At 38.6% G+C, this 72,089-nt stretch overlaps 4 protein-coding genes and 2 non-coding genes across 6 annotated transcripts; 5 read left to right on the plus strand and 1 right to left on the minus strand.

Annotated features, from left to right (window-relative positions):
- Positions 1–4,278: 4,278 nt before the first annotated feature.
- LOC134747803 (poly(A) RNA polymerase, mitochondrial) lies at positions 4,279–11,618 on the minus strand. The gene is made up of 8 exons (XM_063682442.1): positions 11,457–11,618; positions 11,211–11,386; positions 10,777–11,097; positions 10,060–10,188; positions 8,175–8,377; positions 7,174–7,394; positions 6,657–6,895; positions 4,279–6,162 (listed from the first exon to the last, which is right to left on the minus strand). Exons 1-8 carry the CDS (start codon positions 11,563–11,565, stop codon positions 5,782–5,784), a joined length of 1,779 nt encoding a protein of 592 aa, XP_063538512.1. The 5' UTR covers positions 11,566–11,618; the 3' UTR covers positions 4,279–5,781.
- Positions 11,619–12,109: 491 nt separating this feature from the next.
- On the plus strand, positions 12,110–13,010 carry LOC134747679 (ribosome-recycling factor, mitochondrial). Its single transcript, XM_063682286.1, has one exon. It carries the CDS (start codon positions 12,206–12,208, stop codon positions 12,956–12,958), a length of 753 nt encoding a protein of 250 aa, XP_063538356.1. The 5' UTR covers positions 12,110–12,205; the 3' UTR covers positions 12,959–13,010.
- A 2,651-nt stretch (positions 13,011–15,661) lies between these two features.
- On the plus strand, positions 15,662–18,780 carry LOC134747680 (uncharacterized). The gene is made up of 2 exons (XM_063682287.1): positions 15,662–15,937; positions 16,396–18,780. The coding sequence occupies exons 1-2, from the start codon at positions 15,802–15,804 to the stop codon at positions 17,316–17,318; spliced, it is 1,059 nt and encodes a 352-aa protein (XP_063538357.1). The 5' UTR covers positions 15,662–15,801; the 3' UTR covers positions 17,319–18,780.
- A 232-nt stretch (positions 18,781–19,012) lies between these two features.
- On the plus strand, positions 19,013–22,560 carry LOC134747924 (uncharacterized). The gene is made up of 4 exons (XM_063682602.1): positions 19,013–19,513; positions 20,441–20,576; positions 22,238–22,259; positions 22,500–22,560. The coding sequence occupies exons 1-4, from the start codon at positions 19,058–19,060 to the stop codon at positions 22,558–22,560; spliced, it is 675 nt and encodes a 224-aa protein (XP_063538672.1). The 5' UTR covers positions 19,013–19,057.
- Trnaf-gaa (transfer RNA phenylalanine (anticodon GAA)) lies at positions 22,083–22,155 on the plus strand. Its single transcript has one exon. It is a non-coding gene; the product is annotated as a tRNA-Phe (tRNA).
- Positions 22,561–23,097: 537 nt separating the features above from the next.
- Trnat-cgu (transfer RNA threonine (anticodon CGU)) lies at positions 23,098–23,169 on the plus strand. Its single transcript has one exon. It is a non-coding gene; the product is annotated as a tRNA-Thr (tRNA).
- The last annotated feature ends 48,920 nt before the right edge of the window (positions 23,170–72,089 follow it).

A 72,089-nucleotide genomic window follows, 5' to 3' on the forward strand; every position in this document is an offset into this window, starting at 1 on the left:
GGACTTCAACATGTTAGCTTTGGTAATTTGATTTTTCAATCAATATTTTCAAACGGGCGCAATTCACATGGTGCTAATGAGCATTCTAAAACCTGAGTTAGACCTGCGGCGTTAGCGTGGTCGCGTTTTTGTCGCTTTTCGTGCTGATCGTTACTTTCACACTAACAGACTTGTTAGAACGTGACAGACGATAGAGAAGCGACTATCCGACCATTTTAGCCCACCTGAACTATGTACAGTCAAAGGCATAAATATATAATACACCTTAGACAATAAAGTCGTGTTCACATATTTTTGAGCCATTTGTCTGGATCGATATTTTTGCCTTCGACTGTAAAATTCAGCAGTAACCTCGTTTTTTTACCGTTAGAATAAAGGTAAACAATCTTGACGTGTCTGTTAATTAAAAAACGCTTTTGAAAAATCAGTAACTATTACTTATGAAAGCAAAAGAATGTAAATGATCATATTTGATTTATAATTGTTACATATTTGCCGTGACTTATTTTTCAAAAGTGATTTTCAATAAAAAGACATCAAGATTGTTTAACTTTTTTTTTCTAATTATAAAAAAACGAGGTATACAAATGAAATCGATAAGCAAATTTTTTGTCAAAATATATATTTTATGCTGTATTTGGCATCTGTAGGCTTAGCACATGCTGATTGGCGCGACAGTATCTCGCCGCGAGATAGACTACCCGTCTTTTATTAACTGTATGAATAAAGGGGAACGGGTAGTCTATCTCGCGGCAAGATACTCTCGCGCCAATTATGTGCTAGCCCGGCTGGGAGCTGTCCTCACTGACTCTAAAACTCCTGTCTGTATATGTTTAATCGACAGAAGGGTCCCAGCAGTCGATATCCACGTTCGCGTCGCAACAGTGGCGGCGCGCCGCGGCCGCGGCGGCCGACGGGGCCGGGGCCGGTGCCGGGACCGAGGCTGGGGCCGGTGCCGGGGCCGGGACCGAGGCTGGGGCCGGGGCCGGTGCCGGGGCCGGGACCGAGGCTGGGGCCGGGGCCGGTGCCGGGGCCGGGACCGAGGCTGGGGCCGGTGCCGGGGCCGGGACCGAGGCTGGGGCCGGTGCCGGGGCCGGGACCGAGGCTGGGGCCGGGGCCGGTGCCGGGGCCGGGACCGAGGCTGGGGCCGGTGCCGGGGCCGGGACCGAGGCTGGGGCCGGTGCCGGGGCCGGGACCGAGGCTGGGGCCGGTGCCGGGGCCGGGACCGAGGCTGGGGCCGGTGCCGGGGCCGGGACCGAGGCTGGGGCCGGTGCCGGGGCCGGGACCGAGGCTGGGGCCGGGGCCGGTGCCGGGGCCGGGACCGAGGCTGGGGCCGGGGCCGGTGCCGGGGCCGGGGCCGGGGCCGGGCCGGCGCTGCTGCTGCTGCTGGCCACCGTCGACTTCTGCGCCGACCTCCACACCGGCGACGAACTAGGGGAGGAGGTACTGTCAAGAGAGACTGCACCGATAATTAACCCTTTGGACGCCAATGACAATTGGATGATATATACGCACATTAGGTTCAACGCCAAACACCGATTAATCGGTCATAGTTTATGACTCGTAGACCACAGAGCGACATGGACCTACATGCATATGCATAAAGTTCAATTTCAGTTTCGACACTTCGGTGACGTGGCGTCTGGATGACAGCTTTTGTGTTTGACACGGCGTCGAAAAGGTTAAACACGATACTTTTACCATATGATCTGTGCTTTTACATATATATTTTTACTATTTGTCAGCTACAATACGACAACCACTACTGATAGCTGCTCCTGCCAGTTCTAAATATGAATAAGTCTAGTACCAGTGTCAGAAAATTTTTATGGTATTTCTACTCAGAATCACGAGATCTTTCTTACCTAATAGTAACCTAAGCCTGCAATACAAAGGTGACAACCAATGTAGCTTCGATAAATGTGTCACTTTTCAGGGCGCAGTGCATCATCTAATTGCAACTAATAGTAAATTTTAAGACTAACAATAGCAATCACTTTGTCTTGAAACAAATACCTATTTTATGATTTCTACAATTTCAGTGTCGAGTCTTCGATCAAAACGAAACCCACAACGTGTACCTCGAAGAATTTATATGGACCAGAGATTGCGCTCTCGAGCTAAAGCGGATATACAGACAAACACACACCAACGCCACAATAGAAGAATACCTGCAGGGTCTTCTAACTAATTCAGACCACAAGGAAACTATAAACAAACTCTGTATAGATCATGTTGCCGAATATTTGACGGGTCAAATGAAAACGAATAATCCTAAGATTAATTTATTTCTAAAGATTTTATATGAATAAAACATAAGAAACGGTAACATACAGTTTTATTTACAAGTCAAAACAATTCTTAGTTAACCAAAATCCATCTTAAGAGTCCCCAGCAAGCTCGGTTCTCCATACAAACGTAATTACGCTCTTATTTTAAAACGACTAGCTGGAGCTAGATTGCTCTGAAACTTAGTACTTACAATAAGATAAAGTATATCTAGGTCTGAAATTAGTTTATGTAGCTTCAGATACCATAGTAAAAAAAATACAGCGAATCTTAAGTTTTTCATACAAACTTGTTTTTGCTCTATTTCAATTGTTTTATATACTAGAGCTATATAAACAAATTTCAGACCTAGATATACCTCATAATCCTCATATCATTGTATTTGTAAAGTTTTATTACAATCCAACACGTAGTTTTAAAATGAGAACGGAACTCCGCTTGTATGGGAAGGTGAAATTCGGCCGAGCTTGCGGAGACTCTTAAAGTATAATAGCATTCAGTAGAAATGAGAAAAAGGTAACTAAATATGACAAGCCTAGCATAACCGGAATAATTTAATATTGTCACGAATTTTTTGTTTATGCAGTCTGTGCAGTCGGCATCAAATGTGTATCCGGCCGGGCCGGATACCGGATAGTAACTTGATTTCGGAGTAAACAAATTGGATCCGCTTGGCAACAAATCCCAAGAATTGCGGTAGCACTAGTTTATACGAAAGCGACTGCCATCTGACCTTCCAACCCAGAGGGTAAACTAGGCCTCATTGGGATTAGTCCAGTTTCCTCACGATGTTTTCCTTCACCGAAAAGCGACTGGTAAATATCACATGATATTTCGTAGGTACATAAGTTCCGAAAAACTCAATGATACGAGCCGGGGTTTGAACCCGCGACCTCCGGTTTGCAAGTCGGACGCTCTTACAGCTGTGCTAGGCCACCAGCGCTTGTTGTTTCATAGAAAAAATTGACATAATTAGTAATTCGCAAATTATATAAGAATTAGAATATATGACAGCAGTTTTTTGTTGCGTGACCATCTATTTGATGCCGACTACTATGACCGTTCAATTAACCTTTTGAACGCAAATGACCGATATATCAGCACCGCAGGTCCAACGCCAGACGGATTAATCGGTCACAGACCATAGAGCAACATATACCTACGTGCATGTGCATAGAGTTCAATTTCAGTTTTGACACTTCGGTGACGTGGCGTCCGAGTGACAGCTTTTGTGTTGTGGCGTCGAAAAGGTAAAAGTCCGTGATTACGGAGTAAAGGGGCCCACTGACTATCAGTCCGCAGGACGATATCGGCCTGTCAGTTACATAGACCTAGCATTACATAGACCAGCTATACGCGTGCGCCCGTAAGGGATAGACATAGATGACGTCATAAACGTGGGGATACCATATTGGTAAAAATTACCCCAATATTTGATATCACGTTGGGGCGATTACCCTGGAGGCAAAGTTAGCTTGTTTGACGGTATTAAAAAATTGTTAAATAAAATGTCAATGGGCCGTTCTTTTTAGGCGTATAAACAATGAAATACCTCCTATAATTCGCGCAGGTGGTACAAAACTAAACATGTTTAGTAAATAAAACGTAAAATAAAATGTATTATGGGTTTTAATTTAAAGAAATCACAAATCGCAATCACACCAATTAATGTACACCACATTTAATCTTCACAACATTTGTTTATTTATTTTTTGGAATTAGAAGTACGAAAAAACTTCGAGGTCAAAATTACCCATAAAATTATGATATTTTCATCTGGTATCCCTAACATGATTGTTATGCAGCTAAATTAAGAAGAAGTTTAAAAATGGCTGACCTCAGACTCTTACCTACCTACGTAATTTGGGCGGATAATTTTACAAATAATGTTTTGTTAATTTGCGTAAATAATTGTGATATTTTTATTGAAATCGTTTGATTCTACATTGCTTTGAGTGTAACGTAATTTTACGATGTTATTCTCACATATTGCGTTAAGAGGAAGGTGTAAAATACCGTACTTACGTGTGAAAGGTTATGATCTCATATTTTTGCTCAGAGCGGCTATTACAGCCGATTACAGAACAATTCACCAGTATTTTATCAAAGTTCAATCACTATATCTCATAAGAGAAAGCACAATTTCATACAAAACAACGATAATTAAACAAGCAACGAACAAACATGACATGTCACGTACGTATTTGTTTGCCACAACCTCGGTTGTGGCAGCGGTGGAAAAGTGAAACTATGACAAGGACAAACAATAACAGCGCTTTCTCTGCTACTCCTACTGAAAGATACATAAGACTATCCCGTTCGGTCATTTTCCCCCACTCCTCATGACCGATCCAGTTATACTAGATTCATGGTCAGTTAGAACAAAAATTTGACAGTTCCGAACAACTGACAGGCCGATATCGTCCGGCGGACTGATAGTCAGTGGGCCCCTTAAAGTTAAATTGTTGTTTACACTTTTTGCATTTTCTAATGAATCAAAACATGAAGTTGAATCATTGTTAACCTTTTTGGAAAATTACTTTTCATGGTATTTCTTTTTTATATAATTTTATTTAGTAATCATTGCCACTCATTAAGGAACAACTACCAAACATAGCTAATTTGTGTCAATCCAATACATCATTTCAACGATCACACACACATCGCAAGTTCAATGATAAACGCATTGACTTCTAGTTTTGAGCTTTTGAATCCCAATGTTAATGACACGCCAAAGTGAACTAGTGAAAATCCCGCAAGGCTTATTTTTTGTGACGATAAAGCCAGAAGCCTACGTTACTGTGAAGGGTAGTCTACTCAACCTGGATGGGGTGGTTGTAGGGTAGATTGATATGCCTGCAATTTATAATGTAGGTAATCTGTATTATGAAATAAATAAATCTAAATCTATTTCAATAGTCACCCTCGAAGAAATCAAGTGATAGAAATATACAACAACAGCTCTGACTGACATTTGCATTTTATTTCAACTAAAAACCTAGACGGTTTCATGATAAAAACAGTGGCGTGACTAGGAGGGGGGCAGAGGGGGCACGTGCCCCGGGTGCCCTCAGGCAGCAGCAGGGAAACTTTTGTCAGTCGTCAGGGGCAAACTGCGGCGCGCAAAGAAGATTCACGGTTCGTGCGCGGTTATAAGTTTCAATTTTGCTTGCAGGCGGCGAGTATAGGTGTAATTTTATACCTAAATCTGACTTTTGTGAAGGAGTGAATTTTATGTACGGTAGTACTATTAGTTATTCTGTGTCAGGGGGCGCAAATTTGGTGACTGCCCCGGGCGCCATATCCTCTAGCTACGCCCCTGGATAAAAAACAATAGATATATCAATAAATCAATGTTTTATATTCAATTTTGATTCTTCTCATTCTATAATTTATTTATTAAACTGTCTGCGCGTCAACTCAACTTGATTTGATGAACTCAAAAGCCAATACCTAAACCAACACTTACTACTACAATTACTCATCAAACTTTCATAACAACTTATCCCGCCGTATCCTATACACTTCGCTAGCGACCTGACTATTCTTAAACTTCACTTTACTCTTATCCACTTTCTCATTCCCTCCCTTCCTAGCCAGTCTGTCCAACTTATCTTTAATATCATTACCAACGGGCTGGTTGTCTTCTTCGTTAGTGAATAAATCTTTAACTGACACTAGTCGTTGTGAGTTGCCCACTCGGAGCAATTTCTTTAGGCCTCTAGTGGACTTCTTCTCGATGAGGCCGAGTAGGCCCCAGTCGTCCGTTTTGTCCCCTTCGAGGCCGGCTTCGAGCTGCCAGGCTGCATTGCGGACTTCCAATTTCAGGCGTTCGCATTCCTCGTAACTGACGTTTCTGCTGACGTTCAACGCCTGGAACGAAAAATTTAATTTTTCAAACGTAAAAATTAAGTTGTCATTAACACACATCTCCGCTTTTATACGACCGTTAAAAATCTACCTACATAAATCTAACACATAAAGACAATCGAAAATGGCGTTGGCTAGAGAGCAATTTGTATTTTACTAGCGCGCCTCGGCTTCGCACGGACGGGTAGTAAAGCGTAATTTATTCCGACATCATCAGCAAACACTCATATTACACCTAAAGCTTCCTCAAGGATCACTATTGATTTAAGGTGAGAACCGCATGTCATTTTGAACACCCTGTTAGCTTAGTTTAGACAACAGAAACCAACCAAAGGATTGACGGTGTACACCGGCAGTGCGTTAGATTTCCTGACGGCAGCACGCTCGTTTAACGAAATAGCCTTGTCAGCAAAGTCAAACGCTTAATTGTTAAACGAACAGGAGCATAGATTATTTTAAACTCGCCCGCTTAGTCACCTGACTGTAAGACAACTAACCTGTTCCATAGGATTGACGATGTACAGCGGCAGCCCATTTGGTTTTCTCACGGCAGCGCCCTCGTTTAACGAGATGGCTTTGTCAGCAAAGTCGAACTGCGCGTAGAACTCGAAGAACTGCAGCAGTAGCGTCTCGAGAGAGGAGTCGTTTTGGGAGTAACTGGTGGGAGGGAGCTTGTTCGCGTCGCGGAGGAACGTGCAGTTGAGGTTGTCTTCTGCTATTCGGATGTCTTCTTTTTCTGAAAGTGCAAAATATACAGTATGAAACATGGCATGCATATTGCTTATATAGGTTTAAACAAAAAAAATAAGGGATATAGAAAGTTGCCAATTACTACCATATCGATTTTTTTATCGAACGCGTTATCGGGTCAGGAAAGGGAATCAAAATCCAGTTCTATAAAAACCTCAAGGACGGTTGTTGTTAGCCAATTTAAACCACACATAGTAGCATCATAGAAGGTGGGGTTCGGATATGTATACCCCCGACCCTGTTTAGAAAGGAGCTCTAACTCACCAGCCTTGCTGACGAGGAGCTTGACGCTCGGCAGCACCCTGGCCTGCTGCAGGAAGTGCAGCACAAGCAGCGTCAGCGGGAAGTTGGTGATCCAGCGCCCAGGTGCTGTTGCTGTCAGCTGGGCTGCTGCGGCCCAGCGACGGACTGCTAGAGTTAGCGGCCTGACGCGGGGGTCCAGGGAGCCTAGTAGATGCAGGAGTTCTGACATGTATACCCCGGACCTGGTGATAAAAGAAATAGATAAATTACATTGTTTTGCAAACATGAAATAGTACATTTCGATGCTAGTGCGGAAAGTATGTCATTACTTCACGAGTACCGAGATATACCGGGACGAGTGAAGAATGACATTTCCGCACGTGTATCGAACGACGTTTTTTAATACATATGCGAAAAAATAAGAAAAACAACAAGTAGAGAATTCGAAACTTTTATATTATTAACCCTGTAACATTGTAATACAGTCGAAAAATAATGTTGCCCAAAAATCAATTCCTGGGTCAAAGGGGGCGTGGCCAAAAAGCGTGTGACTTGGGGCCAAAAGGGGCGTGTCCGAAATGGGCGTGGTTTGGGCCAAAAGGGGCGTGGCAAATATGGGCGTGGCTTCGCGGCTCCCCCCCCCCCTATGCGCTGGATTTAAAAGCTGGAAAAGTAAAAAGCACTAGTTCGCGAAAACCAACTTTCCGCACGCTAAACAGCTACGTAAAGTAGCACTTTTTGAGCAACTGTATTTAAAAAATCTGTATTATAATAACCATTCAAAATTCAAGAGGACTCATGCACAAGTCAATAAAATATTTCGAAATAAAGTGAGCTATGCTCGGAATTTCTCTGCAATTAGACATGAGATCAGCAAGGTTGTTGACACCTCAGATAGCTAGCAAAAGTACCCAATCCAAACCCCAACCCAAGTACAATCTCGCGCACTATGAGTTCTGGCAGTTTGCCAGTATCACCAGGAGCCACTACAATAGCAACTGGTAGACTCACTGCACACTCACATGTTGCTATAACACAGGTCGCAGTCCACGTCGGTGATGTGGTGCGCGAACTTCACGATGGGCACGCGCGCGTGCAGGATGCGTTGCACGCGCGCCACGCCGACTGCGCGCATGTCCAGTAACTCTGCTAGCAACTCCAGCTGCCGCGCTGGTCGGGACTCGATACGCTTCTCTTGGTATACTAGACGCTTTGATGGATCCATCTGAAAAATGTGAAATTTTTATAGCAGAAAACTCCTTGAGGGCTACCGTTGTTGTGCTCACCAGTTGGCGCCACTGTAGATGTAGGTCCAGAAAAACAGATCTCAAAAATCTTCTAGGCTTATTTTTATAAAATCAATACTTTCTAATATACACAAAGGTATTATAACGTCTAAATGTGCCATTTTTTCAACCTGTTTAATTTTGCATACATTTTAGTTGGCACTTTTTTAAACCACTAAAATTTATTTAGCTATATCTATTGTTTACCATGGTTTATCAAAGATGGACAAAGATTTACCACAATTATGAATAAGGAGTGAAAATTCCCGATAAAAGAGCTTGAAACCCCCAAAACTTCTATGCATTTGACATTTTGAAAGACCTCCATCTACACTAGCGCCCCTAGCGGCGAAATTAAATAGAGTACCCCTCATTAAAATCCTACAATAAATGAAGTTATCATATTTTATAATTTATAATCATTTATAAGGGGTTTTTTTATCATGAAAGTATACAACTTGTACAACATATAAAACTAACTAAGAATAACAACTTATAAATAATAAAAATTAAAAAAACAAAACTACTCCTTATTAAAAAACATCTAAATAAGGCCCCCGCGGCATTGTGCCAAAGATGCTGGCAGCATTCCCTCGCTGAATGGCAATACTTATGCGCTGCGAGAGAAAGCCGCCAGCTCTCTGGTCACCGGTTGCGTCGACTAGCTTTTTGCTAAGTTCTTTAAAAATAACTTTTGCGCTTGGACCCCACGGCCCCAGTGTCTCGACACCAAATGCCACAAAGTGGTATTGTGGGCCGAGACCTCGGTACTTTGCGAACTTTTTTCCTTCAGCCGCCTCGCATACCGCCTTTAACAATAAATTAGGTTTCCCAATCTTTCATGAAGTATTTTATTCTTTGCTATAATAATGCTTTGCTTTGCAGAGCAATCAACTTTTTAACAAGATTTTTTTATTTTATAAAACAGGATCTAGGCTTTATACATTTAATTTCATGAACAATAAAATCCTACTGAATTTTCATATTATAGAAAATGCTTTCTCTGAAATAATAATAAACTCCTGCCTATTTTTGAAATATGCTTTAACCAAAGAGGATATAATAAGATAGAACGGTACTGTCATAGTAAATTTTGTAACCACTGTAAATTCACTGCCATCTATCGACATACTTTAAAACTAAAAATTAAGATTTATAAAAATTTGATTCTCGTTCAGAGGGCGCTACTAGCTTTGGCCTACTGTCGTATAGATGGCGTTGACGGTTTCGTTTGTTATTTAACAATTTTAACGCATATCAGTGAAAGAACATGGGTCAAAATCATAAAAATAATTAATGCAAATAAAAAAAACATTTATCCATATTTAAATACATTTTATCGTATTTTTATAAATATTTATTTTTGTTTTAAAGTGTGTCGACAGATGGGAGTGAATTTACTGTGGTTACAAAATTTACTATGACAGTACCGCTCTAGTATAAGTTACTCTATGCTATTACTAAGATTCCGCTGTCCGTCTGTCTGTCTGTCACCAGGCTGTTTCTCATGAACCGTGATAGTGTGAGATGTAATTCTGTTGCCGCTATAACAACAAATACTAAAAAGTATGGAACCCTCGGTGCGCGAGTCCGACTCGCACTTGGCTGTTTTTTTGCTTACCATATCATTAGTAAGTGTATTAGTAAGTACTAGGTCCAGGTCACAACCCATTCGTCCAAATCCATTCACTGAAGACCCGAAGGGATGAACCTCAATATTTGCATACAAGCTTTCTAACATCACTTCTAGCTGAAAATGAAATTCATATTAATTTTTAACAAGCAGAAACGTCTGCGATCGATGCTATTAAGCTTAGAATAAATTTAAAAGTGGAAAAATGACTGCCTTGGGTGAGACTTGAACTCACGGCCTCTGGATCGATACTCCAGCGCTCTGTCAACTGAGCCACCAAGACCTCATCCAAGGTCTTAATTCCAAAGGTCCAAGGCAGTAATTTTTCCACTTTTAAATTTATTTTTTCTAAGCTTAATGAAATTCATATGTTAGAAATAATTCAAATTAAAAAGGTAATTCAGAAATTCTTAAGTATTTATTAATGATTGTATAGTTTTGGAATTTATATGTCTGTATATATATGCAGAAATAAAAATTTGAATGGTGAACAATATTCTGTTAATAACGTAAGCACGAAATATATAGACAATGTTTATCAGCTGAAATGCATCCACCACTGGACCAGTAATTGCAAACTGTATGAAACCCCAAAATAAAATATAGGCATTGATTTGTGGGGTTAACTGTAACTGAACTAATACAATGAAATTGAAGAATTAATAAAAACTATAAAACTTTTAAGGTGAACAAGTAAATAAATACCTCTCGAGCCACTATAAATCGTAACCGAACACCAAGGTCATTCAATATAGTCCTATCATACAAAAGCTGTATCTGATCAGACACTGTTTGGGCACTCATCAACTCTTGAAACAAAATGTCTTCACTGAGATCCAAGCTCCCATCCTTTGTATTAAGAGAACTAAGACATGGAACAGTCTTTTCCTTTTTCCCAGGAGCAGCGCGGAACCAGAGGAATGGGGACCGAAGGGACATGACATCAATGTCTTTTTGGTGTGAGCTACAACTCCGTAATACATCTTTCAGATTATCTTCTGTGTTAAATTCAATAAGCATAAAGTGCTGAAACAAAAACAATTTAAAAACAAGTGTACATTCCTTTATAATTGTAGGCAAAGCTATAGCTGAAATAAAATATATTTTAGAACCAAAACGATGTTAATTAGGTTAAATACCTCTTCACTTGAATTCCGATAGTGATGAATTCCCTTGACATCTGCATATTTTGAACAGTAGGTGTGTAGTTCACTAAAGGATGCCTCAGAGTTGACTTGCACTACAACACTACGCCGTGCCTCTGCTCGCCGGGCCGCCACGACCTCCTCAAAGTTAATAAACTTTCGCGGAACATCTAAAAAGTACACATAACCTTAACGCGACATTCATAACAAAATATTTACACTTCGCGTCGCAGGAGATACCTGAGAGTTTTCTTATAGCTAAACATCTGCACGAGGTAACAGATTTTTTAAAATTTCTGTATGAACACAGTCTTCCTGTATTGATAACTGTTTGAAATAACACAGACATTTTTGGAAAAAAAATCTAATTGGCCATTTGAACTAAGATCGTTCAGAACGTTAATTGGCGAAATGTCAAAACATGGTCAAAACAGATAAACCGCAGACACCTTGCACCTCAGACTCAGACTAAACTTTAAATAGTGTTATAACGTTCTCGTGATAAATAAACTAATAATTACGGTTAATTTAACAGTCATTGTTTTAAAAAGTTAACTTCCTCTGATATGAATACAATAATTCCATTTAAAATATCTGAAACAGACAAAATAATTAAATGAACTTGATTTCCGAGCGCTACTGTCAAACGCGTTTTGTTATTTAGTGTGATCAGTCCTCTGCATGTCCTCTGGTTTTATGAAAAACATTTACTGACTAATGAATATGTTTAAAATGCTGGGCTTGACAATTATAATAATAACTTAAAACTCCTTAATTTATTGCTATTGTAAATCACTAGTATCACATCAGAAAAAGTAAGTTTATTTTTTCCAAAATATTATTTCTACAAAACGTCACGGCGTTTTGTTTGCTTTTTATTCCAAACACGATTTTGAGAGGTTCTCTTGGTTACATAGTCAATTGTAATATAAATAAAAACAAAACTCTCATTAAATAAGTAACGGGAGTTGCTGAAGATTGCACATATAATGAACACACGGATTTTACAACGATTGGTCGTACCCGTTTATGTGAATTCATTCAAATATTTCCCTAACCTAAATGAAAGAGTTATCACGGCGAACACTTACAATTTTACGGCAATTCGGAATTATGCCAAAGGAAAAGATAAAGGAAAGGAAAAGAAAGGTAAAGGAGGCAAAGTGGACATCAACCCGCTTATTATGTCAGAATTGGTTGCAGTGGACAAGCTTAAAGACAGATGTAAAGCAGCTATTGAAAATATGAAAGAGGATTTTACGAAAAACCTATCACTACGCTCTACGACCGGCTCCATAGAATCTCTGCCCGTGAAATTTGATGGTAAAGAATATGAGCTTCAGGAATTGGCGCAGTTAGTGAGGAAAAATCCTAAAACTATAGTAATAAACTTTCCTTCGTTTCCCCAAGCGATCCCAGATGCTTTAAAAGCCATACAATCATCCGGTTTGAATTTGAATCCTCAGCAAGATGGTACAACATTGTTTGTGCCAGTGCCGAAGGTGACTAAAGAGCATCGGGAACAGCTAGCCAAGAATGCCAAAGCTCTGTTCATAGAATGTAGAGATGTCATCAAAGATGTTCAAAACGACTTTATTAAAAAGGCCAAGAAGCAAACCGGAGTCTCCGAAGATTTAGTTTTCAGTGTGACTAAACAGATAACAGCATTGTGTGAGACTTTTCATGTCGAAGCTAAGGGTATCTACGATGTCAAGGTAAGAGAGCTACTTGGTGAAAAGTGAAGTAGGTGGTGCAAAAAATATGTATAAAATGTATTTCGTAGTTAAAACAGAAACATTTATCCTTGTAAATAAATAAATTAATGTTAATTTTGTTTTATTAGTTTGCAATACACATTAACTGTTACAAAACCTGAGCCTCACAAACAGTAAGCTGTTTTTAGGGTTCCATACCCAAAGGGTTATGTTACTAAGACTTCGCAGTCTGGATGTATTTCTGGATGTATTTCTGTTGCCGCTATAACAACAAATACTAAAAACAGAATAAAATAAATATTTAAGGGGGGCTCCCATACAACAAACGTGATTTTTTTTGCCTTTTTTATAGATAATGGTATGGAACCCTTCGTGCGCGAGTCCGACTCGCACTTGGCCGGTTTTATATTAATTCATCATTTTAATCAGGGGCCCATGTCTCGAACTGAGAGGGACAGAGAAAGGTATTATGTTATTTCCCTGTCACTGTTAACCGCAACATAGCAAAATATGTGTGACAGGATCAATCTAAAGGCTGGAGTCCACTAGACTCGCCGAGGCGAATCAAATCGAATCGCAATAATTCGCCTTCTATACATTTACTATGAATGGTAAATTCGATTCGACGCGCCACGGCTCTTCGTCAATAGACGCAGTTTCATAGTAAATGTATAGAAGGCGAATTATTGCGATTCGCCTCGGCGAGCCTAGTGGACGCCAACCTTAATAACGCCTTAGAATGGGCTACGTGTTTGCTTACCCTCTCAGCTCCTCAGCTGCCATATTTCATGTTGTTGTTAAAATAACAGCTTTTTTTTTTTTTTTTTTTTTTTTTTTTTTTTTTTTTTTTTTTTTTATGTGATGTTCAGCAAACGAGCAGACGAGCCGCCTGATGGGAAGCAGTCATCGTCGCCCATGGACGTAAGCAACATCACAGGAGCCACTTAAGCATTGCCGACCCTTGAGAACCCTAAATACCCGCTTCTTGAAGAATCCCATGTCGTAGCACAAAGGAAATACCTCAGGAGGCAACTCATTCCACATTCTGCACGTTCTGGGAAGAAACGAGCGGGATGCCCGCTTATTCATGGTGTGCCATGTGTCTAAGAAGTGAGGATGAGCTTTGCTCCTTTGGCGGGAGGTGCGGTGATAGAAACGAGACGATGGCACCAGATCAAAAAGTTCTTCGGAACATTCCCCATTGTACAGACGGTAGAACATGCAAAGAGAGCCAACGTCTCTCCGAAGACTAAGAGCTTATTGTCAAGGCATTTAAGTTCGAAATTTTATGGGGAAATTTAAGCCTCCAACTAGTTGAAAGGCCAACATCACTGTAATATGAAATTAGTTACTTATAATAATTATATAAAAATTGCATATTACGAAGATATGGCATATATTCGTAATACGCAAATATTATGATAAATGAAAACAGTGATGTTCTTAATTTATCATAATATTTAATTCTTATATCTAAAAACTCTAAATCCCATATAAGTTTATTCATAAATAATCTATAGAATAACTAAGTTTCCCTTCATTACTTTTATGCTAGAATTGCTAAATTATAGCGCTAACAGACGGACGTACCGGACCGGACTGTGACCTTGATCCGGTCCGGTCAGTTCTCATTGCATCTCATTGTCATCTCATGGCAGATCTGCGAACTCGACTCCACACTCGCGTTCGCGTTCGCGGCTTCGCGCACGTGTGTGGAGGCACAGATTAATAAATAGTTACTACGTAAGTGGAGAGCCCTACCAACAAACTAAGTTCACAACATGTTCACAGCCAACATTTAAAAGTAGGACCGATTGGTAATCCTTTAAAACCGTTTACTAAGACAACGTCGTCAACGTCAGTAGTGTATATTGTACATGTATATGCTTAGTGTGATCATTTGATTTTATCAATTTTATTGAAATGAGGTTCAAACTAAAAGAATATCTTGTGGAAACCAGTGATATGGCCGTGTTACAAATATTACAATAAAAGAAAATGTCAGCAACAAATGCTGGGAATTTCCCGCTACGGTGTATTGTATACGGAGTTACCATGTGTTATACCAAAGATAGATATAACTCCGTAATAGATGGATACAGTCTAAGGATAAAACTTGACTTTTGACTTTTGAAAACGTGCCTCGAAAATCACGAAAATTTGATTCTCGATCAGATGGCGCCACTAGCTTTGGCCTACTCTCGTAAGAGGGCGTTGACGGTTTCGTTTGTTATTTATAATTTTAACGCATATCAGTGAAAGAACATGGGTCAAAATCATATAAAAATAATTAATGCAAATAAAAAAAACATTTATCCATATTTAAATACATTTTAACGTTTGTTTATAAATCTTCATTTTTAGTTTTAAAGTATGTCGATAGATGGCAGTGAATTTACAGTGGTTAAAAAATTTACTATGACAGTACCGCTCTATCTTATTATATCCTCTTTGGTTATACAAAAAGATATATTTAAGTAGTTTGAATGTTTCAACTATCAATTATGTACTAATAAATACTACTTTTATTCACTTTGTACTTTAATTGTATTGACAAAATAAATAAATTATCATAAAAAAATATGACTACATTACATTACCATTAAAACTGCAACTCGTTATTCCGATAATGAGGGGAATTCCCTGAATTTCTTATGCAAATCATTGACAATCTGATTTTAAGCTACAAATCGTGTAAGGTGTCAGTCTTATTCTTCCACCGCCCTCATAAAGACAAGCGAGTCGCCTATATTTTTTTTCAATTGAGGCCAGTTTGAATAACCCTTTGTACCAGAAGATTACATTACCTATCTACATATATTTACCCTTACAAAATGAACACCACACATGACATACTGGATCCATCTTAGATGCGCCTGGAGGGAACATTTGACGAGCAAATCGTGAAGTTGTTTTACCATGTAACACTGACCAAGGACGAAGTAAAGGAAGACCTGCTCCGGCTGTTCAGGGATGTGGAAAACACGTTGAGGACCTATTGGCCAGGTAATGTTTACTTAATTTTTAGCACAATATAGCAAGTTAATAGTTAAGCCAAAATTTGCTGCTCTAGATACTGATAGATGTACTCTGGCCCGATCGCTGACTGGCACAGAGACCTTGTGAGTTGTGAGTAGAAAAAGGCGGCAAATTTAAAAAATGTAAGCGCAAAGAGTTGACTTCCCATAGAAAAATTTGAATTTCGCGCCTTTTTCTACTGACATGCTGGATGTGTTTCAATATAGGTAGTTAAATAAAGTTTTTTAATTGTTGTTATGTTACAGTTGTTATGGGTGGCAGGTTAAATATTATACCTACCCAATAAACTCAATTACTTAATGCAGTTTGTATATCAAAACCTAGCAACATAACCATACACGCCAAAATCAGGTACATCAAACTTGCCAGTCATGACATACAATTCTTCTGACAAACGTACAGACATGTTATCATATTCATTCCAGGGTGTGAGGTGGTGCCCTATGGCTCTCTATACCAAGGCACGGCATTCAAGACCAGCGATGTGGACTGCTTTATCCAAATCCCGATATTCCCGATCTTGCACAAGACCGCCGGAGACACAGTCGTGCTCACAGCCAGGGATATTCTCAGCCGCCGTTCTGATTTATTTGCACAGCTATCTGCCGCAACAAATGTACCCGTGCCTATTGTGAAATTCTTCCATATGCCAACAAGCAGAGAATGTGATTTGACCTTTGATTGCCCGCCTGGAGTCAGTAATAGTAAATTATTGTGGTATTTATTCCATTTAGACAAAAGAGCGCTAGATCTAGCTAATCTTGTAAAATACTGGGCAAAAATTCACAACTTGATTGGGCCGTACCTGCTGAGAACTTATGCATTGCTGCTGATGGTAGTTTTTTACCTACAGCAATTAAGAATGTTACCCACTATACATGCCCTGCAAAGAAACGTTCCTTACGTTTCCTGGCGAGTCTGGAATATAGCGTTTCAAGAGCTCAAATACCCAAATAACAACCAGTCGTCCCTCAAACATTTATTGGGGGGCTTCTTTAAGTTCTTTAGCTATTACAAATTTGAAGAAAACGTAATTTCTCCTTTTGTTGGGTGTTCTATACCACGGAAACGTTTTAGAAAAGTTTCCAGTATTCCGAAACCTTTTGGTGTGTATAAAGGAAATCTGATACTTAAATTGAGTGAGCCGCTTAACATAGACACGTCTATATGTGTGCAGGATGTTTTTAATCACAGTTCAAATTGCTCTGTTCTTGTATTTACAGAACTAGGGAAAAATATAAAGAAACATTTCAGGATGGCGGGTAAGTTGTATGAATCAGAATCGGAGGAAAACTTTCTTAATGCTATTTTCATAAAGCATTCATACCGTAAAAAAATAGCTATCTAATTTTAAGCTCTGTTCTTCTAGGATAGCGGTACCGTCATATAGCGGCCATCTCCATCCATACTAATATTATAAATGGGAAAGTCTGTCTGTGTGTTCCCTCTTCACGCTAAAACCGCTGAATCGATTTAGATGAGATTTGGCATAGAGATAGGTTTGAGAAGGACATAGGATAGTTTTTGCGGGGTGGAATTGAGATAATTAATGAAGTGCCTGCTAATTTGTGTGCATAATATGCTCAAATTGAATGATTGCTATGAGAATTTTTCCAGGCGCTATACTTTAGCTGCTGTTACTAAGTCCACGCAGACGAAGTCGCGGGCAAAAGCTAGTACAAAATATATGGATGGATTAGTGTTTTGTATGGAGACGGCCGCTATATGACGCCACCGCTATCCTAGGAAACCAGAGCTTAATGCCGAATCCACATATTGGGCCAGTAAGGCCAATCTAAGGGACGCTTTTATGCTTTAGAGGGAGCAAGTATTATTGCTATCTCATTCCACCGCATAGCTGCGTCCCTTAGGCTGGCCTACGCTGAGCCATGGTGTACAGAAGCCATAAGCTGTATCCATAGATGGTAGGATGGCGGCGACCTTGGTGCGCTGCACCCATAAGTGAGAGCGAGAAACAAATATCTCTTTCTCGCTCTCACTTACGGGTGCGGCGCTCCGTGACCTTGGTGCGGTGCGACAGTGTGTTACGACTATAACTGCCCTACACTGTGCCATGGTGTACAGGAGAGACCACAGACTACTAGGAAAATTGGTGCGATTTGTACCATTATTATTATTACTTGTCAGTTGGTGCGACGTGTATGCCCACCGCACCATTAATAATAATAATAATAATGTGCGGTGGAAGCTTACACACCGTAGTATCTTCTTAGTAGTTTGTGCTTACTCATTATTTTGCACACTATCGATAGTTGATCGATACCGGTGCGGTGCGGTAGTGTGTTATGGCTTAAGGCTCGACGGCAGGACAAGTGTAATAAGACCTTAAATGTAAAGGAATGTCGGGTGAAATAACGAAATTGTCAATGGCGACTAAAACATGTAGCCCGCTCCACACTCGTGCGCGAATCGCGGCGCGATTCCACGAACGCAAGTGTGGAGCAGACGTCGCAGATCTGCTAAATCGAAGCCAAATTATGTTTCCGAAATGAAGCTGCTCGACTGACTTTTTCAAGCCATAATACTATCATAATACTATGTTTGATGTCGGGGGCTGCAATAGCGTTCTGGCTGCTCCTCTGTCAGACTCCGCCATGGCTCTACTGCAGCTTGTACGAAAGGCTATTGTTAATAGAATAAGTTAATTGTAAGAACATTGTATTGTTGTTTTCTATGGAGCGACATGTTCACCTCGGTGACAAGCTCTTAAATAAAGAGAAATAATAATAATATTATTATAGTCTGTCAAGCCATTGCCGTCAGTAGAAAATGTAGGCGCGAAGGGTTATCGTCCCATAGAAAATTTATTTTAATTTCGCGCCTTTTTCTACTGACAAAGTTGTCTGAACGGCTATATTTATTGAATTTTTAATGTTATTATCCTGTTGTATTATAATTTTTAAATAAACTTATTTAGTCCAATGAACGTTTAGTTTCTGCTTTTTGTAGGTACCTTTTTTTGTTCTCTGTATTGTATGTCACGCTTGACAGCACCAATTCCATAATCACGGCTGTCACAACAACTGTTTTGAAATCCATAGAACAGTGCCATTAGACGCTCTTTTTATGGATTTTCATAAGAAAACCAAAGTTAACTACGACAGAGTGATGTCTCGCGTGTTCAACCGGTCACATACTAGTCTAAGATCTAGTTCAAATGTGACACGACACGAAGTACCGTCGTCAGTGCGCGTTGGCGCGAAACCGTCTGTTTCGGCCCTGAGTTCCAGTGTTTTTAGTGAACTTCCAACGGTGTTAAATGACTATGTGCCCGAAGTGCACGTAGAAAAAGTAGGTAAAAGGCCGTTAGTAAGGCCTAGAAGGACTTTAAAGTCTCTGGACCCTGGTAAAGCTAAGTCTCCGTCGAGACCATCTCGAGCGCGCGGAAGAGCAAATGTTAGTAATATTAGGGCTCGTAGCTCTGTGCCTGCGGTGTTGAGTAACAACGGGGAGGAGTGGTCAGAGTCTCACGTTCGACAATGCTATAGCAGCAGGTCTCATACCAGACTGAAGGAATTGAAGGTGAGAATATGTTATTGGGTATATGCTGGTTTGTATAGATTAAAATGTGGTACCAAACTGCTTACTTTTGGTATCACAAGAGTAATGAGTACTTTGTAGCTGCATTTTAATAATTAAAAATACCTCTGGCCGCCCAGAGGCCTTTAAAAAGGTGTCCTATTCCATTCTAATCTGAATCTTTATTTTGACAAATCAAAATTGCATTTGTCTTGGCCAGGGCCGGATTTAGAGGTGTGGAGGCCCCAGGGCAACAAAGAAGTGGAGGCCTATCCTTTCCTAAGTCTCTATTGTGGGGGGCCCCTCTTTTGTGGAGGCCTGGGGCAGTTGCCCCGGTTGCCCTTCCCTAAATCCGGCCTTGGTCTTGGCAAGTTTTGATGTCTGGGCGGCTAGAGGTTAACCCTTAGTCTAGCAAACGCCTGCAGCAGAAAATGTGAAAAAATTCCAATAACTGCAAATGATGTATACCAGCAAAGCGTCAATAAACAAACAAGCTATTTAATATAATTTTACCCAACAACTTTATATCAACTTACAATTTCCTCCTAAGGCCCAGCCATACAAATAAAAAATCCAAAATTTGCCACTGAAATTTGAACTTAAAGTGTAGGAAATAGAGTTGATTTTGCGTTGTTTGAAATTTGAACGAAACAAAGCAAAAGCGACTGTTCCAATTGAATATCATTTAAATTTCATTGAACTTAAGAAGTACTATAGGTAGGACTAGGGTTTGCAATCCGGATCCGAAATGTATAAAATTAAAATCCAGATCCGGATCCACGGACCTTCCCATACATTTTAGATCGGTTGTGCCAACCCTAGGGTTGATGGTAGGGTACCTAGGTAGGATGTTGGGCCTAAGGAGGATAAAGATTAGCATCCCATTAGTTATCCTTCAGTTCTGTTTTATAGGCCAATTTTATATTGCAGGATGAAATAAAAGCTTTCCGTGAGACAGATAAGCTGTTGAAGATACGCAGTCACCTTTATAAGAGCTGCGGTGTGGTGCTGGATGATGTTGGGAACGTAGCTCAAGACAAAGCGGTCCAGGCTGACCCGGAACCAGGTAAATCTCTAGTTAGTTATGCTGGGCATTTTAATGGGTCGCGTAAGGGAAAGTCGAAACAGCATTCTGAAGGTGATTGCTAACAGATTTAGCTGCCCCATAATGTGGCACTGGATGGAGCAGGTTAGGTCTACTTTGACCTATATCAAGTGACCTAGGTGTATATAAAAAAAAATGTAATTAAAAATAATTAGTGTAGGTAACTAACATAGCTTTTAAGTTAATGTAACTAACCATATATGGACTTGTGGGTCTGAAATAAAGATATATTTAATTTAATTTAATTTAATTTTCCACAAATAGGCACCATTGTGCCAAAACGAGGTAGTGCTACTCCAACCACCCCAGCTCCTCCACAAAACCTAGCAATGTTTTCAGGTTGCCAACTCCCTTCTCTAGTGTGCACAAGTCCCTAGGTATCTGCTCTAGAGATGGGCCGAATACGGACTTTGCCGAATAATTCGGCCGAGCGGTTTAGCTCATACCGAACCGAATATTCGGCCGTATATTCGGTTGGGCTAAAACTGCCTAAATAGCTGAAAACAAGTTCATACAGGTCAGCGGTCTGCACTCATTACGTGTTTTTGATCCTTCCCCTTCTGATTTTATGAAAAGAAATGTTACCGTCTCATGCCTGAGGGCCTACCGTGAACACCGAAGTTCGCAAATTGCGGGCATCGTTCTCTGTCACCCTAATTACGCCATAATTGGAGTAAAAGAGAAAGATACTCGCGATTTGCGAAAATTCGGTAAACATTCGGCAGTGCGAACCGAACTATAAATATGCCGAATACCGAATAATTACCGCATATTCGGCCCATCTCTAATCTGCATCTGAAGATGATGATGGCATTCAATTTTTTAAAATTTTTTATTCATCAGGATCAATAATACTAATATTACTAATACAACAAACAAATACTCATGCGATTACAATAAAGAATATTGACCAGGTTCGATTCCCGGTTATGTATAAGAGTTTAAAAAAAGTTTGAATGTCATTATTATTAAATCTAAAATCGACGCCATGGTTCCTAAGAACAGATTTCGCTATCTCTCATAGTTTCTGACTTCTCCATACTGACCCATTTGGATTGATCATTCTGTATATACAAGAATTTCTCATTTAAAGGTATAATATATGTGTATGTATGAACTGTATATATCAAATTATATAAATTAAAATACATTTAGAAGTTTTTCATTCAAAAAACAACCCTTTTTTCGTCAGTCCAGTGTAAAAAATTAAATCTTTCGAAACCATTGTTACTAGCTCATTGCTTGTCCTGGCGGTTCCACTACTAACAGATAGATGGCGCCTCTAGTATCAGTGATTTGAACACTGATTTGGTTACGTACATTACAGTTAACTTTCAAGGAACGCTTTCTAGTTCCAGTTGGTGTTATAACTTGTAATACACTTAGTTTAATTAATAAAAGTAAAGAACTAATGGGTAAGTGTGGGGCTGTGGATTCTGACCGTAATTTCCGGCCACCTATCAACTGGCCGAAATAGCTCAGTTGGGAGAGCGTTAGACTGAAGATCTAAAGGTCCCTGGTTCGATCCCGGGTTTCGGCAATAACTTTTTTTTAGTTTTCTTGTTATTGTTACACAGTTTATTTTATTGCTCTTACTGAATATATATTTATTTTTGTTTCAGAAAAGGAAATTACGTCTTCAAGGTAAGTTTATTTCTCACGTCTGTATCACTCTTACATAAGAAATAAAATGCGCTCGACGTGAAAGTTTGAATTTCGCAGGACCAAACTTCTTATTATTCGACGTCTTAAATAATAAATAATTATGTTCTATACCTAGGTATTACCTATATTAAAAAAAATATATTTCAGATCAAAAGCTATCCATATTTTGTTAGTAACATTTTAGCCTTAATACTATGTTAGTAACCTATATCTACTTAGACCTACCAATGACTACTTCTGTCCAGTACCTAATGAGCGGGCAGTCGAGACGCTCGGCTAACGCCCTTAGCATATAGCAACAGGTCAACTGGCAAGGCGCAATATCGCGCGCTCTTTCACTCTTGCTCTTCATACCAATTTTTTAATAATCATCGTTTTCATAATTATTTTTTGTCGTATCTCTGAAAAATAAATAATTATTTATCGTAATTATCGTCTAAACGTTTTTAACGTTTCCTACCTTGTAAGGATAACGATTCTATCTGTAGTACTTATTAAGTTCGATGAAATTTAAATAATTTTCTATTTGGATTAGTTGCATTTGCCGTTTCGTAAAATTTTGAATCAAATGAAAATCAACTCTAGTTCATACACTATAGGTTTATATTTCACTGGCAAATTTTGGCTCTTTTTTTGTATGGCTGGTCCTTAGGAGGTAAAACAACTTAAAAAATATAAATATATTTTTTACAATTAATCCACTTGGCTTACTACTTTGTTTTTTGTAAATTAGTAACGGTACTTCGTAATATTTGTCGTTCTACGTTATCGGATGAGCTTATAGAATGGGACCGTGTATTTGGCGACGCTAATCATCGCCTCTTTAGCTCAGTGGTAGAGCACTGGTCTCGTAAACCAGGGGTCGTGAGTTCAATCCTCACAGGAGGCATCATGAATTTATTCTTTTTGCTTTTTTTTATTAACACTTATAGTTCGTTTTTAGGGTTCCGTACCTCAAAAGGAAAAAACGGAACCCTTATAGGATCACTCGTGCGTCTGTCTGTCTGTCCGTCTGTCACAGCCTATTTTCTTCGAAACTACTGGACCAATTAAGTTGAAATTTGGTACACATATGTAAGTTTGTGACCCAAAGACGGACATGTAACGTAATCAAATGAATTTTAAACACGGGGGCCACTTTTGGGGGATAAATGAGAAAATTAAAAAATAAAGTTTTTAAAACTATATCGTGTTATATATCAAATGAAAGAGCTCATTATGAGAATCTCAAAAATATATTTTTTATAATTTTAGAATAAACAGTTTAGAAGTTGTTCAAGAAAATAGGCAAAAAATGACCATTCCCCCCTTTACTTCCGAAACTACTGGGTCAAAAATTTCGAAAAAAATACACAAAATAGGTCTTTACCTATAGATCACAGGAAAACCTATTAGAAATGTGCAGTAAAGCGCGAGTCGGAGTTAATTACTTAGTTTTAGATCCGACCGCTACGGGTTTTTTAAAGACATTTCACTCACGTTTCACATAAAAAAAAAACATTGTTTAAATTGTGTAATGTACGGAACCCTTGGAACGCGAGTCCGGCTCGTACTTGGCCGGTTTTTTTAGCATTAGAAAGAAGGTAAGCGATCTTGACGTGTCTTTTTATTAAAAATCACTGGAAAAATAAGTTACAGCAAATATGTTACAATTATAAATCATATACGATCTTTTACATTCTATTGCTTCCATAAGTCCTATAAAGTTATTTTTTAAAAGCATTTTTCAATATTTTTCAATAAAAAAACACGTCATGATTGTTTACCTTTTTCCTAATGGTAAAAAAACGAACTATCAGGCTATATAGGTAATTATATTCAATATAGTTTATTTATGAATGTAAACATTTTTAGTACCGTATTTATATTTTTTTCCTAAGATGCGTTGCACTTGTAATTTATTAATATGGAGATATAAAATTGTATATAAAAAATCTTCGAAGTAAGGGTCGGACTAGCGCGCGAAGGGTTCTGTCTGTATTCTGTATCAAACTATAACACTTTTTGATAACATTCCAATTTTTTCTTATGTTCGATTGACACTGAAGCTGGTGTTGAATTGTATGACGGCACGGAATTCACAAAACGCGCGTTTACCTCGAGCTTGCTTTTTTAATCTCTTATCTCACTGTTTCCCCGTTTTGGAACCGGCCCCTACAGGGTAACTGTACAGTTACTCCCGTTACTTTACCTGAAGGCGACCGTTAGTTTCGGCAGGGACCACAATAAAATTATCGTTCATATTTATTCAACGATTACCCCAAACGGTTGGTTTTCTGTTGTGCAAGTATAAGCAGGCGCATTTTTTTTCCTTTTAGTATTTTTCTTCTTAGGTTAGTAATTTATAATATGGATATAAAAGTAAAATACAAAAGCAATGCAAAATAATTATAAAAATGTTAATGTTAAGTGTTAACATTAATTGCATGCAAATAATATTACGGAAGTATGTAGGTTTAAAGGGTTAGCACTGATTGACAAGCATATAATTATGTGGATTAGCAATGTAATAATTTTGTTTTAATTAACATGGATTTCCGCAAAGTCACACCTGATTCAATATTCATTATATAACATGCAGGCGTTCTCAAGCTTCTATATGACTTCGATTGAAAACAACTTACTTAAAAATTGAAGAATATAATCAATACTAATATTATAAATGCGAATGTAAGCTAATTAAAGAGACTAGATTACTAGATATTTTTGGTTTAGTGTGGAATTGTAGATACAAACGTTGAAAGCTAAACTGGAGCTAAATCAACCAAACACTAAGGCACTGCAGTAGTCAAACTCAACAGCAAATCGACGGTCAGAGTCGGGCCAAAAACGGCGCTCACACAATATATGTAAATACTAACAGCAGTATTTTAATACAGATGTTGTAAGCTAAACTGGAGCTAAATCAACCAAACACTAAGGCACTGCAGTAGTCAAACTCAACAGCAAATCGACGGTCAGAGTCGGGCCAAAAACGGCGCTCATACAATATGTGTAAATACTAACAGCAGTATTTTAATACAGATGTTTTAAGCTAAACCGGAGCTAAATTAACCAAACACTAAGGCACTGCAGTAGTCAAACTCAACAGCAAATCGACGGTCAGAGTCGGGCCAAAAACGGCGCTCACACAATATATGTAAATACTAACAGCAGTATTTTAATACAGATGTTGTAAGCTAAACTGGAGCTAAATCAACCAAACACTAAGGCACTGCAGTAGTCAAACTCAACAGCAAATCGACGGTCAAAGTCGGGCCAAAAACGGCGCACACACAATATATGTAAATACTAACAGCAGTATTTTAACACGGATACTGTAAGCTAAACCGGAGCTAAATCAACCAAACACTAAGGCACTGCAGTAGTCAAACTCAACAGCAAATCGACGGTCAAAGTCGGGCCAAAAACGGCGCTCACACAATATATGTAAATACTAACAGCAGTATTTTAATACAGATGTTGTAAGCTAAACTGGAGCTAAATCAACCAAACACTAAGGCACTGCAGTAGTCAAACTCAACAGCAAATCGACGGTCAGAGTCGGGCCAAAAACGGCGCTCATACAATATGTGTAAATACTAACAGCAGTATTTTAATACAGATGTTTTAAGCTAAACCGGAGCTAAATCAACCAAACACTAAGGCACTACAGTAGTCAAACTCAACAGCAAATCGACGGTCAGAGTCGGGCCAAAAACGGCGCTCACTCAATATATGTAAATACTACGTGCCGGGGTTTGAACCCGCGACCTCCGGATTGCAAGACGCACGCTCTTACTGCTAGGGCACCAGAGCAAAAGAAATATGTTAATTAATAACATTGGGACGTGTCACGTGTGACATCGTGTGGGGTTTTCATATGAAGAAATGGAACATCTCGATCCCGACAAAAGTCCGGACATCACCCTAAAAATCCACTTTTCCTGGATGTTAGGTAATTTCTCCAAAAATGAACCAGTGGGCTACTATCCCCTTAGCTCGTCATCATATGATGATGATGCTCTCTTGACCGATTTCGGCCACAGCGACTGTGTGCTCTGGAGTAGGCAATTTTTAATTCGCGTTATTAGCGTGTAGCTGATCTGCTCTCTGGTGCGCCCTCATCATCATCATCATCATATGCTGTAGATACAGCTTAACCTTCCCTTTCCTCTGCCTAACTCTAAAAGTTTAAACTTTTAGCTAGCTTCTTGTGGTTAATTCAGGTTTCTAAAAAACCCTGACACTCGCCAAGTCCCTCCGCAATCCTGACATGTCAGGGGAAATCTTGACGTGACATATGGCAACCCTACCCGCGGCGATCGGTCAGAGAACCCAAGGCCTACCCCTGCTACAACTTATTGTATTTCTGTTAGCTAAAATACTTACACTGTGACAGGGGGGCGAACGAAACTGATGCTTTCGGGCATTCTCGGCTCCGTTCGGCTCAGCATTGCTCCGAGCAGTTATTATAGGGTTGGCAAAACTTGACGTTTCCTTGCGTGTCTCTTTGACAACCCTAAAAAATCGAAAGGGATAGTACCATACATAAGAAAGGGACAGCGTCCTTAAATCGCTGCCAAACTTCGGTTTTGTTTTAGGAAGTTTCTTATCTGTACGGTAGTACTATTACTTATTCTGTGACTGTGATTGCACAAAACAACAGTAGCGAGATTAATGGCGTCTGGCGTCATTTCCGTTTCCCGCTGGCGCGCGTCCAGCCTAGCAAATTCGACTTGTTTAATTACAACTCGCCACATTGCATCTCGCGACTGTTGCCAATGACGGCGATTTGTCAATTTTTTTTTCGAAATACTAATTTTATTTAGTCGCATGGCATGTTTATACAAAATTGGTAATTATATAAATACAATTTTATCGCGAACTATAAAATGGATCCAAAAAATACCAAGTTATAGATCAACATTTTAACAATTGAGTCACGCTGCTGCATCGGGTGATTCGGGTGTGAGTTGCAGCAGATCTTCTCTCGCTTCATACAGTGTCCTAAGAGACAGGTAGAAGTGGACTATTTAGATGTTAGACGTCTCAATTTTGTCATGACAACATCCCAAGAGTATCAGGACTCAAATTATACTTATTCTAGAGTTTAGAATTACGTTGTTGTGGTCATATAGTACAGACTGCAGAATAGCATGACTTCTGTTTTTGTACAGAACAGAAAACTCCTCAGGGGCCTCCGGGCAAAGTGTTTCAGTTAATCTTAGATCTTGCGCCATCAAGGGTTAGCCACTAACTGGGGGTTAACCGGTTAAATCAGGAGGGCCCTAATAGACCTGGGGCCCGTTTATCAAAAGCTTGTAGCTTGTAATATAAGTGGAAGTCCCTGTTTGACAGCTTTTGTTAGAAAGGGACTTGTATTACAAGCTACAAGCTTTTGATAAACGGGCCCCTAGTCCAATCCAAAACGACAGGCATATATTCTAATCTGTGACAGAGGGCGCAACTCACAAGTTCGCGTTTTCGTTCCTGAATCCCATTTTATTAAAGTACAAGTTAAAAATTTATAGACGTACATAAACCGTGTTGACCGATGATGAGCCACGTTTAAGGGGCCCACTGACTATCAGTCCGCCGAACGAAATCAAGAGTCAAAGAGTCAAGTCAAAATATTCTTTATTCAAATAGGCCTAGCAACAAGCACTTTTAAATTGTCAAGTTTTACAAATATTACCTTAATCTAAATATCAGAGCAATTTATTGATGCAGTTATTATTATTCTTAAAAACATTGAATTATTATAGATATGTCAAGCTTAATAATAATTAATCAAAGTTAGAACAAAAATTTGACAGTTCCGAACAACTGACAGGTCATTGGCGCCCCTTTAGACTTGTAAAACTGTAACGTGATGAAGCTTTATAAAATCACGTCTATTCTTCTTTAAAAATACGCTGCTTGCGTAGACCCTTGGCGCCCTTCACAGCGTCCTATTGCCAACTCTTACAACCTACCATATTAGCACATTCATTGATTTGACGTTCAATGAGCTTGACGTCATTCCGGGCGTAAATATATGAACTATTTGTGTTCTATCTCTGTCCACGATTCGTGGTAGAGAGAGAGGGAATTTGGCGAGGAAATGCCGGTATAATATATTTGGATGATGACTCAGTCGGTCTATTTGCGAAAGTGCATCTCAAAACGATATCGGTATTGGTCACGTGATCTCGCTTGCTCTAAAGCACTTATCTTGTCTTGAATTGTGTTAATATTGAATTTTTGTTTACGATTGAATACGATCCCATGTTCGCGGCGTAGATTCTTGAGATTATAAAAAGAAACCTATTTCGTTGTTTGGTAGTTGGTAGTTATGTTTAGATACTAGTTACATCTGTTGTTGTTATTTATATTGTAAATCAATGTAATGACTTCGACTTTTTGAAACAGACGCAAAATAAATGTTATGTTCTGTCTTTGACCGTGTCTATGTATTTTTGCATCTTTGAAGTTAGACATCATATGGCTCTATATAAAAAAAAAATAGGGACATCTTAAACAGATCAACCTAGCCCCAAACTAAGCAAAACTTGTACTATGGGTGCTAGGCGACGATATACATACATTACATACTTAAATAATAATAATTCAGCCTATACATTCTTATATAGATAAATACATACTTATAATATGCATAGGAAACACCGACTCACGAACAAATATTTGTTTTCATCACACGAATAAATACCTTTACCGGGATTCTAACCCAGGACCATCGGCTTCACAGGCAGGGTTACTAGTGTCACTACCCAGTACCCACTAGGCCAGACCGGTCGTATGATGGTTTTGTTTGAAGTATTTCATACCGTACGAGGCCTACGACGTAGGGTAGGGACCACCTATATCTTAATTTTAGGTAAATCCATACTCTATATATATACTACTTATATATACTATATTATATATATGAGTGAAGGAAGCGAAAGAGGTATGTCAGGATCGTAGCAAGTGGAAATCTGTGGTCTCTGCCTACCCCTCCGGGAAATAGGCGTGATTATATGTATGTATGTATGTATATATATCCATACTAATATTATAAATGCGAAAATGTGTCTGTCTGTCTGTCTGTTACCTCTTCACGCTTAAACCACTGAACGGATTTAGTTTAAATTTGGAATAGAGATAGTTTGAGTCCCGGGGAAGGATATAGGATAGTTTTTATGTCGGAAGTCATCCCTAAAGAGGATGAAAAGGGGGGTAGAAATGAGAAAATAAGTGAATTGCCTGTTAATTGGTGTTGCCATTAGATTTTATTCTGGCGCTATACTTACTCTAACTGCTGGTACTAATTTCATAGAGACGACGTCACGGGCAAAAGCTAGTAATATTATCAGTGCGAAAGTGTGCCTGTTTATTACAACTTCACACTTAAACCTCTGTACCGATTCAGATTAAATTTGGTATGGAGATAGTTTGAGGCCCGAGGAAGGACATATGAGAGTTTTTATCCATCATCATCACAATCATCCCACGCAGACGAATATGCGGGCATCAGAAGCTGTTAGTAAATATGTAGAACTACCATATTTTATGTAACGACAGTTTTAGGCAGAGCACCTAAACTCACAGCAATATAAAATAAAATGTGCTTCATCTTCACGGCCTGATATTTAAAGATATCATGTATTCAATTTAATAAGCCTTAAGTCTTAGGATTCTTAGGATTTTACTCGTTAATGCTAATGACGAATTGACACATCCATGTAAGTACATATCAAGAACATTTACCCACTATATCACTCATACCTACACCATATAAACCAGTCTATTTATAAACACATAATAGACCACTTACAACGTCATAGAAAATGTACATAAATGGCCACATTATTATGTCTTTTGTTTTTAAAAGGACCTGAGAAATAGGTTGTTTCGCAGGACATAAGTTCTTTGTGAAATAAAATGAGAGGTAATGTTGGATGTGTTAGGTAAGGCTGAGGCAATCCAGCTGCCTATGAATTATGTATGACGATATTGTATATAATGTGGACAAGTATATTGTGCAGATTATTACCCCTTCCATATACTTACATATCGACACTGAATAAAGAAATATTGATGCGCATTTGTTTAGGTAGGTATATGAAAAGCTTGACAATTTTCTGTGGAATGACAACTAGTGCCTCCATATTGAAAGTAGATCAGTTCATTGATTGTGCACCCCCTTAAGGGCTAATTGCACCTACCACAATTAGCGGACCGATCAACGTATACATATAAGTAACTATACATAATTTCCCGTACAATCAAATTTTGCGAACGCTTCAACGGTCTGGTGCAACCGACCCTAAGATGCTTCCAGATTTGACGAATACACGTTGAATTCGTAATGTTCGTATCCATAGTAGGGGGTAAGATCCCTCAACTACTTTTAACACATGCAAGCTGGTAGGTACTGGTAGTAATAAAGTTCTGTGAACCCCTCACTGTTCAGGTTTCTCAACAAAACTGCATTGTTAATACGAGCAGCATAAAATGCAGTCTTAATACCAGCATCCGTTTTATAACCAGATATACAACACAGTGTTACCAGTTAATCAGGTTCGTCGCTAACCACCTGTCTAAGTCTGTGTAATCTTAATTACTCGAACAAACGCTCACGTACTCTTGAACGTCACTGAGTTAATGGTGTTTATCTTCTATGGAAGAATCATTGTGGAATAAATTTCTGTCACTTAGTTATTTGCGGTGTCATATGTTCATATAAGTATTCTTGCAGATGGCTGACACTGTGTCATATATATGAGACGACAAATGGCTAAGTAATACCTAACATGCATGTCTCGATTACGATTAGTTTTTTCAAGCTCTCTTCAACCGCAGGAGTCAGCTTTTCGACTGCATATTACACAGGATTATTCACTATGTGTTTCGAGAATATCGAGATGCATCGCCTGAGGCTAACCGGCATAGGTTTGCTGTAAAGATCCGCAAAAACCAGTAGAATCGGAGATCACTTTTATTTAGCCGTAGGCAGTACATAAGGAATGGGAATATATAGCATAGTGAGCAAGACCAGTCAGGGGCGATGTTCCAATAGCTAACAGGCTAATCACTATACGTCGCTCGCCAGAAAGAAACGAGATTGTGGCGTACTGTGGGCGCCCTCTGCCCTACCTACCTAGGAGACAGGACTTTTAAGTCAAGATCTTACGGTAAGGTATCTTTAAGTAAATTCCTCACTGCTGATGATCGTATGTCGACTGAAATTTTTAAAAGATTTCTTTACCATAGTTGCGGTCTTCGGGTTATTGAGGAGCCTGAGACATCAGATCTACAGATTCTTTTTGAACACCTGGCCCAACTGGGATATATGTTGGATCTGGGACAACAACCTCTTGGTTCTACTAGCTCTAGCTTAAACTCCTTCAGAATCGAGAGATTAGTGCGATATAATAGGGAATAGTTTTGTTACAGCCACCCTGACCATTACCAAGAAAAAAATAAACACACTAACCTTAAAGGCCAGCAGCGGACTTGCAACCACTCGGGTGTTGGGCAACGGTATTTGCTTACCTTCTGGCGATTCGTCTGCTCTTTGCCATCTATATCATAAAAAAATTACACCGGTTTGCAGCGCAGTCGCCTATGCGCAGTAACCTCGGGAATACAGGCAGGGTGCGCGTGAGCAACAATAGCGAAGGGCGCGGTCACTGACCGGGTCGCCGGCCTCTTGAGGCTGGGCTTTTTCTTGTTGTGTCTACCTTTTAGGGCCTTTCAGTTTAAAAATCTACTTCTTGGTACCTATAGTCTAGCCATAAATTCTGTTAGACAGTTAATTGGACAGCAACTATATTATTAAAAGTTATTGAAACAAATTTTATATATGAAATAGACAAACTAATTACGAAATTAAAATTCATAATGATTATTCGATTTAGTCATCTCTTGCTTACGTAATTAGAGTTTTGAATGATTCACGGTTAGTTTCACTAGACTTATATTGACCGGGATATAGACCGTGATTACCTTTTTTTTTTTAATTTGTAGGATTTAATAACAAATAATTTACATTATTAATGGGGACATTTGAACCAGGTGCGATTCGTGACGGTTATTTTATTTAAAAAAAAAAAAAGTGACGAAGCCTGTTGCGGATATCATCATTGGTATTTTTGGGACGAAGCATGTTGCTGATTTGCATTTGTAGCCACCTGACGAAGCCTGCGTTGCGGATTTTTTACATGTAACTAAATATTATTATTTTTTAAGATTTTCTTTATAAATTTCATTACAGGGATTTTAACCTAAAAAAAAAAAAAAAAACAAAAATTTACATTAACATTTAACATTACCTTTTGTATTATTTATGAGCTCCCGATATTGCGACGCAGTCACATGCATCATGTTCACGGGTGACTGAAGATAGCGGGTGGGTGGGTCTTGCTTACGTGCTTTTTATGAAGCAGCGACGAGCCTCAAAAATACGCACGAATTTTTCACCACCTCCGTCGGAAATTTCGACCCCATAGCTTTTAAAATTACCTGTAACAAACAATTTTTCATGTGTCAGGTGGTGTTCTCTAAGATACATAAAAAAAAAAATTACAGTAGATCAAACATTAACTTGCCGAGAGACAGTATAGTGTGGCATAAAATGGTAGAAAAAAATAAAATGGAACTAAAATATATCCATACTAAATTGTTGACGTAAAATGACGTAAAATGCTTAAACATGCATTTTACGTTAAAAATATGACAGTTACGTAGGAAGTGGCGCCATCAATAATTTTCTACAATTTCTTGTCGAACTATAAATTACCTCAATAACCTTGGAAAATTAATTCATATTCAGGTTTGGGGAGCATTAACAAAATGTCAATCTTTTATCCTGGAATACGGTGTTGCAAATAGGTTAAACTGAAGCGTCTTCTACGGTATTTTGTTACACTCGGGCACGTGTATTCACTAAAATGGATAAATTTTTCGCAAAAATTGGGCTCAGTGACTCTTTTATCTGGGTTTGCTCACAAAACCATAAAATAAACAGAGTTTTCGTCATAGATACCGATTTTCCTTTGATTAATATTCTTAATGACAAAAAGCAGCACGAAGCTGACCGATATAACTAACTTTCACTCCAGTAACTCCTTTAATTAGACTGTAATTTTGATTGGTGTTACAGTTTGATCAGCATTCCACGAATCCATCGCATTTGCAGTTTCGATATCAGGACGTGTTTCACGTGTTACAGACATTAGAGGCATTAGAGCGAGTAGAGCGTGTTTATCTACTTATTTACTATATGAATTCGACTACCTAGTTTTCCGCGCCAAAAGTTTTCAGTCAATTGTTTCGCTCCCGAAAAATCCAACCGCTTCTGAAAGATGGTAAACGAGGGCTATTTAAAGCCTGATCTGAACGGGATCCCGTCACTTTATTCTAATTCTATTTACGGTGCAACTTCGGGAGTTCGGTGCTGCTTTGAGCCAAAACGACCTTATAGTCCCTAGTTTATTGCGATATGAGACTTTTTCGGCTTGCACTGCAACACAATTCGGGCGAACGTTCCAGAAGTCCTGTCACGTAGGGCCACGTGCTCTGAAAACTGCCCTGGAAACCAGTGTTTAGTAGAGAAAGGTCGTATGTCTTTACAGTTTGTTGGTGGTTACGACTTTATTATGTAGATTTGTGAACGGCTGCGGCGCGGCGTGCGGTGACTGAAGATGGGCGAAGTTTGATTAGTCCCTTAATTTCTTTCGCTGGATGTGATCGGACTGAGTTTCAGTGACTGCATTTGTACGCAATATTTTGTGTTGATGGCGCGTGTACAGAGCTCCAATTGCGATAGTCTATTCTAATCTTTTATTTGATACACTTTTTATAACAAGTAATATAGCCTGATATAGCTAGGGAATGCTCCTGGGACTGAATTTGTATGGCGAGAACCGCAAATTCCCCGGGACTGAATTTGTATAGAAAACCACCCTAAACCTAGCAATTAAAAGAATCACTATGTGTTTTGCCATGATACAACTTATTGTTTTGATAAGGATATGCGGACATTGCATTTCCGAATTTTAAAGAATGAGCTATACATATATAGACAGATAAGGAAGTATATATAGATATTTTTGTAAGCAATGAGGCTTTAGCTTTAGGCATTCCACACGCCGTTAATTCAGTTTTGTAATGAGCCTATCAGTCATGCAGAAGCAAATCTAAAATACACCAAATTAGATGCCATAAAACTATAGTCCAAAATCTTCCAACTATGGTACAAAACTAACATATATCTTGCTTTAGGTTAGGTGTGACTATTATTTGAATTAGTTCTGAGGAAACATAGTTTCATAAATGGCGGGAAACACCATGTAACACCTCTGGAGTTGTAGTAAATGTAGTATTTAAAAAATCACTCAGGCAATACTAAAAATAACAATGGTAGTTAATTAAGCGTTGAACGTGTGAACCAATATTTGTGTATGGGTGATTTTACAGATTTACCTACCATGTAACACCTCTGGAGTTGTAGTAAATGTAGTATTTAAAAAATCACTCAGGCAATACTAAAAATAACAATGGTAGTTAATTAAGCGTTGAACGTGTGAACCAATATTTGTGTATGGGTGATTTTACAGATTTACCTGTGAAATATGCATTGTCGTGTCGGAATTGATCTGACTGAACTTTATCTTCCCATCAGAGTTCTTACCGGCTGCACGACGGTTCCTTGCCCATCTCTTCTATTCCTAATCCACAGTATCTTTTTTACTTCGCCGGTCTCGTCTCTACTATATTTTGAGCTCTAACTTCGAACTCTGAATAAACTAACCATTATAAAGTATTTTATTATTATTATTATTTGTATCTCCTTCTGGATTTCACGGGCCTATAAATCCCGGTCTTTTGATAGGCTTGCGTGGGGATATAGATCCAACACGTAGAGGCTCCTTGGAGAGCTTTAATGTCATGTAGAATGCCTGCTGGAACCCGTTCACAGGTGCAACAATAGACACCCATGAACCGGTCGCAGCAGGCATTGGGACTATTGTAGAAAAAGTGAACAGTATACCGGTTTATGGATTAAAGTTTGGCTGGTCAAAAGATTGGGCTATTTCTGAGAGGTCCGGACACCTGCCATAACAATGTCTGTACACGTTATCGAGGCAGGCGGTGACTCGCCGCTGACTAGATGGGCCCCTGAAACTGCCGTCATAAAGACGACCAGGAGCAACACCGGTGTGAGCGGCTCAGGGGTGTCGAGAAGAGGTGTGCGCCGCTTTCTACCCAGTGGCTGTTACCAGCCACTGTGCCAACTCGCGTCTTATGCATCTTTCACTTCCACCCCTGGAGCATATAGCTCTTACGACTCCCCTCTGGACGGCCAATGAAGGCAAGCCAGAGCTGAAAGTCCTGCGGGTCCCCTTGGAGTCCACTCCGACCGACGAAGACACGCCGGAGACGGAGACCCTGACCGACTCTCTGGAACACTCGGGTCCGTGGGGTCGTCACTCCCCAACAGCTCGCCACAAGCTGCCCTTATTATTATTATAGGTAATAAAGCAGAAAAAATACAGAAATTACGCAAAATGCGCCCACAATTTTTATATATAGTCTAAATCATGGTGGGTGGTAAATATTTGCCCCTTGCCCTATTAAGGGTCAACGTATACCAGCACCAGCATGACAATTAGGGTTGCCATACGTCTGGAGTTCCCCTGACATGTTAAGGATTTAATAGTATTGAATGATTCACGGTTAGTTTCACTAGACTTATATACCGGGATATAGACCCGCCCGCTACCTTCAGTCACCGGGAGCTTAAAAACAAATACAAAAGGTAATCACGGTCTCCCGGTCAATATAAGTCTATGTTAAGGATTTTTTGTCCTTTGTTAGGATTGCGAGGGGACTTGGCGAATGTCAGGGTTTTATAGAAACCTCAACTAACCTTTAGTAGTCAGCTCAAATTTTGGAGTTGGCCAGAGGAAAGGAGGAGTTATGCAGTATATACTTTACCTACAGAATTTATTAACAGTATATGGTGGCGAGTTATTGGGCTGGAATAAGAGATTTATTTTGGGTGAAATGACCGTCCAGGAAATTTATGGTGATGGATGGATTTTGAGGGTGTCCGGACTTTAAGTCAGGGTATTCCAATTTTTCTTATAAAAACTCTAATCACAATAGTCAGAAAAATTGTGTACACAATACACCTAAGATTTTTCGTTTTTCGCGGTAGGCTCCTGGTATTGGTATCCTGGAGCAGCGGGATCGAGTCTCGCCCGACACAGTGAATTTTTCCACTTCTTCATTATTTCGAAGCATTCTGGTATTGTTTACAGACTCAATACTCAATCATTTATTGCACATAATGGTTACACAGATTGAATATAAATATAATTATTGATCACATTATGTACCCTGTTGGACGCAGCAAATAAGGAGAAAAGCACTTTCATAATAATAAAATAAATCTAGGTTTTCACTTAATTCTAGGTATTACTTACAATTTCTTCTAAGTATTCATTTAGTATATAAAACTCCCGGGAGACTCAAACATATTAGATTATTTTAAAGCGGGTCACTCACGTATTATTAAGTCGAATAGCTCGACATGTTACAATACGTGAGTGTCCCGCTTTAAAATAATCTAATTTATTGTATATTTTTATCGAAACGTTTCTGTTTAATACAAAATTAAATCCCGAAGCCACACTTACATTGGTCTAGTCTAGAAGCTGAGCGGTGGGAATGTGCCCTACTCCGTGACAGTGTCATTACCGAATGCATCGTAAATCATAATCGTGGCGGGTTAGATAACTACAATGGGGAGGTCACGACCAGGAATGTTGCCTTTCACTTGGCTCAACTGCCTTGTTTTTCTAACAAAACAGGTATTGGTTTATAAATATTTAGTAAGTACTTTTTGTATTGGTTTTTGTAAGCAGTATTTGATTTTACGTTAGCCAAACAGGGGCAACGTTGTTTACTAAAGGTTATGTACTCTAAGCCATACAGATTCCCAACGAAAGACCTCTACCACCTAAGTGACTTACTAACAATGAGGAAGCTGTATGTACTGAGTCTAACAACGAGACTACATAAAACGTTACCATTTAACCCACAGCTGCTAAATCGTAGAAGAAAACATAATGTTGCCCCCATATCAACTACAAAATCTGTATTTGCTAAGAGACAATTTGGAGCGCAATCTGCATATGTGTACAATAAAATAAACAAAATACTAAATATATACAATTTACAACTATATAAATGTAAAAAAATATTAACCGAGTGGCTTAAAATACTTAACTACGAGGAGACAGAGGCTCTGATATATTAAATTAAGTTGATATTAACTCAAACTCTAAAGTACCTACTTATCAGTTTTAATATAATAAGTAAGAAAATATGACATTTTACATTTTACAGTACCTATTGTATAAGAAAATACCTATTGTGTAAGAAAAGTACGATACATAGTTCTATGCTTTACAGTACCTATAACCTATATATAAGAAGTGCCGATTAGTACATCACCTCACCACCTGCACTCACACGATCTCATACACCTACACACACACATACACACTCACTCACTCTCTCTCACACACACACACACACACACACACACACACACATATACACATTTAATGTAGATAAAATTGTATTAGCTTAAGTTTTCTTTCTGCTTTTGTTAAACTAAAAATTACTTGTTGCTACGGAGGAGCGGGGCTTCCTGATACAGGTATAATATACTTAAAAGGAAGTCCCAACCTACTACCTTGTAATGTAACATTTTATTAATGAAATAAAATATTTTCATTTTCATTTTCAAACACAAAGCACAAACATTGGAATATGTTCGTTTTATATTAAAACATTGTTTGTCTTATGTACAGTCAACCAATTTGATTCCTAAGCCGCTATATAACCTTATTGCTTTAACACTCAATAAGCACTGCCGCAGAAGATACAATACACAAATTGATTGATTATAACATGGTTGTATAGTGGCCTAGGAATCAAATGTAGCCAGCCCACAGAGCCTGCCTCATACTGTCACCTTTACCAAGCTATCTTCTTTTTTCACTCTTCTCTAAAATAAAATAAAACCTTCATTTTTAATTAATAAATATAGGGCAAACTTTTTTTTTTTACTTTTTATTGTATGTATCAAAATGTTTCCGTTCATACTATGGCAGATCGATTACGTACATTACGAGAGATTCTAAGTTACGCTTAAATTGGACGTAAAATAAATAAAAGCTTGTAACTACTTTTACTTTTAGACGAATAGTTACGTCAAACGAGTTTGAGGTTAGATTGGATACGGGAAAGTTTTGTTATTTTTGGGTTTTTTATGTCCCATGCAACGACCATTTGACGTAATGTTTAAAGCAAACTATATCGTCCTAGATCCTGTAATGTTTCATAGGTATACTTTCTCCATGTTTTTGAGAAGACATGTTTAATATATTTTTTTAAAAACTCGCTTTCCTTGCCAAAATATATACATGTTCTATGTTCTTACACTTCGTAATGGGGTTATTGTATGTACCTCTATGAATTTTTATAGGATATTTGTAGGATAAATTTACCGGGTATTTAGATTAGATTAGATATATTTATTTCACGACATATGATTACTACACTACATACTATATCGGTAGTCGTGGAAGACAAGGGGAGAGGCAGTGGGACACCATAATAGGCTAGAAAAAAAATGATTACAGTACAAATTACATACATACATAATTACATTATTATTTATATTTCTAAAGCAAAAAAACCGTGCGGGTTTTTTAAAGTTTCTAACGGAAGTTATGTTATCGCAAATTTAAACACGAGGCACCCACAGCTACAGGCATTGTTATCAAAGCAAAATGCATTAAAAGCAATAATGTACAAACGATTTATGTACAAACAGTTCCTTTTTTCCTCTGTCGTGTTAAGATGTGAGCCAAAGCCAAGGCTGCCGTTTCGCCGACTTCCGGCGTACTAATGCTAAGGGACGGGCCTACTGGAAGGAAATACTTGAAATCGAACTAATTAATGAACTAGTAAACAATGGAAATAAGTAACTGATAGCGCTTTTAGTACGTGACCAACTTCCGTCGAAATGAAGCCAATTATAATTCCTGGAGTGTTGTGGTATAATGCCAAAACATGTAGTTACCTACGTTTTCTAAAATTCGATGACTATATTGACTATATTTTCAGAAAAAGAAACCTTACCGTTGCCAATCTTCAGGCCAGTAGCTTATATTTGAAAGTAGCATACGCTGTAGCGCCTCTGTTTTTGCTGTTGTGACAAATTTTTAACAGAGACAGTTTGCATATTTAAAGATCAAATCTAGATGTAATTAAGTACCTAATAGTACTGAACTAATACTGTCAAGTTTTAGGAACATTTGTCAAAAATTATTGTCTGCTACTCTGCTTAGTAATAGTTATTTCACCGGCAACCCAGTATAATTGAAACTGTGGGACTGGCAAGATATAAACTGAAACTATTGCGCTCGAGCCCCGAAAATAGGCTAGATGACAAATTTTCATTAATGATATAAATCGATCAGGTTTATTTTTAGGATCAAATGTCTATATGGGACCCATGGCATTAAAGCAATACAAAAGTCAGAAATGATAATCAAAGCCCGACAGTCGTACTTCACACGCAAAACGCTTCTAACAAAACGATAAGTGAACTTGACGTTAAGTTCACTGAGAGAGAGCCCATTTTGAATGTATGGACAAAATAAGAAAATTGCGTTTCGTCGGTGAAATATTGCGTTTATGTATATAGTTGCTATACAGTATTTTTTTTTTTGATAAAATGTAAGTAATCGAATGGTACTACCCTTACTTTTTTCCTTTTTAAAAGTTGAAAAATGACTTTGAAACTTTCAAGTCCTGTATTTTTGTATTTTTTTTTATTAGCCTACTTTGGTGTCCCATTGCTGGGCAAAGGCCTCCCCTCGTTTTCTCCACTGTCATCGGCATTTTCCCACCATTTGGGGTAGAATGCGTCCGTCATCCCGCCGTCGCCTTTTTGTATTATTTCTATATATTATTTTAATATCTACATTATTGTGATAAATTACTCATTTGCTATCTATGTTACTAGATTTTGTTACAAAATTCAACATGTGTCATCGTCCCTATAGTCATTATTTTTAATTAGGCTACGACAAGTTTATGTTTGTTTTGGGAAAAAGCTCTGCGCTTTAAGTGGATAATTACAGCAGTAAATCAGGATTAGTTAGAATTGGTATTTCTCCCAAAAGTATCTTTAACATACGTCGAAACTTCAATTTTATTAGTTCTTATAAATATAAAATTTTGGAAAGTTGTTTTACAAACTAGCACAATAATAAGATGCTTTTCCTTACAGATGGAAATTTCAGCAATTTAAAACAAAATGATCTAGGTACCTACTGTGACTGTAACCCTAGATTATTATATTTATAATACCTCAACTAAAGTACCTACTAGATAAAAAGACTAAAGTTGTTTTAGAAACCCATCCTCCTTTATTAGAACGGATACTTATAAGATTTTTCCAATTGTAAGCCGACTTCATAAGCATTATCATTACATAACCGGATTCAGTAAACAATACTTACACGCGCGCATTGCGTATCGTTATGTACATATTATTGCCTGCCAGACCTTGACTTTGGCATTACTTGCATGCAAACCTGCGCTGTGGCTGTGACCAATCTTTCATTCCGGGCTTATCAGTAAAAACGTGATCAATGACTTCCCATGGAGGTCCAATGTCAACCATTGTTCCTCAATCGAAACTCAATAGCATAGAAATGAACAGTTCATCTTTGTTAATTGACCGGCATTCAATTTCTTCTTATAGTGTTTAACGGAAAGTAACATAAATGAATAACAATAAGACATCAATGAATTTATTTTCTCCTCTGAGTTGTAAGGAGGATTTGGATGGCAACATTACCTACATTACCAAAATTGTCTACGCCAAATGTTATTGAAGTAAGTTTGCAGAAGCGGTTCCATCATCATTTAATGATGGCAATAAAATAACACAATACTTTTGTTTTTGTCATTCGTACAAAAATCGAGGGTGTGTTATGTATACTGACAGGGATGTTGCGGATGCCGATTTTTTGACATCCGCGGAAGCGGATGCGGATTTTTAAAGGCTCACATCCGCTGATGCGGATGCGGATGTCGAGATTAGGCACATAAAAACGTCAAATATTACACTTTAGTAATTTTTATTAAAAAAAAAACGAAACCATTAGTATTTGAACAGGAATATAATTAAATTAAATTAAAAAATAAAGTCCAAATCAAACAAACTTTTCACTTCTTGTCGCTGTCCGTCATAGGCTATAGTGCTCGATGGACGAATCACAAAAACGAAACGAGACGAGATTCCTATTAGCTAATGACGAAATTACCTACCACTTACGGCGCCGCTAAGACGTTCCTGTACCTACCTGTTCCACATCCGCATCCGCATTAAACTTCGCATCGATTTTATGCGGATGCGGATGCGAATATTCGCAACATCCCTGTACTGTACTAGATGAAAATACCTAAATAGAAAATATTCAGCAACAATCATATGCACCCATCATTCTTTAACCTTTAGACAATTGCTATGCTGTCAGTCAGTTGTATGTAAGTATATACCTACTATTGACATTTCTGAAGTGAGAAATGTTACAAGCGAATTCTACAGTATCACAAGTCGTTACGCAATCCTTCCACTTTGTTTTCAAAACGTAGTGTCAATTAATTTTTCAGTATAAAAGCATTCTTTCATTATACCTTTAATGCGACGTAGAATTTCTGCGCAGTTTTTAATATATTCCTTGAGCTACGATATTGTCCTTTAAGCCGAAGTGAAGTCGCAATCATGAGTCTAAAAGCGTCACGCTTGCAGACAATCTGGTGTAGTTGGGGGAATACCAATGGACGGTTCTACAGCAGTACCTACAAGGTCTTATGTCTTATAAATTCAAGGAATACGTTCAACAAATGGCCACTGAAGTGGAGAGTTTGTACCGACGACACGTAGACTGGGTGTCTTTAGACTGCCGATGAGGGCTGAGGACGACCGCTGGGGTGTTTTACTAATTTACCTACTGAGAATAGCCGAGTCGTCCGCACGAGCAAACCATTTTAAGAAAGCTTCGATAAAATGTAGTTGTTATATATCTCGGGATCATTTGTTAACTGTTTCTCCAACGCTCGTTTATATAAGTAGGTAATACTTATGTACCGATAACACACAGGACACAGGGTAGAGAAGGTTGCTATTGCTCAATGCGGATGTGCATCCCCCATTTGAAAGTATTGTCACGTACCGTTGCAATTTCCTTAATGTGATAGCTTCCGAAGTTGACTACGTAATTGGTCTATCCGGAAAATAGCATTTTTCCAACGTAATATAAATTTCTTGCAATTTTTGCATGTTTTTTGCGCCTGTCTGCATCGGGCCCGGTTTTGGCACCGCTGCCAAAAGCCGGTCCTTGAAGGATAGTGTGGTTCGCCACTATTGTCCCGTCACTTGCATGCGTACCCACCGAGAATACTTAGTGTTTAAGTATACATTATAAATATGTACTGCTGCAGACATAAATATCCTATGGGTTTTTACGCTATTTCTGGTTCTATTTGCTATATGTTTATATACCTCTTTAACTGTCTATAGTTATGGTGCAACCAAATGTATTCTTTCAATGTTATGTTGCACAATCAAGTTTGTTCTGGAGTACTCTAGCCACTTTATAAAATAATGTTTCCACATCGTAAAGTCTGCGATGTTTAAATACATCCGTCAACAAGACGTATGTAAAGACTAGTTGCGAGTGTTTACAGTCTCGTGAAAGTCCCATAACTTTTCTTGCAGACGGAACAACTTTTTAACTCATAACAACCGGCTACCGAATGGACACCGCAGATTGTCCGAGGCAGAGGCAGACCAAAAAAGAGATGGCGGGATGACCTCGACGCTTTTTGCAGCAACTGGCGGCAGCATGCACCAAACCGTGATGAGTGGCGCAAGAAAGGGGAGGCCTTTGCCCAGCAGTGGGACACAAGATAGGCTAATATTAAAAAAAAACTCTAACAGCGAAACTGCAAGTCTCCAATTCAAACCGAAGAACAACATCTTGTGACATTGCCGTATAAAGACAGTGCCTTTGTGCTAGCTGTCGCCACATCGTGTCGCGTTGTTGCTTTTATCGTATTAGAGGCAAATACTTGCTGTATTTGCTGACAAGGGCCATGGGTTTAGCCGTAGCGAATTCGTAGCTTAATGTTGTCAAAAACATGTTTTATTGGAATCTATTCCCTTGCTGTTAATCCCTAAGCCAGTGTGCAGTGGTTCTACCAAGTCTATCACACACATATACGTACACGTACGTATATGCCTAGCTAGATCGAACTGGTATCTACGTGTCCGATGTTCACATTAGGATGCCACAGGCGCAGAAGGTTGCGCAAAGGATGCCCATTGCTATGCACGAGTGGGACACGCTTCCGAGGATCCGTAATTGCTTCTGGAAATGCCCACAGTGCGAGTGGACACTGGATTAGAATATAGAAATGTTGTCCTATTAAATATTGGTAGTCTTACCTATTGGTAGTGTGTTGTGTCAGATAATCTCGATTGTTATTGTCGAAGTTTCTAACACTAAGATACACAGTGACACTGAGTGAGATATCTGATAAACGATGCACTTCTGCTTCTGAGGACAAATAAGTACTGGAAAATTTTATTAGATTATAATATACTATAGTGTAAGTGACTTGTATGTATTTTATCTTTAAACCTAACCTATATTTATGTAATATGTAACCAAAAACTAATTCATATCTGTATTCTGGTTTTGGGTGTTTCTATTCTACAATACACTTACCTATTGTATATTCTATAATTGATTTTACGTTACTATAAAACTATTGACATTTACTTGCAGATACAGTGACAGTGTCGCAAAATACAAATTTTATAACAATGTGCCGTACTGCAAGAAAACATAATTGTTCATAGCAAAATGGTTTTGCCTTTTTGTATTTAAGTATTAGGTCAAAACCAGCCTTAATTTAATCGAGTACGAAATACGAGTCGTAAGTAAGTTAATCGAAATAGGTTACCTATTTATGTACCCAGGATCAATGATCACTTAAAATTTAATAGCTGTTTTTTTTTCTCATTTACAGGCAGGTTCTGAAAAGGTAATAAAATTTAGTTATGACTTCATTTTCACATCAAGTCGAAGAAAGGGGCGGCCAACCAAATCGGAATGCTGTCACATAATCCCAAGGTGACTTTCCTTCGGTTTCTAGGAAGGTATTGTTTATACTGTTTATAGGAAAGTATTTAATAAATTTAATGCGATTAATCTATTAAAACGAAACATCAAGCCTATATGATGCTTCTACATGATTATTATTATTCTCTTTATTTAATTTCCTTCTTAGGCTAGGTCATGATCATGTAATGTACGGAACCCTTTCCGTCCGTCTGTTCCCTTTCCGCCCGCGGGTTGCTCACCTTGTCGTGGTGGAGGGGCTTAGTAACCGTGGCTTGGTCACCCACGGTGAAGCGAAGAGGCAACCAGGGCCGGCCTGTTTGAGGCGCGGGCTGGCCCGAGGAGGACGCTCCAAGTGGGCTGGTGTAGCCCGCTTGTGATGCGCGGAAGGTGGACCGTCGAGGAAGAGGAGTGTCGGTATTGCGGTAAGCCGTTCTTCCTATCCTCGGCGGCCGGGGAGGGATCGCAGGGGAAGAGGAGTGATGGCATTTCGATGCGCCACTCTCCCTATCCCCTGCGAACTTGGCGGGGCCGTTCCGCTGTAGCGGCGTTGGTGGGGCTGCAGAGGAAGAGGAGTGTCGGTATTACGATGTGCCGTTCTCCCTGTCCTCTGCAGCCGAGTTGTGGTTTTGCGGCAGAACCATAGACCTGATCTGTCGCCGGGCGCCGGGGTTTCTGGCGCCCGTGGCGGGCTCGGGGGGTCCGCTACAATACAGAATGGAAGCCGAGGAGGAAGGCGCGTCCTACCATCTGGCGCGCCTAGCGTGAAGGGCCTTCGCGCATTCGCTAAGGAGCCGCGCTCGTGGGCGGCTGCCGCCGGTGGGGTCGCGGATGAGTACGCAAGAGTTCCTGTAACCCCACCAATAGGGCGGCGAGGCGGCATATGGAGGTTTTTTTAGTGGGTACACCGTGGGCCTCATTAGCCTAGACGGGAGTCCCACATAACCACACGGGTCACTCCCCGCACCCGGGTGGTATGCAGAATGCATTTTTCCCTCCTAAAAAATCTCATTCGTTCAAGCCAGGCCATAAACTGAGCATTCATCACAGCCAAGCAATCACGTGGCGATGGTGATGTAACCTTATCGCAGGAATGCGTTGCAATTTCTGCGCGACCGTCTTATCGCCGACCTTGACAATGACACAGGTGGAATAACAAACTCAAAGTCTAATGTGAAGTTCGATGGGTAGATATCAGGCAGACAAACATACGGTATAGGTATGGCCACGTCTGGTTCTATCAAATAATGTTTTCTACATTATTTGGTAGAATCAGACGCGGCCTGCAGGGATATCTAGAATAATATTTGTTCTAATCATTCTACCTTGCTACAATATTTGTTTAGATTAGGGGCTTCCATGTCCCAACTTTTACTTTGTCTTCTTTTCTCCAACGGCAAGGCATTTCGCATCCGATTGACATCAGGAGTAGGGTTGCCAGACATAAATACAATAAAATAACTCTATATATATATATATATAAACGTAAAAGTCCTGACTGACTGACTCACTTAAATCAACGCCCAGCCCAAACCGTTGGACCTAGAGAGCTGAATCTATATTAAAGTCCTGACTGACTGACTGACTGACTCACTTAAATCAACGCCCAGCCCAAACCGTTGGACCCAGAAAGCTGAATTTTTCACAATAGGTAGTTTTTATAACGTTAGTATCCACTAAGAAGGGGTTTTTCAAAACTCATCCCCTAAGGTGGTAAAAAGGGGTTGAAAGTTTGTATGGAGATCATAAATTTTTTTGAGTGCGGGACTTGAAACTTAAAGGCATATTATTAAAATACAAGAACAGTGATTTCAGCGTTTTAAAAAATTCATCCCCTAAATGGGTTAAAAAAGGGTTGAAAGTTTGAATCCATTACAAATATTTTGAAACTTCCTAGTAAAAGGGGGCATCGTCATTTATCGGTCCTCACATCACTACAACAACCGAATTGACACATCACTACGAGCGTCGTCCATCTTGTAGATCGGTTTTGGGCGTAGTACGCGCCACGTACTATCCAAAACTAAACTCTCATATTTTGCGATTCTCTAATAAATATTTGTTATAATGGTGCTCTGGTGTTTTTACTCTTACACTAGAAAGGCATAATAGCCGATAAAAAAAAGTAATATTGACGTTTTTGGAAATTCAACCCCTACCTAAAGGGGTTAAAAAGGGGATGAAAGTTTGTCTTGGGGTTCAAATTTTATAATATAAATGTTTATTAAATATAAAAAAAGAAGAAAACTCATTTTAGCATTATTGAAAATTCATCCCCCAAGGTGGTAAAAATGGAGTTGAAAGTTTGTATGGAGTTTGTAACTTTGTATAAAGGCTATTATTAGAATACAAGAAAAGTAATTTAAGCGTTTTTAAATATTCATCCCCTAAAAGGGTTAAAAAGGGGTTGAAAGCTAATCTATTACAAATGCTTTGAAACTTCTTAGAAAGGCATTGTATAAGATTCCAAAAAAGTTATTTCAACGTTCTTAAAAATTCAACCCCTAAAGGGGTTAAAAAGGGGATGTAAGTTTATATGTGGTACAAATTTTCTTTTAAGCTAGGAACTAGGAAGTTTCGGGAGCGAATATTTTCTTTAAATAGTGGACTTGTAAATCTAAGAGGGTCGAGAGGGATTATATCGGGAACAATTTTTTTCAGTTAGGGTCTTGAAACTTCGTAGTTTGTGAAATACAAATTTCATGCGTTGTATAATTATTAACAAATGATTAACCCTCCCTACTGATATCTTTTGCTGCATAATGTTCTATATTATGCTCATGTAGAATGTATAACCACCAACATACAAATCCACGCGTATGAAGTCGCGGGCAACAGCTAGTTATTTATAAGAATAAAAGAAAGAAGATAAAATTACACAACTATTAGCTCAGTGGTCCCACACTAGGCTAGGCCTGTACCTGTAGATTTGGAGTACACTATAATATATAGTATTTTACTATATTTGGCCTCCGTATCCTCCATGAAATACGAAACACATAAAGTATGCTAAAATACTTTATGCCCCTGGCGTCCGTTGGCGTGTTGGGTGGACGACATCCGGAAAATAACGGGTCACTATAAACTTAGCTCAGGACCGGGACAAGTGGCGCACTGGAAGAGAGGCCTATGCTCAGCAGTGGGCGACAAAGGGCTGATATGATGATGTTGATGATGGTGATGATGAAAAGACTTTATTTTTAACTGAAACTAGAACAAGCAAAAAATATGTAAGAAAACTAAAACTACTACTAAATTACTTACTAAACTAAAAACTTTATTTTTTCTGTGTGTACTTACTTAATTTTTTATCCTTTAAACAGTTTAAATGAAACCACCAAATACTTATATATATAAAAAAAAAACAATCTGGCAACCCTAAGAGCACGGACGTGCCCAACTTGTTAAATTTGATAGGTCTTGGCTTGATGGAGATGACTTTAGCTAGGGATTTCGTAAAAAAACCTGTGATGTCATCGACGAAAACTCAAGTTCAACTCAACTTCATACACTTCCATTCGAAATGCCAATCATCGCCCTGTTACAACATTTACGATTTAGACCAGCGGTGGAACAAATATGGGTTTTGATAATATTAAAGTTTTTTCTTTTTCGATATGTCATTGTTAGCATGTTAAATAAGACTTTCGTAAAAAGTTAGAAATTTTTAGGGTGAGCGTTCGGATATATTGAAATATTTTAATTTCTGCTAATAACTTTGTAAATATAGAATTAAAGTTACAAAAAACTTTAACATATTCAATACCACTTTAAATTATACACAATATTCGGTTTTTAGAAATCTGGAACATGTGCTTTCTGGTGAACTTAAAAACATGAATTATGTTGTAAATAAATAATTAGAGTAGCTGATATTTCAAAATTACGATATTATGGATCAGCTTATTATACTTGTAAAAAATTAGAAATGTAGACAATGTGCTTCTCTAGATATTGATTTCTGGTTAAGCAGTATAGCCAATATTGAATTAAAGTTTGTAGAGTTAATATCAAACGGTCATGACAATGATCTTAGTTCCCACACAAAAGATTAGAAATATAAAATTTGTGGGTCACTAAATACTGATACGTATGCATTCCGTGCTTATATTTACGTTACATTCCAAACGCGCGGCATGGTTGCGCGCGCCGCGCTGTGCGCCGCCGAGGCAGCGATCTAACGGTATTGATATATAGGTAGATCAACGGTATATAGATCAACGGGCTAGCGGGTAACCTAACCTTGCTAGGCGCGTGCAAAATAATATTTCACAAATTTCAAAAAAATGTTCTAAAAGCAATCTGTATTTTTAACAGGTTAAAATTAAGTATCTAAATAGTCATAAAAATAATAAACCAGAACATTTGGTCGTATCGTGTCTTTAACCTTGCCAGGCGATCTAAAAAGTATGGCACTTACTTGCACGCAAAATTAAGTTTGTGTACTATACAAATTGTATGCATTACAAAGTTATCTTTGCACACAAAATTAAGTTTCTCTACTATACAAAGCGTATGCATCGCAGTTATTTTTGCACGCAAAATAATGTTTGTCTACTAAATAAAGTGTATGCATTACAAAGTTATTTTTGTAGTAAATTAAAGACCCCTAGGTAGGATGTACAGTCAGCAATACTATTCGCTTAGCACCTTTGCATACAAACCTATACAGGGGTGGTATCTTTTCTCTGCAGCTAACTGTACAATGTGATTGTAACTATGAGGATGGTGTATATTTATGATGTATGAGGACATTTCTATTAAAAGTTATGTTCGATTTTGAAATTTTTATATTGAGTATATCTACTTGTATAAAAATTTGAATTTTGGTTATGGAATTTTATATTATATAACATACAAAAAGAAAAACAACAATAAACAAAAATATATATATAGGGCTGCGATATCTCCTAAACCGTCCGTCGCAACGCAAAAATAAAAAAAAATTCGTTCCCCTCTTTCAATATACAAAAAACACAATAAATAAATAAATAAATATTATAGGACATTCTTACACAGATTGACAGTCCCAAAGTAAGCTCAAGAAGGCTTGTGTTATGGGTACTCAGACAACGATATATATAATATACAAATACATAGAAAACACCCATGACTCAGGAACAAATATCTGTGTTCATCACACAAATAAATGCCCTTACCGGAATTCGAACCCAGGACCATCGGCTTCACAGGCAGGGTCACCCACTAGGCCAGACCGGTCGTACAATGAAACACAAAAAGAAAAAAAAATCTTTACACGGCTGTATCTCCTAAACCGCGCGTCGTAGCACAAAAACAATCATCAAATTTTCGATCCACTTTAAGAAACCCTCAATTAATATTTAAAAAAAAAAAACAAAAAAAAAACGAAAAAATCTTTATAAGGCTGTATCTTCTGAACCGTGCGTCGTAGCGCAAAATAATAAAATTTTCGTTCAACTGCAGTGGACCCTTAGTTAACATAAAAAAAAAAAAAACAAAAAAAAACAGAAAAATATCTTTACAGGGCTGTCTCTCCTAAACCGTGCGTTGTAGAGCAAAAATAATCTAGTTTTTGTTCCCCTTTGAGAAACCTCTAATTAACATACAAAAAACACAATGAAAAACAAAGAAAAAATCTTTATAGGGTTGAATCTCCTAAATCTTGCGACGGAGCGTAAAATAATAAAATTTTCGTTCCATTGCAGTGGACCCTTAGTTAACATAAAAAAAAAAAAACAAAAAAAAACAGAAAAATATCTTTACAGGGCTGTCTCTCCTAAACCGTGCGTTGAAGCGCAAAAATAATCTAATTTTCGTTCTCGTTTGAGAAACCCGTAAGTAACATTCAAAAAATACAATGAAAAACAAAAAATTAAAACCTCTTTATAGGGTTGTATCTTTTAAATATTAATAAGGGTTTCTTAAAGTGGAACGAAAATTTAATTATTTTTGCTCTTCGCTCCGACGCACCTCAAAAAAAAAATTTTCTGTTTTTTTTTTTTCTTTTTAAATGTTAATTAAGTTGAACGAAAATTTTATTATTTTACTCTACGACCCACGGTTCAGAGATACAGCCTTATAAAGATTTTTTTGGTATTTTTTTTTTTTTTTAATATTACGACGCTCGGCTTAAGAGATACAGCCGTGTAGTTTTTTTTTCTTATTGTGTTTCATTGTGTTTTTTGTATATTAAAAGTGTTTTTAAAGGGGAACGAAAATTTTATTATTTTTGCGCTACGACGGACGGGTTAGGAGATACAGCCCTATATTTCTTTTTTTGTATATTTATATAATATAAAATTCAATAACCAAACTTCAACTTTATATATAAGTAGATATATTTAATATAAAAATTTCAAAATCTAACATAATTTAATAATAGCATCGTAGCGTAAAATAATAAAATTTTCGTTCAACTTAATTAACATTTAAAAAGAAAAGAAAAAAATAAAAATTTTTTTTAGAGGGCTGTATCTCCTAAACCGTGCGACGGAGCGCAAAAATAATCAAATTTTCGTTCCACTAAGAAACCCTTAATTAATATATTTAAAAAAAAACCACAAAAAAACCTTTATAATTCTGTATCTCCTAAACCGTGTGCCGTAGCGCAAAATAATAAAAATTTTCGTTCGCCTGCAGTGGACCCTTAATAAACATTAAAAAAAAAAACAAATAGAAAAAAAAACAGAAAAAAATATTTACAGGGCTGTATCTCCTAAACCGTGCGTTGTAGCGCAAAAATAATCAAATTTTCGTTCCCTTAACAGAAGCCCTTAAGTAACATACAAAAAACACAATAAATAACATACATCATAAATATACACCATCGTCATAGTTACAATCACATTGTACAGTCAGCTGCAGAGAAAAGATACCACCCCTGTAAAGAAGTTTGTATGCAACGGTGCTAAGCGAATAGTATTGCTGACTGTACATCCTACCTAGTAGTCTTTAATTTACTGTACTACAAAAATAACTTTGTAATGCATACAATTACTATAGTAGACAAACTTAATTTTACGTACGAGTAAGTGCCATACGTTACTTTTTAGATCTTCTGGCAAGGTCAAAGACCCAACCAAATGTTCAGGCTTATTTTTTTGTGACTATTTAGATACTTAACTTAAACCTGTAAAAATTACAGATTGCCTCACGAACTTTTTTGGAGCCCTAAAAAATCTGAAAAAATATAAGGGTTGATTTAGCCCCGCTACCCTGCAGCCAGACCAGTGCTGAGTTAGGGTATGATAGGAGAAGTATCAGGCAAATTTTCAGCTTGCCTCAAGGACATAATCAGTCCACATAACAAACATTTTGTACTCATTTTGAAGTCATAATTACATTAATTTCACGTAATATCGGCATCTAATTTATGTGCACGGTAAACAAACTAATGAATGACAAGAAAAGTCAAGCAGCGCTTACGAAGCTGAGCGGGGGGTGGGGCGACCGGGCGAGGTACCTATAGGTATAGATAGATACGAATGCTACGATAGGCTCCCGCGTGCCGCGCCGGCACCTTGACGGACCAGCGCGGCGTATGTATGAATTTCGCGCCTTTTTAAATAGATTTGGCTATAACAATGGAAGCTACACACAGAAATTTCTTACTTTTCATAATATGGTTGCATATATTATTTTATAGTATGAAACTTATCTTTATAGACTTTAATTCAATATTGGACCTTACAGGACAAAAAACGCATATAAAAATTTAAGCAGCAATCCTATTTTTCTAATTTTTCGGCTTTGTCTATTAACTTAAGAATTTAGAGATATTATTGTGGATTTTTAAAACTTTAATTCAATATCGACAAAATAATAAGCTAATTTTAGTTTGACAAAGAAGCACGTTAATTTTTTTTCTAAAAATGTAACAGTTTAAAGAGTCATACATAATTTAAACGATGAAGCTTAAACTTTGCACTTTAATTCAATATTCAAAAAGCATCAATCAAAATATATAAATACCTAATTTATACCTAACGCTCGTTCTAACTTTTCGTCTTAAATTACAAATATGCTTAAAAACATGTCCCCTGCCATATAAGCATCACTTTTCCTTCTTTAGAATTATCATAACTTTAAGGTCAAAAATATGGTCCCACTATCGGTCTAATTTGTGTAAAAACAAAACCAAAATATTGTTCCAAATCTAATCTAAGTATGATGATCAAGCGGAACATTTCTAACTTCGTAAATTCTCGAACTGTCGACAAGACTTACTAATACGACGCCATTGCGTATTGCGTAGCAAAAAATAAATAAATTATGCATTATAGTTTAACAACTGTTGCAAACATTTTTATTTGTTTACGTAGCTAATGGTCTCGGTAATTTTGCTTTTTCTCCGTGCGACCTTGGCGAGAGAATGCCTCAAGCAGGGCTCAAAAATTTAAAATCCAAAAAATTTTTTTGCAAGAGGCATCAAGGGCTCTTTTTCAAGTCATTACAACATTTACAGCGACATCGTTTTGTGATATGAAAAATACATAGCAACATTTATAAATGCAACAGCCAATACCTGGGTAAAAAATACATTATAATAATTATCTCTCTTAAAATTCTCTCTCGTTGAAATAACTCATGTTTTTAATTTTATTAATAATTTCATAGGATCAAAATCGACCCCAATTTCTAATATGGAATTTTCATAGTTATAATTTTTTTGTATCTACCTATCCCACAAACCACAAACATTTTATAGATGCCTTCTGTTTCTATCGAATCCTTTACCAATTCGCGTTATTTTATTGGAATGCGTTCAGCCGTTGTTCATACATACGCATAAGCATACATTAAATGGGCCTTTAATGTCGTTATTGTTTGCTGGTGTTTCAGTGCTACAGCTACAGCACTGCAATTCCGCCTCGCTCACATACCTAGCCTTCCATTTTCTGAGGATCCTTTGCGTTTTTTATATATTCTTCTATTTTTAGTGGCATTGCCAGTGAGAGCTATAAGTACGGTAAATAGATAGGTAATGATTTTTGTGCTAAGGTTGAATTATGCCTGAAGACGTTTGCTGTATCGTACCTTATGTCTTCTTGCTGGTGGTCTTTTCCCCTTGAAACTTGTTATGAATAATACACTGAACTAGTTTATAATGACATACCTAAATGAATAGAATTACTTAGCGGTAAGTAAAACGTTGTTAGAATTTATTTGCATACATAACTCGCTCGACGGAAACATGCTATTAGTCACTTAGATAACGATACCGGTCAAGTGCGAATCGTTCATGCGCATCGGATGTTCTGTGATACCTATTATATACACCATGACTTTCCGCCCAGTCCCAAAACCTCCCATTTACCTTGGAAATTTTCTGTCCTGGCTGTCCTTAGCCTTCTATTTGACAACCGGATACATCAAGACGATAACTAATGCTTGGTTCTTTCATTATACTTTCCCTTCTAAGAAATAGAAAAAGTGTGACCTATTGCTGCGTGTGCGTGTGTGTTCAAGTTCATATTTGCACACTGGAAAAGCACCTAAGGTGAGATGGAGTAAGACGAACACCGAGGCAAGAAGACCACTTTAAAAATCGTCATGGTGTTAGCGAGCGACCAAAATTAACTACGTTCTTCTTTCTCCATCTCATCTTACCTCTCTCATCCCATCATCATCATCTCATCTTATTCTCTTTTGTTATCGAGAGATAACAGTAACTTCACTAACAGACTTTTCTTTCTGAATAATTTCATACACTATTAAATACATTGGTATCATCTTACATAACATTTACAACATATGAAGTGGATTTCATCAAGTGTTCTCGTCTGGCCTGAAAATAAAGTGCATCCGTACTTACTGCACCACAACCACGTGCTATTTTACCGTCTATAAATCTAAATTCCACTCGACGTTATCATAGATCATGTATCCACGTGCCAGCTGCTATTAAAACGCGTATCATTTTACGAAAAGACTGCTTGTTTGCTGCCTCTCCTTCCTATAATCTTGTTAATTTTTTCTGTACCTAGGACTAAATTTACAGAGGTGGGTAAAAATAATATTTATGACTCATCTCTAGTCTTTGTATCTTCGAAAGTTTGTTATGTAAGTAGCTCAATTTAGTTGTTCTGTCTCTAGTTTAATAATCTCCGAAAAATAAAAACTTCTTTCCTTTTCATCCTGAATCATGTCATGAGTGTCTTCTATGTATATAAATAAAAAATAATAATAATAATAATAATTTATTTTCAGACAGTTACAGTCCATAGTTGTTAGTATTAACTTACAGGCTATGTTATGTTACAAAACAGTACCTACACTAAATTACACACATGAAATTACATACTAATAAATTACAAATTATTGTGGCCGATCTATCGAACTGCATGTTTGTGAACATGCAATTCGATATATCGTCCCAAAACAACGGAATCTAACCTGTTGGCTATCATTTTCAGGATCCCGTTGGAGCTCCCACGTATACGGTGTACCACTGATGCTATATTTTTCCGCATAATGGCATAAAAATCATCTACGTGCGCGTCCGCAAACATGCCAGAGGCACTACAGTATCGCGGGAGCCTCACCAGGGCCCTGAAAATGTTGTTATACTGGACCCTCAGAGAGTCAAAGGACTTCTGCTCAAAATTAGCCCACAGGCCGCTAGTATAAAAATATTGGCAATACGCTCGGAATAAAGTAATTTTGACCTCCGTGCTACACTTAACGAACCTGTGCGCCAACATACCGCCACGAACCGACAACGCCCTCCTCTCTCTCTCCATGTCCATGTCATCTTTTAAATCCTCTGTCACTATGTGACCTAGGTACTTGAATTGGGTAACACGGTTTAAAGCAGTACCGTTTAACATAATAAGAGGCACATTTGCCGGACCCTTATTTCTACCTTTAATTACCATAAACTCGCTTTTATTTTCATTATACTTTAAACCATGTTGTACCGCATAATCTTGACACACTTCCAATAATTTGCGTATACCAGCCACCGACGGACTCAGCAACGCCATGTCATCTGCGTAACTGATATTATTAACACTTGTGTTATCGATTCTACATCCGACATGCATGCTGCTGAGTCTGCCGATCAGCTGGTCTACATATAAATTAAAAAGTCTAGGCGAGGTTAACCCACCTTGCCATACGCCACAATTGAGTGTATATGGATCAGAAAAGGCGTTGACCCATTTAATTACATTAATTTGAGTTTGATACCAATGTGACAATATACCTATCAGTTCATGCGGAATACCTATCTCTTTTAACTTAGCCCAAAGTATGTCATAAGACACTAAATCAAATGCCTTAGATAAATCCAAGAAACAGGCGAAGATGGGCGTTTCCCTACTGACATAATAGTTAGCAGTGTGTTTCAAAGCTAATATGGCACTTTAAGTATGTATTTATCTATATAAGTAATATAAGTGTGTATATCGTCGCCTAGCACCCATAGTCCAAGCTTTGCTTAGTTTGGGGTTAGGTTGATCTGTGTAAGATGTCCCCTAATATTTATATTTATTTATTTTATTTATCTCTAACCATTGTCCAAATATAAATGTTGAAATAAACACCATTTTAAAAATGCCGGTTGGACACAGTGATTAATGCTGTAAATACCATAACAGAATTTTTAAGGTTTCGTATAAGTTTATCAGAATTCATGTAATTAACAGATGTACACTAACTTCTGAGGACGTGAATAAACAATATCCAACATGCCTGTGGCTTCACGTTTTCGGCGAACAGCTATCGCTCTTATATTAGTATTCCACGTGTGTTTTGTAACTATTATTTGTGATTCTCAACGCATGCCCGTGGCTTATTTAGTTATGCTTTTATCACCATCACGGTATTGTTCGTCTCACAATGCTAGTTTCTTTGTCTTGGCCAAGGTCACGCAGGTGTGACTCATGGACCCATACTTTTATATCAAGAGTCGCTGCAAATTTATGAATACAACCAGCAAAACCAGAAACACGCGAATTTAACCTCTATTTATTGGAACATTTTACCATTGACGATGTAAATAGTACAATAAGCGTTGTATGTAAATTTGCGTGCTAGTACATCGTAAGCAGGAGGAAAATAAAACAAAGAGCCATTTGCGAAGGCTGTTTTATCTGTATGGCACCAGTAATTGCCAAGTGAAACTTGCGCTGAATACCAATAGGTTGTTTTTATATTTTTATTTTAAACATATGGCGGCTACGTGTACATATTTCAAAGCTAATTTGCATTATTCGATTGTGAACTGAGGTTTTCTTCGATATACAGGAAAATTCAATCTATTTTGATCTTGATCAACCATTACAGTTTTCTTGTCTATCAATACCTACAGCATATACTTAGTTGATAGCATCAACTTGATGCTATGATATACGGCCCGATGAAGTTCGTGACAGCTCATCAATCAATAGCTACGGATAATCATTTACCGTGTCATCGATTACTCAACGCATTCGTTTCCCGCGTACGATACGAGTGACCTTATTTCTTTGAACTAGCGTCGGGCGTTGATCGGCATTTAGAGGGGAGCCTGGGCCCCTTCACGTCATGTCACTCAAGTGGGCTAAGGCCGGCCGACGACCGCCCTGGCCAACCCCACCAATCACTCAAGACCTCCAAACAACCACATAACTCCGCAAGCACTCACACTTCACCTAAGCGTACACCGCCGTACGTGTCTCATTAAGTTGGTCTCCTCGAGGAGTGACTGGTGTTTTTAAAGTGCGTGCCGTGAAAGGAACCAGCAAAAGAGAAAGGAAAGCGGTCAGACACGTTGAGCTGATCGTAAAGTTTGTTTTGGAAACTAATTAGGAGCTTGGCGTCATTTATGGGTGACGGTTCCGTTCCGTTAAGGTTAAGGAAATTGGCAATTTCAGGCCAGCCAGCTACTGTCTTGGCCGTATTTGCGAAAAGAGCACTTCAGTTTATATTTCGTTTTTTTTTTTCATTCGGAGGATGGATTCGAAGAGGAAACAGGAAAACTTGGAAAAATAGCCGGCTTCCTAAGGACGACGAAATAAGAAAGTCTGATCACAAGTATAGGCACCTAAAACTACTCTAGGGAGCACATATTTAATTCAATTTAACCTTTGTCTGAGTCGTAAACTTTTAAAACGTTCTTATCTCAGTCCATTCAAACTGAATGTTGTAAAGGAGAGGAGAGACATTCAACTCCGTTAGAACCATATTGTCCATTTATGCGAATGCACTGCCTACATTTATGCAAATTTTATTGACCGGTCTTTCGAAACTACAGTTGAGGTGGCTGAACTCCAAACAATCACATACCGATTTTACTGCCTCGGTTTGAAGATTCATACTTCCTCCACTATACACGGTGGCTAAAAAATAAGTGAATTCCCTGTTTCATATATTTTGGCTGGTCCATTTCTATGGGAGGGTAAATTTTTTATTCACGATTTCGTGGTTGATCCCATACTAAAAGTCGCTCAGTATAATCCCAAAACCTCCCTGGCAACGGAAATGCACCTATTTTTTAGCAACCCTGTATAAGACGGACATCTAATTCGTTTCAGATGTGCCGTCTGGTCTAGCACTTTGCGGTTTCCGAGAAGCTGTCGTGAATCCTTTTGTTTTCGTGACACGGCGAAGTGCCATGAATACATTCATCACGTAGCTGTTCATGCTACGTTGCATCATCCTGTACTGCTTTGAGATTGAGACACTACAACTTAACAACGTTAATAGTTATTTGGGGACTTGTTAATAGTTTTTCGGATGGGGATGGGGAATTATTAGTCAGATTGGGACTTGTTTCTTGAAATTGTTTATTTATGGAGCCATTTATATGTAACAGGCAGTTAGAAAAAAGAACCGCAGCACTAACGCTAAAAATACGACTACCTACACTGAAATTTTCAAATATTTCAAACGAAAAACTTTCACCGGTTCTTTAAAACAGGTCACGATTTTTTCTCCGTTAAAGCCTTTGTCCTGCTCTCCTGTCTGAAATTGTTGCACTTTGTTCTGAGACCTTTATATTGAATTTTAACAGTTTTGATTAAGCATTTAATCTCAGTTATTCCAACTTCGTTAAACTTGCCTTAAACAGAAAGGTGGCAGCAAGGTTCGCGTCGCCGTTGTAAGTGAGCGTAAGCGTTATACGTCCTGTTTCGGGCAATGAGGTAAGGTGAAACAGCTGGTTACGTCGGCGAACGTGTCGAGAACGGGGCCGCGGCGTTAGAGGGCTGTCAATCGTAGGCAGTTTCATTTTAACTTTTAAATGTTTAAGTTAAACATTTACTATTTCTCATAGACCGATAGAATTTGTGACGACTACTAACAGTACTAACCTGCCGTTAATGGTTACGTAAAAAAAAACGCCCATATCTATGTGAGATTCTGACAAATTATTTATTTCCTCAAATCTGTTTAATGTTCTTCTTTAGATGGTGTCTACAAGTCTTCAGTATAAATGTAATGTTTTAGGATAACTTTTTAATTTTGCATTTATGAATAATTATTGATTATTCCGGAATTTTAGCAACATGCTTGTTTGCTGACACCATTAGGTATAGTATTGGTTTGCCATCAAATTGACGTAGAAGTAGAAACCATAAGCACAACCATAGAGTAACTTATACTAGAGCGGTACTGTCATAGTAAATTTTGTAACCCCAGTAAATTCACTGCCATCTGTCGACACACTTTAAAACTTTTTTTTTTTTTTTTTACTAGCCTAATTTAGTGTCCCACTGCTGGGCAAAGGCCTCCCCTCGTTTCCTCCACTCGACCCTGTCGTTTGTAGTGTCCCGCCAATTTGGATAAAATGCGTCTAAGTCGTCCCGCCATCTCCTTTTCGGCCTGCCTGCACCCCGGCCAGCACCATCTATGGTGTTCCGTGGGTCCCACTCGGTAACCATTTTGGCCCACCTTTCAGGGTGCATGCGGCAGACATGCCCAGCCCAGTCCCACTTAAGCTTAGCGGTCTGGACACCTACATCTACAACTCGAGTTCTGGAGCGCAGTTCCGTGTTTCTGATTCTATCAGTTCTGCGAACACCTAGTATACTGCGCTCCATCGCTCGCTGGCAAACCTTGAGTTTGGACTTTAACGCCTCAGTTAATGACCATGTTTGAGCACCGTAGGTTAGGATAGGCAGGATACACATGTCGATGAGTTTGCGCTTGAGACACAGGGGAAGGTCGCCCTTTAAAACTAAAAATGAATATTTATAAAAATACGATAGAATGTATTTAAATATAGATAAATGATTTTTTTATTTCCATTAATTATTTTTATGATTTTGACCCATGTTCTTTCACTGATATGCGTTAAAATTGTTAAATAACAAACGAAACCGTCAACGCCATCTATACGACTGTAGGCCAAAACTAGTAGCGCCCTCTGAACGAGAATCAAATTTTCTTGATTTTCGAGGCACGTTTTTTCCTTAGACTGTATCTATCTATTACGGAGTTATATCTATCTTTGGCACAACGGAACGTTGGTCTTAGGGTGTTACCACACCACACCAAATAGATCCATAAGTTCTACTTAGACAATCGGTCGGTGGTAACACCCTTACCTTCATTATATGGTAAATATTCAAACTTGTAAGCTGGCTTATTTAAATTTGGATATTATTAACACCAACTTTTAAAGCACTCAAAGCTCTTTGTGCAAGAAGTAGACTCCTTTTGAAGCAAAAAGCTATGGAAACTTAGCAAAACACAACTCCAAATTATAACAGGTGTGTTTACATTATGGGGTCAAAGGAATTTTGGTCAAGATGGGACACTCCGACAACACGGATAGTCGAATGTGTGTCGAAGAGGAAGAGACAGTAAACCACCCAATGTGTGAATATCACGCCTCCACCAGACAATGAATGAAGGACTTCGGATCAGGCTATCTGGAACCAAAGGAATTCAAAATGCTACCCATGAGCTCCTTCATCCGGCACATGGAGATGGTCGAAAAAACTCTTGAGTAGTTGACGGATCTTTCCTAAGAGGGTAATTGTACAAAAGATCCCTGAGGGTCGAAGTGTAGTTAGGGCAAGGGCTCCAGAAAATCATAAGATAAGATAACACCAGCTTTTCCAAATTACTTAGCATTATGTTGGTATAAATATATATGATTCTAATTTAATTGACATCCGTGCCATCAGTGAAAGCTCCGGATCCAAGCACCTTTTGTCGTCGCTTGTCGCTTTAACTTTGAAGCGACAACCCTACCCGCGAGGCCATCGACCCGATGCGCCGTGAGTGCCGTGACGTAAGCAGCAACTTTCTAACGACAACGTCAGCGCAGCGGCATTTTGGTTAAGGCCGCACTGTCCGTCCACCACACCTGCAAACCACCCAAACTATTATCAACCCTCTCCCAATGCAATAAGAATATAATCATGTGTTTACTTATACTGGTGGCTTGCGCCGAAGCGGGCCATTGCTCCCGGATGGACTTGTTTGTTTTGGTACAGTTTTAACCTTATCTATTATTGCTCAATCCGTCCGTCTGTCGTTGTTGACTGTTGCTACGCCCTTATCGCATTAAAAACTATGAAATCGTATTTGTTTGTCACGTTTCTGACGAAATGTATTATTCTTAGACACCTACAACCTATTTCGTGGTTTATCATCTATCGCGTGATTTCCTATTTCTAATTTCGAAGATACCTAGAAATCGACATAAATAGCTTGTAAATCGTTAGAAAATAGATTCTGAAGCACTTCTTATTAAAAACCTTTTCTTATTGCAGTTATGGAAGATTAATGAGCAAATTGCGTTTTATTTGCTGTACCAGTAACTGAAAATGAATCGACCGCCAGGATCGGAATAAATATTTCGTTTGATTTGACACGTTTCAGTGATTTGGGATTATTTTACCTCCACTCTCACTCATCTCGTGTTAGTGTTTATGCAAGCACAGGTTCTATTTTACCAATTGGACTACTACAGGTTGGTGAAATTGAGGGGTCAGATTTATCGACATAAACTATAAAAAATTTGACAAAAACGCGCTAGCCCTTATGAATCAACTTTAGTTTCTTTATTGAGAGCGAAGCTTTACATATTTCAAGTTAAAATTAATATAATATTGTCTTCGGTTACCGCGATAGTTACTCATGAAATAAAACTATGAAAACGGATTATATCGCGTATATTGAATTAATGATTGCGTGATTAAGAAATATCCAAACTTTAATAGGGAAGATGGCTTTTCTCTACCACCAGCTTGGGATCCTGTAGTCCATCTGATAAAGGAGCAAGCGAGACATAGACTGTGAGACCTTAGTGTTGGATGATGCTGGACATTCTGATGTTTTGAAAAGATGTGTCCCGCCGAGTTTGTTGCCGGTCCCATATTGGGATACCCTCCTACAATTTAGGAGGGAATTAAATCTTCTCGGGTCCGTGGTGTAGGGTTGGAGCCGGCGTAGTTTTTATCGCGTATATATATATATATCTTTACTTGAAAAATAATTATAGTGTATAACTAGCCTTATGAACCGATTTTGCATGTACAACCAGCCTTAAAGTTTGTAGTCTATGATTGTTCATTATTTTAGTATGTGGGTATTTTTGCACTTTGTAATTTTTCCTCAGTCACCCGTTGACCACGAACGCTGTAAAGAGTTCGAAACGTCGGGATGTATTATAAATTCAATATACGCGATATAATCCGTTTTCATAGTTTTATTTCATTAAAATTAATATGTTTGCAAGAAAAGTCTTTATCTCTATCTTTTCCTTGTTAAGACCGATATAAAGCGTGTTCTATAAACGGAGATCGCATTAGTAAACGAGGACGCGTACGTGACCGAGCCACGTCACGCGCGTCATGCGACTTCGTCACGATTCTTAGTTTTTATCTGACAAGAGCGGTCTTAGTCACTCTTCACTGCCATCATCATTAGTTGTTCCCTTAATGCCGAGGGTCGTGACATCATGTCCACTTACCGACCAGATATCTTCATAGACTTCTGTCCCTCGCAAAAGGCATGGCTTCGTGAAGATTCTTAATTTTTATCTAACATGAGCGGTTTTAGTGACTCTTCACTAGCTTTTCATCATTAAGCCTCTTAATATTCATCGTGATATCATGTCCTCTTGAAGACCAGGTTCCTCTATCTATAGGATTCTGTCCCTCGTGAAGTACATGGCCTCGTGAAGCTTTAGTTGGGCTTGGGTGCAGTCATTTTGGCACACGATCTAGTGGTTGGAGTCCTCTAACCTAAGACTTCTTGCCTTCAAGTTTGTCGTCATTACGGTTCTCTTGACTATTAGTAGTAGATAATCGTCAATGGTGTTCAATGAGCAACTAGGCTCATTGCAGTCCGAGGTAACCGTAAAAACCCCTGTCTATGTAAGCTAAAATAAGAGAGTGAGAGACTCGTGGTAGAGAAGTTGTGATCCTGATTACGATGCCCTAAAATTTAACTAACACGGTTTATGAAATAGTTGAAAGGTAGACTGACTAGATTAGACTAGAGCTTTGGGGTTGACTTTAGGTAGTTTATTACAAATAGGTAGCAAGCAGTTATCCCGGCACATATCACACAGTGTATATTAAATGTACCTATATAATCCTTAAATAGACACTAATCTATTTCGGTACATCCGTCGCCAACGCTGCTACATCGCGTGGCCAAGTGTATAAATTTAGATCGGATCACAAGCCATCAGTACTATTACTTCTATTAGATATTAGAACTAATGGGAAATAGATACCCACTTACAATGATTGCGTCCTGTCGTAATGTTAACTGTCAATTTCTAAACCTTATTGCAAAGGTATAAGATCCATCAATAAATAAATAAAGAAATAAATAAAATATATTTATTTTCACCTCACAAAGGATACATTTAACATATTAACTTTTAAATAGAGTAAAGGACAACTTTTGATTATATAATATCCTTTGTGAGAGACTGGAGTCTGAACTAGGCGTAAACCTGTAATACAGATCTCCAGGCCCTCACCCCGGAAAACGAGGAGTAAGATTTACTCTTAAAAGTAAGTTACAATGTAGTGAAATTACATTAATAAGCTATTAAAATAACAAAACATCAAATATAGGGATGTCGAAGAAAAATTTAACTTAGGAGTTGGAAATTGCATGCTAATGTGTAGCATTTACATATACATTTAATTATTTAAATTAAAATACATTATTATAAATTAAGTTAAGGTCCGTACGTACTCATGTGCCATTCCTATGGAAATAGTTCATTTAAACGAATAGTAGGCAGCAGAGACTAGGTATTTTTTATGTACGAATGAATTGCTATTCGCAGTTTTTATATCTTCAGAGACTCGGTTATAGATTTTAGGGCCGATCGTGTGCAGACATTTTTTAGATCTAGATAATAGATGGGCACAGCATTAGATTGGAACTGTTCGAAGTTAAACCTTACCTGTTAGCTACCTCTAGGATAAAAAGGCAGGGTAGTGCTAGGATTTTGTTACTAATGAACAGTTCTTTGGCTGGGTGGTCCCATTTGACACCGGCGACTACACGAATTGCGCGCTTCTGTAATTTGAAGACCCTTTCGCAATCCGCGGCGTCACCCCATAGGTATATTCCATACTCCATACGCTAATAAGCAGTGGAAATAGCCAAAGTAAGCCTTTTTGACATTGTCGGGGTGCAGACTTTGACGCAACCTTGTGAGCGCGAAGCAAGCGGCAGCGAGGCGGTCACACAGAAAAGCGATATGTGGTCCCCATGTTAGACCGGAGTCGAATGTAAGGCCTAAATATTTTACCTGGTCAACATGCGGCACTAGCAGTCCATTACATGCATGTGATGTTAAGGGTGTGCTCTCTAGCTCCTCTTAGGCCGAAATGGACAATATTATTAGGCTTCCGTATTACCCAAAGGGTAAAATAAAAACGGGACCCTATTACTAAGACTCCACTGTCACCAGGCTGTATCTCATGAACCGTGATAGCTAGACATAACTAGTAACAACAAATACTAAAAAGTATACGGGATCCTCGGTAGTTGAGTCCGACTCGCACTTGTCCGGTTTTTTTTTCAACGTTGAGGGACATACCGTTCGCCGTGAACCACGCTGCAACCTGCTGCATCACTCTGACCAGTTTTAATATTAGTAGGTCCTGGTTGTCAGCTGCAACAATTACACAGCCGTCGCCGCCGTCGGCAAAAAGGACAAACTCGGCTTGATTCGATGCTTCTGAGAAGTCGTTCATAAGAATGAGAACAGGTTATGTCCCATTGTGGAGCCTTGGGGTACAGCACAATTTCCTAGGTCGAGCAGTTCTGATCGTTCTCCCTTGACTTGACCGACGTTAGTTGTTTACGACCCTGGAGAAAAGATGCGATCGTGTGATGTAGTTTACCTGTTACACCATACCATAATGGTCCAGCTTCGCTAGGAGGAGCGGGTGATGCACGAGTTCGAAGGCACGAGAAAGGTCACAGAATGTAGCCGCAACCTGTCGTTTTGCCTCTAGGTGACATAATATGACCTTTAGATGAACGTCTCGGGCTGCATCGAAGCATGTTAATTATTATATTATTGTTGTTTATTCAATAGGTTGTTTATATTAAAGTGACACATGAGAACATCACTTAGAACGCGTTGAAATATTTTAGAAAAAGTAGGAATCAACGATATATTTAGGTCTAAAATGTTTAAGTTTGTCCATTTCTCCCTTACCTTTATAGATTTGCTGAACTTTCATTTTTTTTTAAGGTAGTGGGATAGACTCCATAGTTTAAACAGTTATTAAATAGGTCGCACAATATAAAAAAAGGAACTGTGGAGCGTGGAGCCATATCTAAGAATTTTGTGTTCATATTATTGATATCCTGCGAACATTTTCGCTAAATTTTTTGTGCTACTTTTATTACATGTTGGAGCGAAATCGCCTGGGTGATCGATTCAGGTGATCATAGTTGACGTCGAGCCTAAAGCACTGATGAGTTCCATGTATTTTTGCTCCAGTTTTATGTATTTTTTTACAATACGCCCAAACCGCTCTCACTGACTGTTACCTCGCCTATTTTTGCCCGTTTCGAGTGGAACATTTTCAATTAGGTTTAACTGCGTTCCAGGCCGCCGTTCCGTCTCAATGGGTTCTAACTTTAGACGGAATGACTAACTATTTCACGGCGAACTGTTCCACGAATTGAGACGAGGGAATTGTGAAGTTTCACGTTAGGTATTGGAAGCTCACCTTTCAAACTTCGTGAACGGTTGTTAGTATTTTACTATAGATAAGTAGTGCGCTAATGGGATTTTCTACAACGGTGTTTAAAATACCTACCGTGGAACTCGGGTAGAATTGGACCTGGCAATGTGTGCTGCACTTAGAAGTATATATTCCTAGGCTTAAATTACATTGGCTAAACAGAGGTGGAGATAGTTCACTCCTGAGTGGCGTTGATCAGTCCATCAATTTTATTGTGGTTGGTGCAATTAGTCTTCTGTCTTCAGAGTAATCCGAAAACCGTAACGAGTAGAAAACACCTATATAGCAGTGCATCTATACAACAATCTATAATAATGAGCCCCGCTCCGCGTTGGATGGCTATCCAACACGGGAATGACGAAAGAAGACCTTTGCACCAGAACCGACCAGGATTGTTTTTTTGTTTAATAGAAAAAAAGAATGGTGACTTAGGTACCTGTTTGTACAAGTTTTTATTTATAATAAACAGTTATATCCATGACTATTCTTTAAAACTCTTTGGTCTGAGAAGAAAAAGTTAAAAGGCTAAGTCTGAAACGTCAAACCTTCCCAATGGCTACAACGTGGGCGATGAAAGTCAGGCGCACCGTTCATCGACCCAGATGCGACGCCAGCGCCATGCGCCCCGATGCACGCGAGCACACAAATATAAATATCTGTCTGTACAGGGAAGCGGCTCAAGTGCTCAGCAGAAGTAGCTGAGCGGCCGAGGTGTTCAAAATAATCTATGCAATTTTAGTATATTTAATATCTTGACAAAAGTCCGGACATCGGCCTGAAAATCCTGACATTTCCTAGATGATCATTTCTCCTGATGTATGGCAACCCTTATAGTGACGGCCAAAGTAGCAAAATACTTCAAAATCCATCCTTATTTCTGCGGTAACAAACGACATACAAACGTAGTTACGCTCTCGTTTTAAAACGACTATAGTTAGATTGCTCTAGAACTTTGTACGTGCAATAGGATAAGGTATATCTATGCCTGTAATTAGTTTAAGTAGCTTCAGATACCATAGTAAAAAAATACAGTTTTAAGTTTTTCATACCAAACTTGGTTTTGCTCTATTTCGTTTGTTTTATAAGCTGGAGCTATATAAAATAATTACTTACAAGCATAGAGATATATTAGGTACCCCATGTCATTGTATGTGCAAAGTTTCATTACAATCCAACACGTAGTGTTATAATGAGAACGAAACTCCGTTTGTATAGGAAGGCGAAATTCGGCCGAGCTTGCCGGGGACTCTTAAAGCTATTTCAGCACGTCATTTTAAAGTGATAGCGTTACTTCGATTGTATGGCGGCGGCCAGGAGTGTTCTACAAATCACGGATAATTTTGTTAGAACTCCTTCTTGCTAAGTCGTTTCAACTGTACAAGTTACCTGTATTAGGGTCATTCTCCAGATTTGTGCCTGCGTCGAAACTCCATCAAATCATACTAAATTGTATGAAAAGTTTGACGGAGTTGAAGCTGACCGCAGTCTTGACTACGACCCATTACCTGTATATTTATCTTCATATCTTCAACGGAGTGTGAAGTGTGAATAAAAACGCTTGATTATATTTTATCAGCAGTTTTATGTTTGACGAAGACCAATATTTGCTTTGTGAATTCCGGTGACTACATCAAGTCTTACTCATTCATTACCATTGGATTGTTATTAATAATAATAACTATAGACTGCCCGCGACTTCGTACGTGTAAAAATTGTTGTACAGTCAAGGGCATAAATATATATGCGTTCCCAAAGTTTCAAAAATATGTGTACGCTCTTACACCTTAGACAATAAAATCGTGTTGACATATTTTTGAGCCATTTGTATGGATCGATATTTTTGTCTTCGACTGTGCAGTCGCCATCAGAGTCGGAACGGCCTATGTGCTCAAAACTCTCAAAAGTATCTGAACACGCACTCTAGCGCCTTGACAACAAAGGCGTGTTCAGATATTTGTATATAGTATGAATTACTGCACACTGCTTACTGCTAATAGCCCCCACATAAGTAACGGAAACAAGCCGTTTGAAAAGCAAATTTACCATTCTGTTTATATGGTTCAAATTCATGGAACAGCCCTTTCAGAGATAACACGTTTTGTTATCTCCAAAGAAAAGACCACCCTGATTGTTCTCTGAATGAGCTGTCACATAAATTTAAACCTTAAAACTATCACGATAGTTGCTTTTTCAACGACATGGTTACTTTGGCACGTGCTGAAGACCGCTCTTAAAAGAAACAAAGGCTTTTGTTTAACAGATTAGGACCCGAGCCCAAAAAAATCATCTGAGATAATTCGTACTATAAGCGCCTTGGCTGCTCCGATATATCTGATGGCGACCCCCCTTTCGCATTCTGTTTATACCTCCCAGATAACTTTATCCCCATAACATCCAGAAAATCAGTATAATGTGCTTTAGTTTTATAAGTTTTTTTCGTATGTAGCGTACCTAAATCAGAGAAATTGTAAGACATGCTAAGCATGCCAGATGTTTGTTTGGATAATGTACCCACTTATGGCAGGGGGGTGTCACTGCGCAGTTTAGGTATATTTGGCCGGCGCACCGCCCAGGAAGGTGTATGGCAGTGGGCTGCCGCTCGGCTCGCAACGATAGTCGTGTCACGTGGCGCTCGCGCAAAATTGAAAATACGCAATGGCTTCGAAACCTAAATCGCGATCTAATCTGTATAAAAGATAATGTTCTGTTTACGGATGTCTGAATAAACGGAAGAACAAGGAAGCAGAAAAAACATATTTTTTAAATTCCGGACTATATTGACCGACATATTTTCAAAGGAATAAGTACTTCTGTGGCATACCTACTTCCGTGAGAATCAGACATACTATCTCCGGCTAAAAATTTTTTGTTTACAGAATCAACGTTTGTAATTCCTACATAAAATAATAAATCAGTAGGTATAGGTACAAAAACTTGTCAAGTGACAACCCCGTGCCGACACTCGCAGCACGGTCATAAAACTGCGGCGTGCAAAGAAGATTCACGGTTCGTGCGCGGTTATAAGTTTCAATTTTGCTTGCAGGCGGCGAGTGTAGGTATAATTTTATACCTAAATCTGGTTTTTGTGAAGGAGTGAATTTTCTGTACGGTAGTACTATTAGTTATTCTGTGCTTATGGTCATGAATTCACTTTTATTGGCCGATTACTAACAACTGGGAACAGTCAATTTCGATTTAATAAAACACGTATGACTGTAACATGTGATGGTCTACAGTTAATCATCAAGTAACGTTAATAACTTCAACGAAAACATTCCTATCGTATCCATCTTATGCAAATGTTAAGGCCCGTTCACACGAGTGCAGCGGAGCATCGCGGGCGTCACGTTCCATGACGCGCGCGTCACGCTCGGCCGCCGCCGCTCGCCGGCACGATGACTCCCATTCGTTTCTTGGTCATTTTTTACGCCGGCGTTATTACGGTCGTACATCTCGCTTTTTAAATCCGCAAGCTCTGTTTTTGCATTGTTTCGCACAATGTAGGTATATTGTACAACGCTTTCTGTTTTTATCTTTGTTTTTATTTGAATTTGCAACTGAACTGAACTACGTTTTTGTTGAAAAGCGTATCGAATTACCTATTTAATAAATTAAGAAACGTGTGACTTATAAAATAAAATGATTTTATTTCTGATAAATAAATGTAAGTTATCACTAAACAATATTGCGCGCTGCGCTGCCGCCGTTCAATTGCATTCACAACTTCACACATATGATTTGCACGCATTAGCATAAGGAATACGAAACAAAAGGTTCTAATACGAAATTACTAATTAGACGTAATTACGGCGGGTATCGAGCGTGACCCGCGTGTGAAGGAATAGAATACATTATATCCCACGGTCCGTTTGTCTTTCGAAACGTCTTTGTTCCGCTGCGTTGTTGCTTATGATCTATGATAAATCTACCTACTGGTGATGCCAAACAGTGATAGATTAGCCTAGATACCCTGGTTTTGTTGCACTGCAAGCATGCCAGTTTTTTTTGATTCTGTGTTCAGTTCAGACTTCGCGTGAAGACTGAGAATAATAATATAAAACATAAAGGCAATGAACTATATTAAATCGGTTCAGCGGTTTAAGCGTGAAGAGGTAACAGACAGACAGACAGATTTATAATTTTACATTTATAATTTTAGTATGGATTAGTTTGTCAATTGAGGATGATGCAAGATGGAACTCGCCCTTAATTATGCAAAGTTTATATGCTGAGCGCGAAAGGTGAACCAGACCCATAAATATTTGCAAATTAACTACACTTAGCGTTTGCCGCTGCCACATGCAAAACAATTCTCAAAATAGCAATAGTTACACAATTCACATGCAATTGTATGGTTTCCTTGACATAACCAATTATCGCGCGTTTACACCCTTTAGAAACACAAGGTCCTATCTTTATACTGGTGAGTAGAGTTTTAAAACCTTTTGTTTGTAAAGGGTAGCGCAGACGAACGTATGTCGAGCGTGTCTAGAAAGCGCGTCGTGTCGCTCGGACGGAGCGTGACGCGCGCACGCCACTGACCGAGAGTCGTTGGCGCGCGACGTGGGGAAACGCCTTTATAGCGCCTTTCCTTGCCTCGAGGAATTGAGTTTTTGTCTCCTCTCGTTCCTCGATCGGCTAGTCACTGATTGGCTCTCGAAACCACAATGTTGGATGAATGGGTTTCATTTCACTATTGTACAACATTTTTCAGAATGTAACGCCGCGCCGGTCGAAAGATTTGTGCTTATTAGTCAGATAGTTGTCTAAAATTACAGTTCCAGGGCTTTTATAAAGAAGAGACTGAGAATGTTCTAAAAAAATTGTATTTACAAATAAAGATTAGAATTTAGAACACATGCTTCCAGTTTTCGCACGTCGACGATTGTTCAATTTTCACCTACACCAGTGTACGAGTACAAAAAAAACGTTATTTACCGTCCTTCTCCGCACCAAAGTTCGCTTCATTCCGCATGTGTCTGGCATCCCGAATTCGGGAAACTTAGTGCGGGGTATAACTTCCTCCCGGTAAGTGCTGTCCTTAAGAGTAACGTGTGAATGTGGGGGGAGGGGGAGGGTACTAGTGCCACAGAATACCACAGCAACAGTGGATGTTCAAGATAACAAAGTTCAGAGGGAAATAATAGTTCTCTATAAATAACTAATGGGAATTAGGAATTACAAAGTTTGTAATGGGCTGAGTAAGGGGCAATGCACACTGCGTCCGTTTCGCACGTGCGAGCGGGATGTCGCTATAATACGCGCATAGCGTTGTCTCGTTCAAACTTCGTAGTGACGTGCGAATCGGACGTAGTGTGCCATTCTCGTAAGAATGTAACTGTACTTAATATTTCCTCATTTTGAACTGAGACACACAGACAGACACAGATATAAAGAAATGGGTACAGATGTAATACATAATTGTTTTCCATTGTATTTTCTCAGAATCGTTCGTATTTGTCATGCTATTTCAGTCAACCTCAGTACTTTTTGTACCGAGACTGACTGAAATAGCAGGATACGTTCGTACGTTTCCGTGAAAATAACTGAACCATTAAATTTAGCAGTTTACGCCATCGTTCAGGTATAGCTGATTTTAGAGTTTCCGTTTTCTGGGGCCCAAATTTTTGTTCACTTAGCACTTATGGGATCTCTTCTGTTTAGCAAATCGGATAAATGCGCGTTTTTCTCAGAAACTCTTTGACGTAATACACCAACACTATTTCTTATTTTGTATGTGTATTTACAAATAAAGATTAGAATTTAGAACACATGCTTCCAGTTTTCGCACGTCGACGATTGTTCAATTTTCACCTACACCAGTGTACGAGTACAAAAAAAACGTTATTTACCGTCCTTCTCCGCACCAAAGTTCGCTTCATTCCGCATGTGTCTGGCATCCCGAATTCGGGAAACTTAGTGCGGGGTATAACTTCCTCCCGGTAAGTGCTGTCCTTAAGAGTAACGTGTGAATGTGGGGGGAGGGGGAGGGTACTAGTGCCACAGAATACCACAGCAACAGTGGATGTTCAAGATAACAAAGTTCAGAGGGAAATAATAGTTCTCTATAAATAACTAATGGGAATTAGGAATTACAAAGTTTGCAATGGGCTGAGTAAGGGGCAATGCACACTGCGTCCGTTTCGCACGTGCGAGCGGGATGTCGCTATAATACGCGCATAGCGTTGTCTCGTTCAAACTTCGTAGTGACGTGCGAATCGGACGTAGTGTGCCATTCTCGTAAGAATGTAACTGTACTTAATATTTCCTCATTTTGAACTGAGACACACAGACAGACACAGATATAAAGAAATGGGTACAGATGTAATACATAATTGTTTTCCATTGTATTTTCTCAGAATCGTTCGTATTTGTCATGCTATTTCAGTCAACCTCAGTACTTTTTG

Source organism: Cydia strobilella, chromosome 15 (assembly GCF_947568885.1).
Source record: "Cydia strobilella chromosome 15, ilCydStro3.1, whole genome shotgun sequence".
Taxonomy (NCBI): domain Eukaryota; kingdom Metazoa; phylum Arthropoda; class Insecta; order Lepidoptera; family Tortricidae; genus Cydia; species Cydia strobilella.

Bases quoted from the DNA above. Each gene is read 5' to 3' on its own strand.
- LOC134747803 (XM_063682442.1), bottom strand. From the start codon at position 11,565: ATGTCTGTGTTATTTCAAACAGTTATCAATACAGGAAGACTGTGTTCA. The intron at 11,098-11,210 runs GTATTTAACCTA...TTTTTGTTTCAG, and splicing joins ATCGGAATTCAAGTGAAGAG to CACTTTATGCTTATTGAATT. The intron at 8,378-10,059 runs GTAAGCAAAAAA...CACATTTTTCAG, and splicing joins ATACACTTACTAATGATATG to ATGGATCCATCAAAGCGTCT.
- LOC134747679 (XM_063682286.1), top strand. From the start codon at position 12,206: ATGAACACACGGATTTTACAACGATTGGTCGTACCCGTTTATGTGAAT.
- LOC134747680 (XM_063682287.1), top strand. From the start codon at position 15,802: ATGCGCCTGGAGGGAACATTTGACGAGCAAATCGTGAAGTTGTTTTAC. The intron at 15,938-16,395 runs GTAATGTTTACT...TATTCATTCCAG, and splicing joins GTTGAGGACCTATTGGCCAG to GGTGTGAGGTGGTGCCCTAT.
- LOC134747924 (XM_063682602.1), top strand. From the start codon at position 19,058: ATGGATTTTCATAAGAAAACCAAAGTTAACTACGACAGAGTGATGTCT. The intron at 19,514-20,440 runs GTGAGAATATGT...TTTATATTGCAG, and splicing joins CCAGACTGAAGGAATTGAAG to GATGAAATAAAAGCTTTCCG. The intron at 22,260-22,499 runs GTAAGTTTATTT...ATATCTACTTAG, and splicing joins AAGGAAATTACGTCTTCAAG to ACCTACCAATGACTACTTCT.